Raw genomic sequence first — 72,089 nt, forward strand, 5'->3', positions numbered from 1 at the left:
AAGATGATTAAAATATTTCCGACAACCTTTACATAGTGGTCGGAAATTCCGACCACTTTGTAAAGGTGGTCGGAATTTCCGACTACTTTTCCGACCACCGTAATCCTGTGACGGAAATTGAAAAAATGCCACCTTTTCCGAGCATTTTTTGGGTGGTTGAAATATGGTCGGAAAATTGAAGATTTCTAGCATGGCCATTTGAACAAGATTGGGAGTTAGCTGAGAATATTTGTGATAAATTAAAAGTCTTTTATAAAGCATCAAATGTATTTTCTGGAAGAAAATATCCACTTCGAATGTTTTCTTCTTATTGATGTCTCAGATTAAGGTTAATTTGTGCAATTGAGTTGAGTCACTGATTTGGGTGATAGCAAATATGGCTAAGAGTATGCTGCAAAGTTCGTAAAATATTGGGAAGTGGTGCATGGGATTCTAGCTGTACCTAGGGGTGTAAACGAATTGAGTCAAATACTTCAACATTCAATTCGAATTCGATAATTTTATTGAGTATTCGAATTCGAATTCGTTTAGTGTTCGAATCCTAAATTCCGATTCGTATTCGATTCGACCAATTTATTCGAATATATTCGATTCGACTCGAATATTCGAATTCGAAATGACTATCTTAATTTATTTTTCTAAATTTTTCAATAAATTAAGATAAAATATAACAAAAATTTCGATTATTGGGAAGACTGAAGTGGTTGCTCTCACTTTTATTTTAGCTTAGGGTTTATGCCTTTACTAATTTAGTTTCTTTATATATATATAATATATACACTAGTTTTTCTTATGCGCGATGCGCAAAAAATAAGTGCCCAATATTAGTATTTTATATTAAAATTTTAAATTTATTTAAATTTTAATATAGTATATAATAATAATAATAATTAATGTAAAATATTTTATAAATTGGATATTTATTTTTAAAAAATAACTAACATATAAATCTAATATTTAATGTGTATATATTATTATTATTATTATTGAAGAAGATAAGAAAATATATGGTGGATGCATGTGCATAGTAACAACAGTGGAGAAGATAACGGAAGTTATAACGGTAGGGTATATTTGTCCAAAATATTATGTAGTACAACTTTTATAGCATAATGTACAAAAAAAAGTTAACGAAAAAAACGGACATAAATGAGGGGTATAACCTTCATTCACATTTGTTATGTTTTTAGATATTCGAATATTCGAATACTATTCGAATCGAATCTATCCTGATTTGTATTTGGATTTGAATAACATTTGAATCAAAATGTGTATTCGAATTCGGATTCTTATTCGAAATATTCGAATTCGAATATAACTATTCGAATTCGAATCACGAATCAAATCAAAATTATTTGATTTGTTTACACCCCTAGCTGTAGCTAATGTTCTTGATCCAAGGTATAAGTTAGGAGTTGTTCAATTCTTCTTTCAAACATTTCATGGAGATAAAGTTGCATCACAAATTAAGAGGGTTAAGACATATCGCAATGATTTGTGCCGTGACTATGAGTGTTCTTCAATACCAACATCTTCAAGTAAACACGTTCAATATGTTGTTGGAAGGGAGAACTTGACTCAGGGTAACCTAGTTAGGGATCGGATAAATCGAAAACCTTTATGGAAACTGCAACACATTTGGCTGAGACATCAGAGTTGGACTTGTATTTAGAGGCTAAGAGGTCACCATTTGATGATGATTTGGATGTTTTATCATGGTAGCAAACTGAAGGAAAGAAATATCCAACTTTGAGTAAGGCTGCCAAGGATTTATTAGCTATTCTGTTTCTATACTTCAGAATCTGCTTTCAAGTACTAGTGGTAGATTGGTGTCGCCTCATCGTAGTAGACTTCATCCAGATATTTTGGAGGTATTAATGTGTTCTCAAAGTTGGTTGCTTGAATGTAAGAATTTTATTTCAACAAATTATTTTTAATTCATTATTCATTACTTTACCATACTAAAATAATATTTGTAGGTAATTGCATCTCGGAAGATTATGAAATTGATGAAGATTTACTCTTTCCTCAAGAATTAGAAGCTTAGAGGTATTTATTAAATTATGTTGTTTAAAATTTAACTAATATATATATCATACAATTTTATTATTCAAATTATTATTATTTTCAAGTTATTACTAAAGAGTTACTACTTCAGCGCTAGCCTTGAGAAGTGAGAAATGGGAATTGAAGATCATTTGTTTTGTTATGTATTTGTATTTGACTTGTTTTGTTATGTCTTGTGTTTGGACTTTAGACTTTGGACTTTGAAAAGCTTGAAACAATTTTAAGTGTTTGAAGTTTGAACATTTTATGATTATATACTTTTGTTTGAAACTTGAAGTCTTGAAAATTTGGATATTTGTAATTTTGTAGTAAGAGTTGTATATTTTAATGTTATTAATCTATGCGTTCTGAATTTGGACTTTGAAAGTTGAAAGTGTTTCTTTTAGTTTTATTAATCTATAATTTTGGACTTTGAAAGTTGAATATTATTTTATTTTTCAAATATACAGAATTCAAAAAAAATCTCGCGGGGATGGGAAACGAGGTGACAATTCGGCACGGGCCCCCATCCCCCCCCCCCCCCCCCCCCGTTGTTGACATCCCTAGTAATGGTAAATTGCGTCGTGCTAAAGGCGTTAATTGTAGAGCTTTTTGGGAGGCAACCAAAGGAAAAATAATTAAAAATAAGGGAAAAGGTTCAAATAAGCCCTCCAACTTTACCCAAAAGTGCAATTAAGCCCTCCAACATTAGAAAAGTTCAATTAAACACTGAAACTTGTCATTTTGGTACATTTGAACCCAAATGACCGGTTGTTCACCTGAAAACAACCGGTCATTTAAGTTTCTGTCCAATATTTCGGCGACTGTACTGGCGTCCAGTGTCTTCTACCATCTGCTCGTCTCCGGGTTGCTTCTGCCTCCGTTTCTCCTTATTTTCTTGTATTTTTCTCCACTCTGCAAAGAGAAAACTCTATTATGTTCTTCGATCCATCTATCATCTTTGTTCACATGGTGATTCTTTGGACCCAGGTGTGGATTCCAAAATGAAAACAGAAACTGACCCTAAGCCCTGCAAATAGTTATTGTTAAAGCTTTAGATTTTAGACTCGATGAAGTTTAACTTTTGATTTATTGATTTTGTTACATGTGAAACCATGGATTTAACCTTCTGGCTCTAGGACTGTTCAATCTAGGGCTGATTAACCCATTCAGGCTTGAAATTCCGGCCATCGGCGGTCGGTCGCAATTCCGCAGATGCTCAATCACGGCCAATCATTCGATTCTACAACATTCCAGATGTCCAGATCGACAGGCAGACAGTGTGTTCTTTCATTTCCTGGTCTCCCACGCCAATATCAAAACCCTAGTCCGATCCACTTTACTACTCGCTTCAATGGATTCTTCCCTTTCTATCAAACTTCGCTTCGTTTCCACGGCATTCAAGTACAGAAAAAGGAAAAGGGGAGAAGATAAAGGAAAGCATATATACAATATTCCTGCAACCATTGATTTAATTTACACTTGGCAGTTTGTAAAATTTATTTTCTGTACATGGGTTTCCTTGTTAGAATGATGCTCTGGATCATGAGATTCTCGTAGTTTGTTTGTGCTGTTGTGATGACAATTGTGCTCTACTCGTCATCGTTGCAGTCCTTCCCGCCGGCAGAAGCCATCAAATCGGCTAACTTAGACTCCAATCTCAGATTCCATAATTCCAGCGGTGCTCTCGATCGGTTTTCTTTTCGGAAAGCTCCTCTGTGTCGAAGTGGCGGCGAATGCGACTCCGCATTGGGTAAATCGGCGTTTTTAGTCGCCTTCTTCGGCGAGTCACCAGGCGACCTTTTGTAGATGGGATGTTTTCCCGTAAGTTTTGACCGGTAACTTGGTTACCGGTAAATTTACTTATTTGACTAAAAATAATATGTTTGAGGGTCCAATTGTACTTTTTAAAAGTTTAGGTGCCTAATTGACTTTTGGTGTAATGTTTAGGGGCCTATTTGACCCTTTTCCCTAAAAATAATAATTAAAAAATCATTTGCTTTGTTTTTGTAGTTGTTTTGTTCTTTTCGGGAAAATGGTCAAATAGATCCCTGAACATTTCACAAAAAGTCAATTAGGCACATAAACTTTTAGAAAGTGCAATTAAGCACATCAACTCATGATTTTAGCACATCCACCCCATTAGTTGGTTAACCTTCCGGTAAAAGCCTCTGTGATAGCTTAGTTGGCAATGATTTTAATATTTGGCATGCGGCATAAGTATAAGTAAAAAAAAAAATTAGAAAAATAAATTCATATCACTGCTTCTTCTTCACAGGCTCACTGGTTCTTCTACTGCAACTTCTTTCTACGCCATAGCCCTAATTTTGCATTTCTTTCTCTTCCATTTCCATTGTTTTTTTTTTCCTTCCCTCCTTGAATAATAAAGAGAAGGAAAAAACAATGGTTGTCGTGGCCGCCCTTACACGCAAAATGCCCAAATACAAAAAATTGAAGATCCCTAGCACACTATTGGAGAAAAGCAAAGTTAAAGTGTGGAAACTTTTGATGAGTGCCAAATAAGCCTTATTTGGTGGGATGTTTTAGTGGTCTTTATTGCCTTGATTGAGTCTTCTTGGGTTGAATTGTGTGTTTAATTGCTTTATTTGCATAAAAGTTGTATTTGAGGACTAACATTGGGACACTTTTGTATTCCCAAGGCATTTGAGTGGTTTTAAGGCATTTGGGGGCAAGAAAAGGGCAAAGGAAGAAAAGCTTGGAAAAATATAGGAGCTGTACGAATCGTGTACGCTCGTACAACCCTTGTACAAAAGAAAGTCGACACTTGCACGACGGGGGCACGATTGTGGTGACTATGGAATTAAATGAAGGCATGCACGATTGTGCAGGGTTCGTGGCGGCTCCAGATTTCGCGCATATAAATAGAAAGTGGCAAGACTTATTTTGGGGAGACTTCTATTAGTTTAGATTTACATTCTCTCACTTATAAACCATGTTATAAACTCTCTCTAATTGAAAAACAAGATATTTTCTAGGGTTCAAGAGGAATTGGCAACTCTTCTTCAACTTTAGATCTCTTCTTGCTTGATTGGATGAGTCTTGTGAATTGATTGTGGATTACATTTGAGCTAAGTATAATTCCTGCATTTTTCTCTTTAATTTCATCATCCATCTTTATTGCTAAGCTCAATTGTTGTTACCATTCAATCTATACAATGCTTGGCTAGAAGTGTTTTGTGAATTGGACTATATTCTCTTGTAATTGTGTATGAATTGATTAAAGTAGAATTACTGTGTGATTGAATCTTTGTTAGAAGTGGATGTCGTATAGACTCTTGTATGAATTGTGCACATCTTGCAAGAGGCTTGGGATAAGTGCGTTGTCAAGAGATTGGGACATACACTAGCCTTCCCTCCACTTGAATGCTCAACTTTAAATGCTATGTATTTAGTTGGAATAATTATTTGACCAATGTTTATGTTAAATTTTATATTGCTCTAACATATTCGTAGAAAAATGTAGAATATGTTCAAACAATTATGCCAACTCTAATTGGGGTGAGATCGAAACTAAGACCTTTCTTATAGAAATAAATGAGTAAATTAAGAATAATAAATAATTAACAAAATATTTCGTTACTAAAATTTATACTAACCATGGGTATTTAAGGGAGGAAAAAAAGGGAAAAAGTGTCAAATTGGCCCCTTAAGTCGGGTGGATAGTGCAATTAGGCTCCCTAACTGAAAAAAGCTTCACTCAAGCCCCTTAAATCGGTAAAATTGTTCAATTAAGTTTAAGTTGACTTGTTTATCCGGTCAAATTCAGTTAGGGGGCCTAATTGCACTATCCACTTGACTTAGGGGCCAATTTGACACTTTTTCATTTTTCATTTTATTTTTCAAAAGAAATATTTTTTATTTATTAAAAATATTATTTATTATAATAGTATAACTAATACTGTATCTGATTATTAAAAAACTATAATATACATAAAATATACAAATTTGAAAAGTTAAATATGGATAAATTACTTGAATTATTTTAGATTATTATGAAAGACTAACAATTAATTGGTAAATAATATACTCAACAATTAAATTTGACCTAATAGCAATGAATTATAAATCGATCTCAATCCTAATAGCAATTAATTAGAAATTAATAGTAAGTAAATAGATTTTTCGAAATTTCCATTTTCAATGAAAATACAGAAAAAATAATATAAATTATAAAATTATTATAATATATGGAGTAATTATTTTCTTTGTATTAATATGAAAATGTTAGTGATTACTGCTATTTGAACTTTATTTTATATATTTAAAAGTTAGAGTACTTTAATTTTTTTTAAATGTTATATTCTATTTATTTTCAAATATGTTCAATAATTTATTAGGTGTATGTCAATGAGTGTTTATAGAGTTAGTGGCTGTTTTTTTTAAATATTATTTATTTTTTATTTATAATAAATAAAATTTTTAATAAATAAAAAATATTTGTTTTAAAAAATAAAATAAAAATGAAAAAATATCAAATTAGCCCCTAAGTCGGGTGGATAGTGCAATTAAGCTGCCTAACTAAATTTGACTTGATAAACAAGTCAATTTGGATTTAATTGAACAATTTTACCGGTTTTGGGACTTGAATAGAGCTTTTTTTTTTCATTGTGGAGGCCTAATTGCACTATCTACTCGACTTAGGGGGTTAATTTGAAACTTTTTCCGAAAACAAATTAAAATCAAACAAATGATTTGAACTATTCATTTTATCAAATAATTGAACAGATATTCTGTTATAGGCATTAGCTTTTATTAGTATATATATACTAGTTTTTCTTATGCGCAATGCACAAAAAATAGGTGCCCAATATTAGTATTTTATATTAAAATTTTAAATTTATTTAAATTTTAATATAGTAAATAATAATAATCATAATAAATATTTTTATAAATTGGATATTTATATTTTAAAAAATAACTAAAATATACCTCTAATATTTAATGTCTATATATTATTATTATTATTGAAGAAGATAAGAAAATATATGGTGGATGCATGTGCATAGTAACAATAGTGGAAAAGATAACGGAAGTTATAACGGTAGGGGTATATTTTTCCAAAATATTATGTAGTACAACTTTTATAGCATAATGTACAAAAAAAACATAACGGAAAAAAGGGACATAAATGAGGGGTATAACCTTCATTCACACTTATTATGTTTTTAGATTAGATATATATATATATTGGCTCGTATGCGGACTGTGGTTTAGGTGTGGTCGTGTGGCCTGATGTTTGCCGTTGGATTCGCACAATCTAACGGTGATAGCACTTTCTTGATTTTGGATTGTTTATTTCGTATTTAGTAAGTATGGGGTGTTTTGGTAATTACATTTAATATTCACGCGCATGTATATAAGTCCGTTTATTTAGTTAATTATTACCGCGGATTGTAGGAGATCGTATCTGGGAGAAGATCGCGATTGGAGAAGATCGCAAATTCGGAGGCTATCGCAGCTGGAGAAGATCGCGGTTGGAGCCTGGTATGTCGTTGTTTTCCGGCGTGTTTATAATCGGCTTGTTTATTGTTATTAATTTTTACAGATTTTGAAATATGTTTGGTTTTTTTTTATTTCTGTAGTTTCAATTCTTTGTTATTGCTGTGTGGTTTTTATGTTTTTTCGATGTGTTTATGTTGTAATGGTGGTTTCCGGCAATGTGATATTATTTTCCGGTGGTTTTGGATGGTGGTATGTAATAGTTTTGTTGTGTGTTTTGTAGGCGGTATGGTGTAATTCTTGTTGAATTGTGGTGTATAATTAGTTGTTGTTATGGTTTGGAGTTATCAGATATTATGTGGTGTATTGGTGCGTTTTGTTATATATTGTGGTGTTTTTATGCTGGTATGGATTTGTAATATTTTTGTTTTTTTCATTCTGTTATTTTTTCCTTGTTTTAATTGGTGAGTAGGTTTGAATATGGACTCTGCTAGTGGTGGTTGTGATGAAGGTTATTCCATAGACATTGGTGTAGAAGGCAGTGCATGTGATATGGAAATATCTCCTGGCATGACTAAGTATTGGCGTCCAAATTGTGCTGAAAGTTTGAAGCCTCACGTTGGGCAACAGTTTGTTTCCTTGGATACTGCTTTTGGTTTTTATAAACAATATGCTGGCTCCGTGGGTTTTGATTGTAGGCAGAGCACAACTCGGAAGGGTAGGGATGGTGGTGTTGTTTTGAAGCAGGTTGTATGTAGTCGTGAGGGGTTCAAGTAGAGTTTGTCTAGTACTTCTTCTACCACACAAAGCACTGTTGTGAAGAGACGTATGGTGACAAATAGGGTTGGGTGTAAGGCTAAAGTGGTGTTTAAGGTCATTCCTAATGGTTGCTATCGTGTACATTTTTTTGAGGAACGTCATACCCATTCTATATGTTCAATTATTGCTAAGCAATTTTTAAAGGTTAATCGTAATCTTGATGCTGGCCATCAACTTTTTGTTGCAAGTTGTGTTCGAGCAAACATTGGTCCTACTCGGTCGTATAGGTTGTTTAAGGAGATTGTTGGTGAGTATTCTAATGTTGGGGCTACAGGTGTGGACTTTAAAACCTTCAAACGTGATTTGATGGCGTACATTTTAAATGGTGATGCTCAAATGTTCATAGATACATTGTTTAAAAGGCGTGAATTGTGTGAAGCATTTGGTTTTGAATACGATGTTGATGAGGGTGATCAGCTTTCAAGGGTTTTCTTGGCGGACGCAGTATCTAGGAAGAATTTTTCTTTGTTTGGTGATGTTGTTTCGTTTGATGCTACATACCGTACTAACAGGTTAGTAATCTTTTTTGTGTTGTGCATTTTATATAGAGTAGTGGTGTATTATTGTATGCTCTATGGTGCGTTCTGAGACGTGTTATTGTGCTAATTGTTTTTTTTTTTGTGAGTTTTTCCTTATGTAAGGTATAATTTGGTTTTTGTCCCATTTACTGGCATTGATAATCATAAGAGATGTATCACCTTTGGTGCTGGGTTGCTTACGAAGGAAGACATAGACTCATACGTTTGGCTTTTGGAGAGCTTTAAGAAAACAATGGGCCATGATCCTATTTGTGTTGTTACAAATCAAGATCCAGCTGTGAAGGTTGCTATTGCTCAAGTGTTTGGTGCCTCAAAACATAGATTTTGTATGTGGCATATAATGTGTAAGGTGGGAGAGAAGGTTGGACCAGTTTTATCAAAAGATGAGGTGTTTAGGAGGAAGTTGAATGGCATTGTTTGGGATAATTCACTTGATCCCAATGCCTTTGAGTTGCGATTGAATCATATTATGGAGGAATATGGGTTGGGTGATAATGGTTGGTTTCGTTACTTGTTTGAGTCCCGTACATTTTGGGCACCTCCATACTTTCATGATTTTGAGTCCCGTACATTTTGGGCACCTCCATACTTTCATGATGATTTTATGGCCGGTTTAGTTAGGACTCCATACTTTCATGATGATTTTATGGCCGGTTTAGTTAGGACAACGTCTAGATCGGAGTCTCAAAATAGTTTTTTTGGCAGTTTCTCTAATGGACATTCTAGTTTGGTTGAGTTTCTAGTGCACTATGACACTGCTATTGGTGCACAGCGGCATGCCCAACCAAAATTGAATGCTGATTGTGAAGCTTGTGTTTCAGTTTTGAAGACACCATTGGCGTTGGAGCAGCATGCCAGGTTGTTTACACAATTTCTATATTTTATGATGTTCAAGAAGAGATTTGTTCGGCTTGTTTTTCTTGTCAAGTGGTGTCTTTGACTAATATTGATGGTTGTGTGTCATATGTGATAAAAGATGGTGACCATAGGACATGGCGTGTGTAGTTAGCTTTAAATGATTATTGTGCAAGTTGTTCTTGCAAGATGTTTGAGCTTATGGGGTTGTTGTGTATGCATATTTTTTTTTTTGTTTTTAAAGATCGTGGACTTGAGAGTATTCCTTCTAGGTATTTGGTGCATCGGTGGACAAAGGGTGCATGTTTGCACCCAATGTTTCATATTGATGGTACACTTGTTGATCAATCTGCTAAAGTGGAGAATGTTAGGGTGCTTACCAATCTTATGTGGTCTGATATTTATGCTTGTGTGGGGTTGGCTGATGGTAATATTGACCGTTTGTCACAGTTACGACGTGTTATTAATGAGCAAAGGCAAATATTTCTACAGGATGGGAGTGAGAATGGGAATGGGGTTGCTGTTGGTAGCAAGCAAAGTGTGATTAATTCGTTTTGTGGAGATGTGTCTATGGGTTCGACAGTAGATGTGCATGACCCTGTCCAAGCTAAGAACAAGGGTAGTGGTAAGCGCTTGAAGAGCGCAAGGGAAAGAGTTGCAAGCAAGTGTGCAAAGCAATCAAGGAGATGCCACAGTTGTGATGAATATGGCCATAATAGTAGGACATGCCCTTTAAATACTTGAAGTTGTGCATTGTAGTATTGTATGTGGTGGGTGTTATTACATATTGTGGTGCGTTTAATTACTTATGTTGAAACATTTAAAAATTTTACGAATAGTGGTGTGTATTATTACAAATGCTGGTGTATTCTACGTTACTAAGAGTTTTTGGGCTTTTGTGGGGAATGGTGTGTTTTAGAGCGGCAACTGGTGCATTTTAAATCGAATAGTGGTGTGTTTTACTTATATTGGTGCTTTCTATGTGATCAACTGTAGGAATGGTGTGTTCCTGCATTTCACTGGTGCAATCTATTACGAATAGTGGTGTGTATTATTACAAATGCTGGTGTATTCTACGTTACTAAGAGTTTTTGGGCTTTTGTGGGGAATGGTGTGTTTTAGAGCGGCAACTGGTGCATTTTAAATCGAATAGTGGTGTGTTTTACTTATATTAGTGCTTTCCATGTGATCAACTGTAAGAATGGTGTGTTCCCGCATTTCACTGGTGCAATTTATTACGAATAGTGGTGTGTATTATTACAAATTCTGGTGTATTCTACGTTACTAAGAGTTTTTGGGCTTTTGTGGGGAATGGTGTGTTTTAGAGCGGCAACTGGTGCATTTTAAATCGAATAGTGGTGTGTTAGAGCGGCAACTGGTGCATTTTAAATCGAATAGTGGTGTGTTTTAGCGGCAACTGGTGCATTTTAAATCGAATAGTGGTGTGTTTTTAACATATGCTTCTAAGCATGCATAAGTTCATTAACTATGTGCCAAACAGTACTGTCAAATATACTAACAACCAAAACCTACCCAAAAGCTTTAGTAGACATATCAACTAATAACTATAGTCAAACTGTTGTCCCAATTGTCTCGAATTGTCAACCAAAAACCATTGTCCAATCAATATTGTCAAAGTAGTGACCAACAGATTATGAGATAACAAACTTACCTTCAAAGTCAGCATTCCAGCCCAAACTCTGCTGCTTGTTGTATGTTCCGTGCTTTGTGCTCATTCAGATCTGACATCACGAGTGCAGTCAAGTACTTCACTCTTAAATCATTCAATTGGTCCTTGTTTTCTTTCTCCAACCCACAGTCCCAATGCTCTGGTAACTGGCCTCTGAATGTTTCCATATGGCGCATGAGGAATACACCCTGGCCTCTGAATGTTTCCATATGGCGCATGAGGAATACACCACAATCAATCTTGTTTCTGTTATCCCTCCAAGCGAATACACCACAATCAATCTTGTTTCTGTTATCCCTCCAAGCCATTTTCATCCTCTTCACTTTCAAGTTTTGAATCTTCTTAGCTTTGTAAGTCGATTTCAAACCATTCAAGAACATGAATAGGAATTCTTGCTGCATATAATAAAAGGCATAGATATTTTAGTGAGTGAATAAAGTTTTTGTGTATCAAAAAAGGAAGAGGTCAGTGTGTTACCAATCTCTTAGGCACATCTCCATATTTGGCTTCGGTTTTTGAAACCGAAGATGAGTTGTCTATTGCATCAAATCTCTCACAGAGTGGGTCAAATTGAATCAGGTAGTAGTGCTGAGATGCTATTATTGGAAACAGAAACTATTACAGGAAAACACACGTGTTAAAATATGTACCAAATAGTAGAATGTACTAAGCAATCCCTAACACTTACGTGTTGAATGTTATGCCATCTTGTCTTCGCTGCAAAGGTCTTGTCCACGAGGTAGCTATCATTGAATTTCTTATACCTCTCATCCTCATCTCCTAGTGGATTCACAACTGTGTAGAGCTGTAATTTAAATGTTATTATTGTTAGAACTTGTAGTTTTTTAAGTATGTAATTAGTTTTATAATTTTAACTTACAGTTGTCCAAGTTAATGCAAACAGCCTTGCTGAAAGCCGGTCTTCCTCATTATGGTTCAGAATAGCTGCCCAAGCATCAATGATACTAGTGGGAAGCTCTGTGTTCGGCTTCAATAAAAGCATATCAGACCAGTGGATAACCCTTGATTCAAATCTGAATAATTCTTGGGCCCTGGAAACAGATATGCACAAGCTTATAAAATGCACCAGTTTTCATGTTAAAACACACTGTTTAACACACACCAAATGCAACTACTCTCGCAAAAACTCACCACCATGTGTATTAGAACACACTATTCCATGTATAAAATGCACCACTAACCCAATTTCAACACTATACACACCATGATACCCAAACACACCTAGTCAATTCTAATATGCATCAAGTAAAGACTTACGGATCAGGGTGAGGTTTTTCTAACACCCACTTCCTTATTGCATCCTCAGTTGCATTGATTGGTGCTTTTACATCTATTATTGAGAGGCGCTGCCGGGGCCGAACTGGGGAGTATTCCACTACTGGCCTTTTCCCCTGGTCTTTTGGGGGTCTTTCTAGGGGATTTGATGCACTGCCTTGTTGGATTTGATCTGGTGTGACCTGTTGTGTTCAATTATTATTATTTTTTTCATTTTTTTTCTGTTTGGAATAATTAAAGACAGTTGCATTACCTCATCATCTTGGGCTATAGTGTCAGCTTCTCTTGCCTGAGCTCTTTCACCTTCATTAGCTCTGTCTTCACTTCCTTTTCTTCCTTCAGCTGTCTCATCTCCAAGAGCTCCATCATCAGCTACTTGATTTTCCTCTCCTTCCTTGCTTTGTTCACATTCATTGTAATCTCTTGCCACAGCATTGACATCATCCCAGCGTTGAGTTTGTTCCTCTTGTGTCAATCCAAGGCTAAATGAAGTGACGTCATTCAGATAAGTTTTTTTTTTGCACTACACGCACGATCTCGTCAACTACATTGAGGAATTCTGGGTTACCCCAAAATGCGTCTTCTTGTTGTGAGAAAGTTAGATGTTGGTCTTCTTGAGCTTTGAAACCCAGCAGTTGTCGTGCAGTTTCAAACATCTTCTTAAACCTGTCATCTTCCAGGATTGCAGTTGGTGCGTTCTCAACTAGCCTTGCTACTTTTAACAGCCCCGTTGCAATTGTCCTTGTGTTGCTGGTGATTTCATTAATAAAACCCTGTATATACACCAATAAGTGATTAGTAATGCAGCATTAACGAATAGATGTTTGTCAGATGATGTAGGAAAACACATCCATTAAAACACACCAACAGGTATGAAGATATGCACCAACATACTCAAATACAACTACTTACACAAAATGCACCATCGTACCCATTAAAATACACCTTTGAACCTACTAAAATACACCAGTTCACAAATTAATTTACACCAGTAAGTAACCATACACCAATGCAGCTACTATTGTAAAATGCACCAGTATTAGTAATATAATACACCATTCTACCTAATAATTACACCAACAAATATCAAGATATGCACCAAGTAATGAGTAGACTGTTGTATAATTTGACATATTTTAAGATTTTTTAAAATGTTCAACACTGCATAACAGCAATTCACCATGAGTGGGCTTGTAGATAGGTGTTTACCTATAATCCTTCCGGCAAGGGGGCGTCATCTTCTTGTGGCTGTGGGTGCTGTGCTGGCTGTGCTGGCTGTGGGACATCAGGTACTGGAATTGATGGATTTCCCTCCTCAGGTGGTGCATTTTCAAGCCTCAAGGCAGTATCAACATGCCCATATCCAAATCCTTCTAACTTTATCTCATCACGCTCTCTTTTAGGCACCAGCTTGAATGTCCAATTTTTTATGGCTGGGAAGCTTCTTGGCACTATGCGTCTGAAAAGCACCACACGGTCCACATAGAATACCTGCATATTATGTTTGAGAGTATTAATAGTTGGATTGCTTTGATGGTTAAAGGTTTGGGAGGTAATGGGAGCAGCTTTACCATGAGGAAGAGAATTGGTCCTCCATAGAGCTTGTCTGCGCTCTTCATCCACACCTGCTTGCTATTGATCAATGCATTGATGACCATCTGACTCCAATTCAAATTTGGTATGTTGCCCACATCCAGGAAGTGGTCAATATAGTTTTGGTTCATATACCCATTGACCATTGGATCTATTAATACACTCATCACCAGCAGGGCAAAATGGCGCTTGAACCATGGATCAGCAGCATCAACTTCTACCATTTTCCTTCTCAATGCTTTTGGTGTGATATATGCAGTTGTTTTTTCAAAGAACCACCTCCATTCTTTCAATATTTCTGGGATTGCCTTCACTGTTCTCTTTGTTATTTCAATATTTCCCTTTGGCAGGCCTAGAACTGCAGCAACATCATCAACAGTTATATGGATAGTCTGTCCGTTTTGGAGCTTTAATGTGCAGCTTCTTGGATCGAAGTTTTCGACTAACCATAGCTCCATCTGGCACGGCAAGTTGGTGATTTGTAGGTCTAGAAGACTGCCTAACCCAATGTCCTTTACAGCTTGGCGATGTGCAGGGCTTAGTTGCTCTACAGCATTAGTTAGTATTTTTGGAAGTGCACTAATTTTTAGTCCATCATCATCTGCCCTCGTGGTGTTATCCTCAGCATCCGTTTGCTCTGGACTGTCAACCTCGTCTGCTTGGGCAGGTTGTTCTTCTTCAATCTGCTCTTGCTGGGGCTGCTGTGCCTGTTCAGTGGGTTGCTCCTCTAGTTGCTCTTGTCATGGCTCTGTAGTGGATGTTCGGGGCTCTTTGCTTGTTGATGTGTTTCCTTCATCTATTGCCTTTCGCTTGCTACCTGCATGAGCTTTTTTAATTGAAATATAGGTGTACAGACATGAACTCTGATATACACTTATATCTATTTGCATTCTAACAGTAGAAACACATAATACTGACAAACAATGCACCAAAACTTATTGTAATATACACCTCTTAACCAGCATACACCAATAACACATAGTACCATAAAATGCACTAGCATTAGTAACAGAATACACCACTTAACTAACTAAATTGCACCAGTACTCAGATTAAAATGCACAATTTACCCACCACACATGAAATGGAACTACTCTTGTAAAATCATCATCAACATCTATAATAAATCACAGTATTATACGTACCAATATACACTTATCTCTATTTGCTTTCTAACAGTAGAAACACATAATACTCACAAACAATGCACCAAAACTTATTATAATATACACCTCTTAACCAGCATACACCAATAACACATAGTACCATAAAATGCACTAGCATTAGTAACAGAATACACCACTTAACTAACTAAATTGCACCAGTACTCAGATTAAAATTCACAATTTACCCACCACACATGAAATGGAACTACTCTTGTAAAATCATCATCAACATCTATAATAAATCACACTATTATACGTACCAAGATGCACCACTGGACATATTAAAACACACCATTCCCCCCTCCCATAGCCAACAAAGTTAATAACATGGAAAGCACTGATACAAGTAAAAACACAGCAATCTACGACTTAAAATGCACTAGTAGACAGCCTAAAACACACCATTTCACCCAATGCCTAAAAGCACATAGTCACGCAGAATGACATAGTCAAATATGTACAAATACACACCAGTCTACGATTAAAAAGCACCACTGCAATGCTGGAATACACCATTCCATCCCTCGACACAACGATCCACCAAATACATACATTATTGCGAATTACACTAATAAAATATCTAATACGAACCAGATTAATGTTGATAATGCACAAACAACACATTACATGGTGCCCTAGTCTTAAATGCACTAAATATTTCTGATTTTTTGCCCTATTTTTGAAATAAAATGGTGTGTTTAGAGTGTTAGAGTATACCTTTGTGTTTCGTCATTCTCGTTTCTCTAAAGCCGCCTTGTACGTTTTGTACGTTGAGTGTGAGAACGATCGGTGTCTGTGATGGAGTTCTACGTCCTCCAGGAGTGTAGTGTTCGTGCTCTGTGCTCTGTGCTCTGCGACTGGAGAAGTTTCGTTGTCGTCGTCCTAAAATTTTCTTCGTTGGAGAGGTTTCTCGGGGGGAATGGAGAAGTTTTGCTTTGGGGTTGTGAATGACGACGTGAGTGGGTTTACACTGGTTTGAAATTTTCTGAATTCACAAATTTACCCTTCATTCACTACGCTCTTTTTAGATTGGAGCAGCAATGTGGACCGATGGATTATCTAATCTAACCGTGTGTATTTGGCCACACAGCCGCATGTAATCACACAGCCGCATGTGATTTTTCCCCTATATATATATACTAGTTTTATACGTGCATTGCGCGAATGGGTTAATGCCCAATGTTTATATTTAAATAAATATTTGAAAGTATATCAATGCAAGATTATATAGGAGAAGTTTATACATGGGTAATTGAATGTCGAATTATTTTATTTAAATATCTAACTCAAAGTATATGAATCCAACATAATATAGAAAATTCATTATAATTATTACTAAAATAAATGTTTGCAACCTTGTAAAATCGATAGCCTAAATATTTGGTCTAAAAATGATAGTCTAAATAAATACTACTTTTAATTTGAATTTTTTTAAGTGGTTCTTAATTCTCTTTTGAGTAACATTGTCATTGTCTTCATCTTTACTATTTGTTCTCTTCCTTTTTGTTGGTAGTGTGTTATTTGCAATTCGGATATTGTTGGTAGCATAGATGACAACGTCATGCATTGAGATTATGATATAGGAGCTATGGACTTTCCTTTAGGTGTTCTGCTTGGGATTCATTTGGTTCAACCATTATTGTTGAATGAGTTATTGTGGATAAAGAAATCTCTAGTTTAAGAAAAAAGATTAAATAAATTAATAAAAATTTGAATTTTTTAAATATTATGTATTCTGGAGATATTAAAAGGTAGGTTCGCGCTTCAATTTGCTAGGTAATGGGTTATTTGAGTACTTTCATTGTCAACAAATCCCCCAAGTAATTAATATGATTGGTTTCAAACTATTCTTTTTTATTTTTTTTCATGATATTAAAGAAATACATATGTATTCTTTTTTGGTGTAACTACTAATTTATTTAATTCAATAAGAGTTAAATAGAGTGATTTTGCTTCAATTTGTTGGGTTATTATTTGAGTACTCTCTTTGTCAACCAATCGCCAAGTAGTTAATATAATTAGCTTCAAATTATTTTAAATTTTTTTCATAGTATTAATAAAATACTTGGTAAATAAATATATAACATTATTTTGTACTATAACTTTGATATTTAATTACAAGATATTGTAAAAACAAGATAATAGACAATGTAATGAATATCAATTGATAAATTTGAGTGTAAAGAATCTTTGCATGAGAGAAAATAAAGACAATATAACTAATGAAATTATTTCTCTTATTTAATTTAATTTTTTGATAATGAATAATTTTTTCAAATAAAGTAATTGTAAACACATAATTCTAAATTAAAGAAAATTCATATGTATCATTTTTTGTTGTAGCTACTAATTTATTTAATTTAATAAGAGTAAAATAGAGTGAGAAAATTAATTATGTCAAATTTGATTGAGATGAGGTTCGAACCTAAGACCTTTCTTATATAAATTAATGGGTAAGTTAAAAGTTAACGGAATTATTAACGGAGAAGAGAATATTTAACGGAAAACTTAACGGATAATCATAAAAGTAAGGTTAAATTAGGTAATATCTATTAATAATATTAATCTGAATTATCTTAACCATCTATTTGATTAAATAATTCATCTGAACCATCCATTTGATTAAATAATTTGACCGCCATTTTTTCTACCTATTTTAGGCCTAACTCTCTTTGGCTCTTATTAGTATAGTAGATATATATATATATATATATATATATATATATATATATATATATATATAGGGGCCCATCAGATGCGGCTTCCCCGTGCGGGTGTGTGGCCTGATCTACACTATTAGATCCCATGATCTAAGGCTTCATATTAATCCAAACAATATAAGCGCTTCATCTTTAGCTACGCGAACGAGAAGGATAATGTTGACAATTCACTACAATTTCAAAACCAGATTAGACGACGACGGAGATCAGACTTGAAGTCGACGAGCACTGAGCAACAAACACCTGACGAGCGTAGAAGGGACTCCATCACGTGACGAGCAACAAGAACTTGTGCATTTTCGTACGTTGAATGGTGTGTTTTAATAATACGTTTGTTGGTGCATTCTGTACTCTAACATTACCTTCCCACTTACAATTACCATAAAGCCCCCACTTAAGTTACGCGAATTAAACTTCCTGAATCCTAATATATAATCTCCACCGTCAGATCAGCACAATCCAATGACGCACGCTAGGCCACCCGACCGCACCTAATAGCAAGGGCGCATTTGATTAATTTTCTATATATATATATATATATATATATATATATATATATATATTATAGATATTTCTTATGAAAATTATAGGAACATTTTTTTTTACTCGTTACAATTATATACGCTATTTGAACGGTAAATAATACTCCTTACTTTAGAAATATTATTTTGCCACGTCAGATAGGATTGATGAATACTGTCCAACGGTATATATTGCAGCGGTCTAGCGGAGCATTTTCCCTCCGGTTTTCACACATTCATTCCCATTGCCGTAGTCATTGTTTGCAATCTGCCGGACGATTACTGTTGATCGGAAAGTATATAACACGTACGGAAACGGCAGCGGAGCATTTCCCTCCGTTTCCGTTTTCTTTTTCAATACATCCTCATCACCATCAGGAAGTATATAAAACGTACGAAAACGGCGGCGGAGCATTTCCGTTTTCTTTCTTCCATACATCCCATAACCGTCGTCGTCATTCGTCATCCGGCGGAGGATCGGGGAGGCATATAAAACGCACGAAAACGGCAGCGGAGCATTTCCCTCCGTTTTCGTATTCTTTGTTCCACACATTCCCATGATCGTCACTCTTCGCCATGTTCACTTTCCTCAATTTTCATCTCCAGCAGTGTATCGTTTTAGCAACAATCCAAAGGTACAATTACCGCGCAGACTCCCTTTTCATATACATTTTACAGATTTTCCTTGCAGAGCATACATAATTACATATTACGTCTCAATAGTTTGTGTTCATTAATTGTAATTGGTTTATGTTGATTCCGACAACATTGGCATTGAATATACATATATACTTAAATATGTAGATGTATATATGCTTTTCCCTTCCCTTTAGTATTACTATTAACTTTGCACTAAACTGAGAATCAAACAGCTGGGTTGTTTCTCTTTATTTACTCCGTATTTATTATTCATGTTTCATTAATAGATGGTTACAGGTTGGCTTGGTTGCTTTATACAACTCACAATGGTATTTTTTGGAGAGTGGGGGTAGGGGTGAGGATCTTAGTCTCAGATTTGGGATGCTTTTGTATGATTACGTTGTAGATGGAAATCATTAATGTTATTATCTTGGTCATGTTATGGACATTTTTTAGTTCGAGGCACTGACAAGTGCTGGAATATGTTAGAAGAATGGTATAGCTTTATTATGCTTCCTAATGGGCTGACTGGCTAAGAGTTAATTTGAGTCTGTGTTTTATTTTATTGCAAAGGTTGGCATTTCATAGCACACACGGGAGATCTTTGTGGATGAAATGATGAGGAAGTCATTGAGGACTACTGTTGTTGTTCTGTTGTTCAAAATCAAATCAAGAAGGCTACTTTTTGTTGGTGCTATTCTAACAGTTGTTAGTGCCATATTTCAAATTTATACACTTTCTTACCCATTGACAGGGTGGTGTTTCCACCCTCTAGTGGAAGTTTCACCCACTAAGAACTTGAATCATGAGAGGCATTTGGAGGAAAATATAAAGGTTGACCATTTGGAGGCTATTCAACATTTCCAGTCAGTTGTTCCACAGAATTGTTCTGCTGATCAGGATCCATTAAAGAAATCTTCAACAAGAGCCAAAAAGACCGCTCATGTGAGAAAGCGAACAAGACATTTAGAGCCTCCTTCTGCACCTTCTTTACTTCCTGGTAGAAATGTGTCTAATCACCTGCTGGTACGTTTGCGATCGTTCTGGCTATGCTAATGGAAACTTGTATGTTCGTATTTCATTTTCCCTAAAGTTTCGCATTATAATGTTATTCCTTTTGAAATGTAAATTTAAGTTGTGCAGAGATATATTGAGTCATTGTCACCTGATGAGGGACTTGCATATGCTAAAAAGGAGATTGAGAAAGCCCCCTTGGTTGTTGATGATCCAGACTTGTATGCCCCTCTATTCAGGAATGTTTCTGTATTTAAGAGGTATGATTTATAACGTTTGTATTGTACTTTCATATATTTGATTACCATGTTGTACTATTAATAGATTGCTTTAACAGTTTTATAACTGATTTAAGTATCCATATTTCATCAATATTGGAATTTGTGTTTTACCACTGTCACGTATCTTATATTTTTATTGCCCATAGCATTTTAACATGTTGAATTATTCTTATAGTGACTGGAATCTGTTCTAAGCTTCTTTTAAAGAGTTATATAACAGTAGCTTGATGCCAGTCTATCCCAGCATTCGTTACAGTATTTTGGTCGGTGTGCCTATCAAATTGATGATACAAAATTGAGTTTGAACTTCTTAATTACTTTTGATGAAGTTTTCCTCTTTAAAAAGACTGTAATATGTGTTTTAGGTCTATAAGCAAAAGATGCATGTTAGGAGATTTATTTTGCCTCACACCATATTAAGTAATTTCTATCAAGTAGTTTGAATGCAAAATGAGATATCTCAATTACAAGTAAGCTTCCCGTTAAAGAAACTCAAGATAGACCAAGATGCATTATTTGTACACTAAGAAACATAGTTTACCTGTTCCTAGCTATCCGGTAAATCGTGGTTTTAGTCATGCAAGTACTTCACTTTAAGGAAGTTGCTGCAGGTCTCTTTGATTTTCTGTCTAGCTAAAGCAATCTAGGCATATTTCTTCACGTGTCTGAAGTTGTATAGTACTAATGAATATGTATTTCACCACTAATTCAAGTGATTTTTAACCTCTACTAAGTGCATTATTTGTCTATTTCAGAATAGTGATGTCTTTAAATGTCTATTCTGTTTGACTCCCAGGAGCTATGAGTTAATGGAGCTTATACTTAGAGTTTACATTTACCAAGAAGGAAAGAGGCCTATTTTCCATGAACCTTATCTTCGAGGAATTTATTCATCTGAGGGATGGTTCATGAAACATATGGAGGAAAACTGGCAATTTATTACAAAGGACCCAAAAAAGGCTCACCTATTCTATCTTCCATACAGTGCAAAGCAGTTACAGAGAGCACTTTATGTTCGTAACTCACATAACCTTAGGCCTTTGTCATTATTTCTACGGGATCATGTGAACATGCTTGCTGCGAAGTATCCTTTCTGGAACCACACTCGTGGATCAGATCACTTTCTGGTAGCTTGCCATGATTGGGTATGCTAACTACATCATATATACACACACATAAAGCTCAGAGATGTGCACAATACTAATTCATTATCTGGGGTTGTTTTTCCTATCCTTTGAACTGTTTCTATTCATTTGGAATCCCCTTTCTGTCCTGACTCCTCTCTCTCTCTCTCTCTCTATTTTTTAAAATTTTCTGTGCATTCTTGCAGGGGCCTTATACTTTGATGGATCATGAGGAGCTCCTTAAAAATACAATAAAAGCTCTCTGTAATGCTGATCTTTCTGAAGGAATATTTGCTGCTGGGAAGGATGTTTCCTTGCCAGAAACCACCATAAGGAATCCCAAAAGGCCTCTCAGGAATGTTGGTGGAAAAAGAGTGTCACAACGCCTGATCCTTGCCTTTTTTGCTGGACGCACGCATGGCAGGGTTCGTCCCAGACTTATAAAGTACTGGAGTGATAAAGATGAAGACATGAGGATATATGCAGCTTTACCTAACAGAGTGTCAAAGATAATGAGTTATCCTGAACATATGAAATCAAGTAAATATTGCATATGTCCTATGGGTTTTGAAGTGAATAGCCCGAGGATTGTTGAGGCGATATATTATGAGTGTGTCCCAGTGGTAATTGCTGATAATTTTTCCCTTCCATTCAACGAAGTACTTAACTGGAGTGCATTTTCAGTGCATGTTGCCGAGAAAGATATTCCAAAACTGAAAGAGATTCTATTAGCTATTCCGATGAGACAATATCTTACCATGCAGACTAATATCAAAAAGTTGCAGAAGCATTTCCTCTGGAACTCAAGGCCAACTAGATTTGATTTATTCCATATGATTCTGCATTCACTCTGGCTTAGCAGGCTGAACCAGTTTCAGATACCAGAGCAATCTTAATATTGGTTAGCTCTTCTGCCTGATATAACTGGGTATGGATGTGAGCCAGTTATATTTTGGCATGGCTGATATCTACACAGTTAAGGAAGAGCTTCTTTATTAGGGAAAGGGTAATCAATTTACTTAGGTCGGGTTAAAACCTGTCCAAGAGGGCTAGAGTCTGCCTTGAGTTTGGTGTCTGAAAGAAAATATTGCCATATTGATGTGCACCGTGGACATTGTTTGATTGGTGCCAGTAGTTGCCTTATGTTGGATTGTTGGTTGGTTCTCTTCATTTTTGCCACCTTTAATTCAAATGATCTCAGGTAAAATGCTCAGGCTTCTTTTTAAGGAATTTTCTTACAACTTCCTTTGTTTTTAGGTATGGAAATATTTCTGTTGAATGGCTATTGATATGGAGAAGTATTCCGTAATCTCATACTATGTAGGAGGCAGTGGCATTCTGCATGCTTGCCTGGGAGGACAACATGCTGGACTGTTAAAGCATTCATCTAAAGTACTGAGGATTTATCAGATCGCCCATGGTCTTACCAAAATCCTTGATTCTTCTGTACTTCGGAAAAGTGTTGAGAAAAGGTTAGGTATGGTATGACAAATCAATATATCTAAATGGGTTTGTAATAACATACTACAAGTTTGTGGTAAATTCCATTTATGACTTGGAATTTTCCTTAGCTGTGATTGCATAATGAATATTCTGAATCTTCTCTGAACAATTTTACCAAAATGCATTCATCAATTCTAACGCATGTAGGTGTGTTGAAGATATGCAGCCTAATATACTACATCAGTAACTTACCAGACGAATCAGCATTCAGTATGTTAATTTGTACTATTTTACAGTATCCGTGTTTTTATCATTTTGTGTGATCAACTTGCAAAGAGCGTGATGGGGGGATTTTATTTTATTTTATTTTATTGAGACAAGATTCAGAGCAACATGCTGGTTATTCTTTTGCCACTTAGGGAGCATTTAAAGAGCACTTTCTTGGTGTCTGATTTTTATAGATTGCAAACTTTAATTTACCAAACTGCTAGGACAGATAGCTGCACAGTGTATCAATGTACATACAGAAGACTACTAGTTCTCTAAGCTAGTGCATCAAAGGAGAATGAATTCTCATTTTAGCTGTGTACTACATCCCCTTTCTCCCCCATTGAATTAATATATTATATGCTTATGTATTTTTTTCTGCTACTGTGTTTGGTGCTGTATATATTCCTACATGTCAATAAACATCATTTTTCACTTTAAAATTAGTGCTTTTACGGTGTCTGATGAGATGAGCACATTGCACATACAATACATCTACCGAATTGATTTCATCACATTCATGCTCAAGAACAGGTTAGTCTTCTGCACAGGCATTAGGCATAGATATTAATACATTACAATCTGCCAGCTGCCATCTATTGCATACCCTTTAATTTTCAACTTCAAGAAACTTGTTGACCCATTCTGTGCCATATGTCCCTTCCACAGAGAAGTCAAAGAACTCATCTACATCAAAGTTCAATTCTGGGTCTTCTTCTTCTTCGCTTTCTTTATTGCCTCCCACTTGTTCAGCATTGGCCTTGGGTGGCTGATTTTGTGTTGCTGATAAAGAAGATTTTCCCACTTGGGTCACTTTTTTGCTCAAATGAGTATTCCAGTAGTTCTTGATTTCATTGTCGGTTCGCCCTGGAAGTCTCCCAGCTATCAAAGACCACCTGCTATCAAACAAAAATGATCAATGAACACATCTCTCCTAAACAGTTGATTAGCTAGCTAGGTTTGGTTCATATATAGAATGGAATACAATACTATTCCCGGCCGGAATAGTCCTATTTCTAATCTAAGAATATAATGTTCTGTGAAGCAAAGATGGTGTTGGATTATGAACCTGTTTCCTAGTAGTTTATGAAGCCTAAGGATCAAGTCAGCTTCATCTTCAGCTATGTTGCCTCTCTTGATGTTTGGCCTCAGATAGTTCAACCACCTCAGCCTACAACTCTTACCACACCTATTCAAACCTGAAAGAACACGCAGTGAGTGGCAGCATATAGCAACAAGGAGAGAGAGAGAGAGAGAGAGTAATTAATTACCCGATTTGATGGCCACAGTTTTCCACTTTTTAGCGCCATGATTCTCAATGTACTGGGTCAGTTTCTTGTCCTCCTCAGCTGTCCATGCTCCTTTATGAACATGCATTCTAGCACCTCCACTCTTTCTTGAAGTCATTGATCAGATCAGATGTAAATTGTGTTTGTCTACATGCCAGTCTGCAGAGAGAGAGAGAGAGAGAGAGAAAGTTGTTTTGATATTCACGAGAGAATCAATGACAGGAGAGTGACATTTGGTAAGCAAAAGAATGAACTCGAATAGCTGCGAAGCCAAAGTAGCCTATTTGTACTTGCTACTGCATTCAATGGAGATTCATGTGGTAGTTACGTTATGAATATGGCTTGCTTTCTTTACCACCTTTATGCTTTTTCGGCCTATCACGTGATCACCCAAATTTTCAATTATAAAAATATTATGTAGAATTCCCAACTTCTACTTCTACTTACACTCTTAAATTCTCAACTGAGTAAAATTTGAACAATATACATATTAGAACTCTTTTCATTTCAACTACCACAAGACTATCGCCACTCCGTCTCTCTAAAAGAAAATGTCACAAAAATCTAAAAAAAATCATGATATTTCATCAATAAAAACACATAACATAAATAGCATAGTTTAATATGAAATTTTGATTTATTCTACTACGTAATTTATTATCAAGTTGGAACTAGAAAATTGTCAAATAAATCTACTGAAACACTAAAAATATCGTAAAAGAAAATAAATATATAAATTAAATTAAATTTTCATATTACTAAAACCACCACTTTAGAATTGAGGAACCAAAAATAAATATAACAATAATTGAGAGATTAGATTAAATCTATCCGAATATGTGGAGACCAAATAAAATATCACAAAAATAAATCAAGTTTAACATGTATAAATTTGTATAAGTTGGATGCAACAAACAAAATTGAATTTGAGACCTCATGTATAAAGTCTCAAATTATATCATTAATGCCCACTAATGTTGATACTAACTACAACAGCAACAGCAATGAGCTCCTCTTGTTTCTCTTCTCATTTTTTGTCTTTTTCACGACTGACTGGGTAGATGTTTATACCTTCTTCCTTGCTCTTCTCCTTCTACTTCTTTCGTTTCAGATAAATTATTTCTTCACGCTGTCAGGTTTCTCAACCCAGTTTGAGAGGCTGTGAAAACCTTCTTTAGTACAAAATATGCAGAAATAATAAGCAACATCATCACTACCTTCTTCAAGGCTAGCACCCTAAAGTTTACCTGCAACCCATGCTTTCTCATTAACTCAACTCCTGCCCCACTTAAACAAATGAGCCAAGATAGGAAAAACCATAACACCGCTTTCATCGTCTCTGTGGTCCCACACATGCTTTTGGATGACAACTCAATGTAGGACCAAGAATGGCTGCTGATGTCCATGTCCTGGTTAAGCCCTAGACTCTCATTTATCCAACCTGAGAACTTCACGAGAAGCTTTGCTAACCATGCGATCTCATCATTGCAGATGGGACGTTTCATCCAATCATCCTTGCACTTGAAATCAACCACTGCACGGTGCCCAAAACTTCGGGGCTTAAAAATTTCATCACGTCGGTGCTCACAGTATGTTGTCTCTGACATGCTAATAGGCTTCTTCATAATAGGGGCGCCAAATAAGTGCACTACTTGGGATTTCAGTGTGTCCAAACATTCAAAGTTTTGTGCAAGTTTGTCCCCACCCATAGCTTGCAGCTCAGACTCCGCTCGCAATACAAAGAGCTACATAAGGGATTTACAGTAGTGAATAAGTCACAGTAACAGACATGTGAATACTGCAGGGCCCAGTTTGGATGAATTTATTTTCAGCTTATCTACTGCTACAAGCACTTGTGTTGATTTTTTACTATGCTTATATAAGGCTTATAAAAGGAATATGACTTTTGAAATGCTTTTTTTATTTTTTTTGGTGGGGGGTTATTTCCATAAGTTATTGCAATTAGCTAATCAGGAATTCAGAATAAACTGAAAAAATCTTTTATAAGATATTTTGAGCTTATTGAAAATTGCCTATCTTAAAAACACTCAAGTCATTTATCCAAACTGGGCCTGGGCGTAATAACAATAATAGAAGTTCTAGATGGCATTTATTTATCATGCTACTAACCTGTAGCAATTTCTGTCCACCATCTTCACTGTAACTGAAAAGTTTTAAGCCTTTGTTTCCAATCTCGGGTAGGGAAGATCCATCAACCTCGCTCTTGCATAAACCATCTTCCCAGTCCTGATAATGTTAGAAATAAATACAATGATATTAGTGAACAACAAGAACCCCACAAATCAAGATGGCCCACTCTACACTATATTGACACTTGCTAGATAGAGCCATCAAGCAAAAATGCAGAGAATTCTAAGGCATAAAAGATGCCAACTCAAACAAGCTTCTTCTGCAAAAGTGAAATGCAGAGTACAACGCAAAAATGCAAAAGTGAATGCTTTCACTCTACCATAGTGATCAATGGCACATTTTCTCTTGTAAATTTCCCAATGTTGCAAAAATCTCGCCCAGGCACCGATTAAGCGGCGCCTAGGCGCTGGCCGGCCGTCTAGCGTATCACCATAATCGGTGGTCTAGGCTGCTGGCCGGCTAGGCAACCTACTAGGCGCTAACCGCCTAAGCCTCCTAGGCACTGACTAGGTCGCCTAGTCAGCCGATTAGCTATAGTTCCTTTCTTCTTTTTTTTAAATGGGTTATTTCACTCAAAACGACATCATTTTGAGCGAAATAACCCTAAATTGTTCAAATTGTAGATGTTTTGTAGGTTAATATTTAATATTTTTGTATCAACTATTAAAGTAGTAAATAGTTTATAATTATCAAGTCTTAAAAATTTTAAAAAAATTTAACAAATTTTTAAAAAATAAAAATATATACGGCCGCCTAGGCGCCCCAAGCGCTCAAGGAACGCCTAACAGTTTTTTCAACCATGAAATTTCCCTTATATTTCCTTTTTTTTTTTCATGAGGGGAGGGAAGAGGTAGGCTGGGAGAGGGTTTCCAAGTAGTGTGTATCAAAACTCAGCAATGAATAGTATCACTATTACAAGCCATTTCTGTGTTCATTTCATTTTTTTGTCACTGATATATAGCTCAAAAGTGTTACAGTACTAAAAGCCAAAAAACATAAACAAGTAGCCAAAATCTAATTCCCCTTGTATGATAATCAGGCATCTTTCAGAATCGGAGGAAACAACACAAATGAGCACACAGCTAGATAATATATACTTATATACAGACACTGTATCAATAATGTTTGGTTCAGGTGAAAGGAGGTTTGTTCTCTATGCAGGTTCTCAGGTTTGAGCCTTTTGAATAGAGCCACAAGAGTTGGGAGAGATCCGCAAATGGGGTTTGACAGTAGCTCAGTTCTAGATTAGTTGAAATTTATTGTTGCTACCAGATTTTGGGGGTCATGTTACAAAAAAGAATATTTAAATACAGTTTTATAGGGAAAAAGGAATAGGTGACAAAAACAATGTAAAGCAGAAAGCAAACGAAAGATACCTGTAACTGTTCATGAATTGCAGGAGTAAACTGATCTAAGTTAAGCATTGATTTGGATGATCCAGATGATTTTGAATGGAAAACAGAGTCCACATTTTTTATGAGATCTGTTAGCTCCACAGATGAAGTTAATATGACTATCACCTGCATTAATTGAGCAAAAAATTCTTTATACATTAAGAGCAATAAATAGATATACTTTGCATAGAATTCATTGGCAAAAGGTTATTGTATGTTTAACACTTTAACCAGGTCATCAATAAGCATGCTAAATATGACTAAGTAGCCATTCCATTGATTTATACTTCCAAAAGCAAAGTGGCATAGCAACACATAGAATTCCCAATATTAAAATTAAAATAAAAATAAAAAGGAAAGTGTATTACATTATTTTGTTGCACTGACAAGAGAAACTAGCTCAGCACTATTGATCATACAGAAACGTGCATTGGATAGAAAAGACCTAAGTATAACATTCAATGTCTAGGTGCACCTCCAAATGAAATCTCTTTGTATAAACCTAGATCCAATGTTTAAAAAGGCGTTTCTGAGGCGCACCTTAGAGTGAGGCATAGCTGGTAGGCGCTGAGGCATATGCCTCTTAGGCTGAATTAGAGGCTACGCCTCAGCTTTATGGTACACCTCATATGCGCCTCAAGACATTTCTGTGGTGTTCTTTTGATGCGAATCAGGCTTAACCCAAAAAACATTTAGATAATTTAGGCCCAATTTATTTTTCTATAGCCCAATAGGAGATGACCCAACCCAAATTAGATTAAAATTAGGAGAAAATATTTGACTAGAAACCTGACTTGCGATTGCAAATACCCCAAAACTTGACTTGCGACTCTTGCAACTTGCAACTTGCGACGGCGACCTTCAAATCACATATGCTTGTGTAGCAACCAAATTATTGCTGAACCTTAGTTCATCACTTTATCATGTAAATTGTGGCCTAGTTCTCTCCATTATTCTTTTATCCCAGCAATTCTTATTCCAACAAACAAAATGGACCCCCATCCATCACACCCACCAAAAGAAAAATAATTATTGAAGTAAAGAGTTTGCCAGTTCAGTGTTCAAAACTGGAGTTGAAAATACATTATGAAATAGGAGAAAAGGCAAACACCAGAACCTACTTGACTGTGTGAAAGTAAAGTCTTATGTTAACCAAGTAATTGTTCAAAATGTAAGGACATCTCATGGCATTTTCATGCTTATCTAGTCATATTAGGAAATAGGAACACCCAACAAAGAAGCACTTCACCTTCTCTTAAGTTCAACTATCAGCCAATGCAACCTCTAAAAGGAAAGGCATCATGTAGTAGAAAAATGCAATAATGAAGGATTAATGAGTGAGTGAATTAACCTTCAACATCATCTGGACAATTATTTCAGGATCTGTGTGAAGAAATCTGTGTGAAAACTCAATAAAATGCATGACCAGAGAGCTGTAAAACAAATAGTTAGCCAACACAAAACCCTGCCAAGCAGAAGAATATCCACGTGTCAATGAATTAGTAACCTCCTTTTGCATATCTTTAGAGGTTACGTCTAAACCTGCATCAAGCTCTGCAAACTCTTCCAAACTGACTGTCCAAGGTTCCAAGTAATTAACCCAAACAGTGAAGACTTGAGATGCAGTTTTTACATGACTGCACACAGGTGAAAACATAAATGTCCTTAATATAAATCTATACAAAGGCCTCTGGACCCATGGGTGCCAATAATTAAAAGAATGCATACTCAATGCATCATCCCTTAATTTAACAGTATCAGCTGACCCTGAATTCCATCTAGGACTCTCAATGTATGAAAAATTATTGTTCCCACCAGCAAGTGTAAATGAGTTCAAGTTCAAATATTTCACAAGAACATTCACCACCTCACATAATCTTGAATTCAGGGGAGTCTCATTCAAAACTGGATGGAAAAGTTTCAACACACCATACATCTTGCACAAGTTCACTGGCAATGGTGAAAAATCATTGTCCACTAGCCAAAAGTGTATTAGTGTATTAACGAAAAACTCTGCTCGTTCAGCAACAAATGTGTTATATACTGAAGAGTAATGCAGTAGTGAGCTACAGTATGGTTGATGAGCATTCAAGTCATGCATATATACATAAGCATGAAGATACGCGAACAAGAGGCGCGCATAAAGATTGCCATCCTTTTTCCACTCTGTTCCAGGCTTATTGTTTGATAAATGAGGAATGGAATAAGCCCAATTCTTGAACCTAAATTCTCTGCTTCTCTTAACTCTAACAGCTGGTGGGGTTTCACTACAGCGCCTACAAACAGGGTAATATGCAAACCAAAAAGTATAATACTCAAAAACATTCAAATGAACCTGAGAAGCTGGACCCTTGATTGAATCCTCCTTCAACCTACCCCTAAACAATGGGCACAAGTCGGACAATATCCTAGAATTCTCTGTTTGAAGCATATGCTGAACCCATACTGGCAATCTTTCAATGGGAAACACATATTTAACCAGAGATAAGTCATCAACAGCTACAATTGATGACAGCAACACACCATTGGGTGATAGTAAGCTGAAGATTCTACCTGTCAGAAAAGAAAATATGAGAATAGGGAAAAACAAATAAAGGTAACACATTTGTTAAATCACAAAACGAATATTAGCTCACGTCTCAAGGAGTAAACAACGCACTCAAATGTAGGCATGTGCATATGCAATATGACAGGACACTGTAGAGTAAAAGTAATGGTCTTGAATTAGTTAGAAAATCCAATGTTAAGAAGCATGCCTGGGAGCTGGGGATCATCCGATAGAGCGGCAATATCGATCCAAGCGGTGGGGGACTGAGCTAGCTTAGCGGCACAGTCGAAACCGAAGATTTTGCAGATTAGGGTAGGAAAAGTGAGGGAGAAGAAGCAGCGGGACTGGTCCGGGGTATGTTTCTGGAGGAAAGACTCCACCTCTGCGCACGCGGCCATGATCTCCAGCGGCGAAGTAGCGCCTAAGACGGCGGTGGCCATCTCGGCGGCCTTGGTCTGCGCCTCCGCCTTAGTATAATACGAACGCGGAATCATTTCCCTCCCTGCAGTGTCAGTGTGTGTGTGTGTGTGTGTGTGTGTGTGTGTGAGGGTTTAAATGAACAAGGGATGGAGAGTGCCGGCACCCGGCAGGGACAATGGGACAGGTTTCTTGATTTGCCGGTAAAATTTTCAAACAAGGCAAAGGATTATTAGGGCCCACAAATTATTTATAATGTTGTTTCGGCCCGTAAATTGAGCTGGTGGTTTTTTTTTTTNTTTTTTTTTTTTTTTTTTTTTTTTTATAACAAAGCAATAAATTATCGATATACTTACTATAATCATTAGGCAAAACAAAAACTTCTGTGAGACCGTCTCACCATGAGTCGGATCGGGTCGGGTCAAGATACAAATGTAATACTTATATGCACAGATGTCATACTTATATGCTCAAATGTAATATTAATCAAGAATAAAATTTTTGTCACTTATAAGGGAAAATACAATACTTTTACATTTCGATTTAAAAGTATTACGTTTTTCCACAAAAGTATTACATTTGCCCTTATAAGTAAGAGGCACTTGTCAACATTACTTATTATGAAAAATGTATTACTTTTTCTCTAATAAGTAACAAAAATTGTATTCTTGATTAGTGTTATATTTGAGCATATAAGTATGATATTTGCATATATAAGTATGACATTTGCATAGTGATTTGATCCGACCCGACCCGTCTCACGAATAAGTATCCGTGAGACGGTCTCACACAAGTGTGACCCTAATCATTATTATCGTTAAAAAAAATAGATAGTAGTAAACTTACAAATTAATTTTAACTTGTAGAGCTTTGCGTGAGACAACAGTTGCCTCAATTCCTTAAACACTTTTTTAGGTTCACCCTAAGGTGACTACACAAACCTATGTAAATGTCACAAAACACTCGCACAAAATTAGGATAAACTTAAGACTTACTTTCAGGACAGTGCCATTGTTTAAACCTTACCACAAATGTTAGGGTTTGAATTTGAGATATACTTCTTATACACATAAATTTAAAATTTGGTGTTAATTCTCAAAATTATATTGACTCAATTTGCCTCCTTATGGGTCTAAAGAACAAGTTCATAAGCTCCACACTATAGTCACGTGAAGCTGAAAGACTTAAATTACACAAAAAAAAAAAAAAGAAAGAAGTGAACTTAACTATTTAAATTAATCAAATTTTGTATACACTTATTTAAAATATCTTACGTCTTAAATAATTATCAAACTTCACCCCTATTTATTAATATTCATTTGATCATATATATATAGAGAATCGTTCAGTGCGATTAAAGCTTCTCGTGCGGTTGTGAGGTAATCAATGCTTTTTTTTAGAAAAAATCTAAACTGATGCACCTTAACTTCTAATCTACGCACCTTAAGTTTCAAGAACTACTCACCTTAAACACAACCCACGCACCTTAAGTACAAAATTCACGCACCTTAAGCACAAAAATCCACGCACCTTAATAAGGAAAACCATGCACCTTAAAATTTGATCTAGATGCAAAAATTACCAAATTGCCACTATGTTTTTTTTTTTATTAAAATTTTGGTAATCCTGAACGTTGATTTAAGCAAGATCCATGGCTCAGATTCAACCACACGGGAACTTAAAAAATAATGGACAAAATGGGCGGTGTTAGTTTTATAAATATTGTAAACTTAAAAGTTTGCAAATTATAAAATTGATCTCATATTTTTTTTACTAAAACTCTCAATTATTGATGAATCCTCATGAGCGCTGTGGGTCTGTGATCAATCCTAACTTTTTACAAAGAGAGTTCGGTTCTCACGTGATGAGGGGTTGGGTTCTCATTTGATTTTATATATATATATATATAATCCTAATCATATGCGAACCAATCCCTAGGTGAGAACGTATGGACAAATCCAAACCATTGATCTGCAAGATATGATGGATGAGAAATGAAGTAAAAAATAAGCAGGGTCATTTTCATAAATATTACTAATTTTTTAAAATGGGTGGGGTCTTTTTTATAAATATTAAGAAGTTTTGTTTATTTTAAACCCTTAGATCTACTAGATTAGTGATTTGGATTTGTCCGCACGTTCTCACTTGGGACATGGTTCTTACCTGATTATATATATATATATATATATAGCGCGACTCTCTAAGATGGCAGTTTGGGTCAGACTCCCTGATCTTCCAATGGAGTATTTTAGGTACGACACCATTACAGCGATCTTGGATAACGTCGGTAAACCCCTCAAGCTGGATAGGACGACGACGGTTGCATCCAAAGGGAGATTCACCAGATCGGCGGTGGAAGTTGACCTTAATAAACCGCTGGTCTCCGAAGTTTTGGCGATGAACTCTGTGCAGCTAGTTGAATATGAAGGCTTACATGTTGTCTACTTCAATTGTGGCGTTGTTGGCCACCGCGAACAATCCTGCCCTGATAATAAACCGACACAAACCGACACGCCGAATATGGATTCGAATGAGGCTCCAACCCCTGAAGCCGAGGGTAACCAGAACGTTGCGTCGCCATCCCCTACATCCCCTCTGTGGCAGGTTAAGCCTCGTTATGAGACTTGGATGTTGGTCACAAAGAAACTAAGACCAGTATCTGAAGGCAAGAACCCGCGTCAACCCAGGAAGGAGGCTAATAGCTCTGTCACTAGTGGTAATCAATTCGACGCTCTGGCTGACATGCGTGAAACGGGTTCACCTCCCACAAACCGTAGTAAGGCCGACAAGAACAAGTCTAAGCCAGGCCCTAACCATGGCACCAAAGGTAAGTCCCCTGTTCCTTCTAATCTTCGCACGTCATCCCCCCGCCAACTCAAGCGGTTACTAACCCGTCGCACACTGGTACCACTCATTCCCATAGCCAGCCTTCTAGAGGCCGTGGGGGACGTTCCAGTGCTACACGGGGAAAGGGAAGAGGCGTTGGAAGGGGTGACCGGACCGACCAGGGGTTCAATGGCGTAGTTCCTCCCACGACTGGGTGGAGTGGTCAAGCGGGTACCCATAACGTTTTTCATTTTGGTAGTTCTCATGTCTCGGCCGGTGCTGGGCTAGGCGAGTGCACCAATCCCTATGGATTTGGTTCTGCTTCTTGTTCTACGCCTGGGGAAGGCAGTGGCCAAACTTCCCCTGGGAACAATGGTTTGCCATGAAGATCATCACCTGAACTACAGGGGCATCGTTAATGGACGAGTTAGGAAACATGTTAAACAACTCTTGACCACGTCCAAAGCGGATGCGATTTGTCTCCTGGAAATTCGGTCCCCTAAAGCAGATAAGATGATCAATCTTGTATATAATTTAGGTTATAATAACCGTTTCTTGGTGGACCCAATCGGGTTCGCAGGCGGCCTCTTACTTTTTTGGAAACAAGGTCATATCGACCTTGAGATTATTAATCACAATTCTCAAGCTCTTCACACAAAGGTGAACAGGCAGACCGAGAATTATTTTATTACGTTTGCTTATGTTAGGCCTAATCCTTTTGCCAAGTGTAGGTTCTGGGATTATTGTAAGGGCCTCGCAGGCTCTATTCATGACCCCTGGCTTGTCCTGGGAGATTTTAATGATATTGCAGGTAGCGGGGAACAGTGGGGTAGCTCTCATGTTAATCCTAATCAGCATCATAGATTCTCGGAAACCTTTGGCGATTGTAATCTATTGGACCCGGGGGCCTCGGGGTCTAAATTCACCTGGTATCGGTTTGTGGGGAACCGCTTCGCACAAATGAGAAGGCTTGACAGAGTTTTATGGAAAGTTGAGGCTCAATTAGCATTTCCTGAAGTAAAACTTGTTGTGTTGCCCCGGCTCTATTCAAACCACAACCCTATCATGTTTATTGAGGAAGCTGGTAGCCCTCCAGACAGGTGTTTAAGACCGGTCCGCTTTGAGGCAGCTTGGCTTAACAGAGAGGACTATAGGTATATTTGGAGGGAAGCTACGGGCGACGGAACACGGTCCATTGAAAGCATCATCCAAACGGTGACCCAAAAAAGCGTCCATTGGAACCGGAACGTCTTTGGGAATATCTTCAAAAGAAAACATAAGTTGATTTCAAAGATTCAGAATATACAAACTAGGACCAACTTTGCCACGTCAAACGATCTTCAAATGCGGGAAAGACATCTCATTAATGACCTCAACGAAGTGTTAGACCAAGAAGAAGCATTTTGGTTCCAAAAATCCAAAATGGATTGGGTCAAAGATAGTGACCGCAACACCCGCTTCTATCATAATGCAACCTTGATTAGGAGGAACAAAAATAGAATTAGATTCCTCAAGATCAACGGTTCTTAGACTGACGACCACGCCTCTCTTAGTGATCATATCACTCATTATTTTACCTCTCTTTTTTGCAGGGTTGATACCAACAGTTCCGAGGTTTTGGCTCCGGTGATGCCTGCTTACTCTATCTCCCCGGACCAAACAGCGCTTCTGATTCGCCGTGCTTCTCTTGAGGAAGTTAGAAAGGCGACCTTTGGTATAAAAAAAGTATGGGAGTCCAGGACCGGATGGGATCCCAGCGGTCTTCTATCAACATTTTTGGAGTGAGGTGGGACCATCTCTAACTAACATAGTCAATCAGGCCCTCGCCCACGGGACGATCAATAAATCTCTCATTAAGGCTTTCATGACTCTCATTCCTAAGAAAGAAGTCCCGGAATCGGCGGCAGACTTCAGACCGATTACCCTTCTGAATGTGGCATTCAAAATGATCTCGAAGGTCCTGGTTAACAGACTTCGACCCATTATGTGTAATATTATTGAGCCCTATCAAAACAGCTTTCTTCCGGGCCGCTCCACCATGGACAATGTGATCTTAACGCAAGAGGTGGTCCATACCATGAACGTCAAGAAAGGTAAGAAGGGCTTTATGATCGTCAAGATCGATCTCCATAAAGCCTATGATAGTGTCTCCTGGTCGTTCTTGGAGGACACTCTCACTCGCTTCGGGTTCCCGAGGCCTATCATTGACTTCTTACTCTTCTCTCTTCGAGAAAGTGACATCTCGATCCTTTGGAACGGGGGTCGTCTCCCTGTTTTTAGACCGGGTCGTGGCCTCCAGCAAGGTGATCCGTTGGCCCCCTACCTTTTTAACCTTGTTATGGAAAGACTTGCTTACGAAATTCAAAGTAAAGTGATTGCAAGTACCTGGAAGCCGATTAAGTTATCTAGAGGAGGGATTGGTATTTCTCACCTTTTCTTTGTAGATGACCTCATGCTTTTTGGGGAAGCTTATGAGAATCAAGCTAAAACCATGATATATTGTCTCAATGCCTTTAGCATGACTTCAGGACTCACAGTCAATCTTCTAACTCTACTACCTTTTGTTCCCCTAACCTTACTGCAGATCTCAAGAGTCGAATTGGGGAGATTATGAATATTCCAATCTCCGCCAACATGGGATCCTACCTAGGAATCCTAATCCTTCAGAAGCGTGTTTCGCGTGACACCTTTTCTTCTGTGGTGGACAAAATGCACAAAAAGTTGGGAACGTGGAAGGCGTGTACGCTCAATATGGCGGGCAGACAGATACTTGCCCAATCTTCCCTTGCGTCGGTCCCCACTTATACTATGCAGTCTCTAGCTATTCCGGTAAATACGTGTAACGATATTGACAAAGTTTGCAGGAATTTATTGTGGGGTCATGGTGATAATCTAAGAAAAATCCACACAATCAACTGGTTAGACGTCTGTAGACCCCGCGAGGTGGGTTGTTTGGGACTCAAAAAAGCCCATGATTTCAACCTCGCATTCCTCACCAAGATGGCATGGCAACTTCACACGAACCAGGAGAAGCTCTGGGTTAAAGTTATGCGAGATAAATACGTAAGAGAATGAGATTTCCTTCAAATCCCAGCTTGCTCAAATAGTTCGTGGGGATAGCGGAGCATTCTTAAAGGTAGAAATGTGCTTGCTAAAGGACTAAAGTGGAGAGTTGGTGATGGGAGCGTCATTAAGTTTTGGGACGATTGGTGGGCGGGTAACGGCCCACTTATTTCCACCACCAATGTTAGTGAACTGGTTGCCACGTACTATGGTAAACTCGTTCATTACTCAACAGAGATACAGGGACTTCCCAGCGTTAAGCAACATCCTCCCTTTGAGCGCCGTCAACGATATCCGGGCAGTGCCCCTATCGGCGACCAATATGCAAGTAGACAAGCTGACCTAGCCTCATTCCAATACAGGTTTGGTATCGGTTTCTTCGGCGTTTTCGTTTATTTCAGGGCAAGGTGGACAGGAGGACACTCACACATGGATTTGGAAGATCCCATGCGTGGAGAAGGTGAAGATTTTTATCTGGAAAATTGCAGCGATTGGTTTGTTGACCAACTTGGAATGACGGCGTCGAGGGCTTACAAAACGATGCGTCCTGCCCAAGATACGGCGCTGGTGATGAAACCTTGGATGACCTCCTTCGAGGGTGTGAGTTTGCCACAGACTGCTGGGACTTGACCTCTCCTCCCGCCGGCTTCAGGTCAAGCTTCCACCTCTCGGTCGCTGATTGGATGGAAGCGGCTTGCTCAAGCAACCATAGAGGTAACCGAGGTGGCAACTGGAAGGTTATCTTCCCCTACGTTCTCTGGAACATATGGAAAGCTCGGAATAACCATGTCTTCAACAATTGTTTCCTCCCGGCGGGCGACGTCGTGAAAAGAGCTGAGGAGGAAGCTATGGAAGCTCATCATTTCCTCCTAAAACGTGTCGGGCCCCTAGCTGCAAGTCTCCGTTGGATTGCTTGGTCTCCCCCACGTAATGGCTATATTAAAATGAACTCGGATAGCGCGAGAAAAGCTCATTCGGGCCTGGCTAGCGCAGGCGGACTAATCCGAGATCAGGATGGGAATTAGATTATTGGATTCACCGCGAATATTGGTAATGCAACTAGCTTCATGGCGGAATTATAGGGTTTCCGTGAAGGTTTAATCATCGCCAAGAACTGAGGCTTCTCTCTAATTCATGCCAAAACCGACTCCGAGGCCCTGGTGAGCGCTCTGGAAAAAGACTCAGACTTTAGCCCCTTTGACTCCACTCTTATGGCGGACTGTAAATCGCTTCCTCAGTGTTTCCAAGAGATCAAGATCATGCATGTTCTCTGGGAAGGAAATCAATGTGCTGACTTTCTCGCAAATCTTGGGCAAACCTCGGCCTGGGGGACTACCCTGTTGGATCATCCTCCTGACGGCCTGAACGATCTTCTGACCCGTGATGTGCGGGGTGCTGCTTCTTGTAGAAGACGTTAAATCAAGGGACCCACCGGGTCCCTCCCCTCACCAATATATATATATATATATAATGGTTAAAAAAATCGCTAGGCACTCATTTGGCGCCCGAGGGAGCCTGGAGCCTAGCGCCTAGGCGATGATTAATCGACACCTAGGCGTCCATGTATTTTTTTAATTTTATTTATTTATTAAAATTTGTTTTTTTAAGACTATATTTTTAAGACTTTTTTTTTTAAAAGCAAAAACAGATGTATTAACTCAAGAGAGAACGAATACAATTTGGGGGGAAACCTCCCAAGTCAGACGTACAGACTAAGAGCTAGGGGACCTCCAGAGCGTGGGCCAACTGGTTTCGTTGAATGTGGAATAAAACGGTAAATAGACTCATGAAAAGAGTTAAGTAAAAAATGACACTGATCTAGGATGGGACCAGTATAAGAGAAATCTTTACTTCTTCTGGAGATGGCATCCACAATTGTAGTCAGATTCAAGGTAGATTTCGTCGAGATTGCGGGACTTGAGCCAGGAGAGTGCCTCTCTACAAGCCATAGCCTCTACCTGTTAAGGGTTGTTGGTGAATGGAATCGGACCGCTGACGGTTGCTAAGAAATCTCTAGTCTCGTTAAGCAAAACCACTCCAAAGCTTGTTGCTCTAGTGGATGAGGATAGTGCGACATCGACTTGACATCTTACAAAACCTCTAGGGGCTGGGGAGGGGGTAGAGTTTCTTGGGTTAAAGACTACAATAAGACTGATTTTCCAAAAAGTGACAAAAATAGGACGATTTTAAAAGTTGGACAAGAATAAGAAAAGAACATTTGGGACTTGCGTTTGAGGTAAAAAACGCAAGTCCCAAATGCATTTGTTAATTTATTTTTTAAACGTTGACCATAAACAAAAGTTGCACTTGCGTTCAACCAAACAAAAAAAAGTCACATTCTCCTGCCATAGGCTTTAGCCATGTCTAGTTTTAAACCAACCTAACCGACACGACCCTCATGTTTTTGGCGCAAAAAATGTCCTGCCTCAGCTGCAGGATTATGTTATCCGTAATTAGTCTATCTGGGAAGCGCTCTGGGACTCTGAGATACACTTTGTAGGATCTCGCCAGAAGAAGAGCCGTTGCACCTTCAGTATAAAGAATGAACCTTGTAATGGAGAGTGGGGGGTCTCTAGTTTTCTGACACACAAACACTATTGCACTCAACTATTGTACTTTACTTATCAATATTATCTGGTAATCATTTTTACTGTTATTGGTGCTTTCATTGAGAGCCGAGATCAAATCTCGGCAACACTTCACACATTACCAAAATTAGCTTATTACTAGAGATGGCTCGATTAGGATCTAGCAGCTCCCATGGATCATGTACTACAACAGCAACCATGGCTACGAAGGGTTCGCCTAAAGCTGCTACCACGTGGTCACCAGAGCTGAGGAGCTGGAGAAACACCAACGGAATCGTCGACATGCCGGAGGCGGTGTAGTAGGCCGCCTCGGTGTCTTCCATGGCGAGGCGTCCGCCTCCTCCATGCGTCCGCCTCCTCAAGTGCGTATGCCTCCTCAAATGCGTCCGCCTCCTTAAGTGTGTCTGCCTCCTCCATGCGTCCGCCTCATCAAGTGTGTCCACCTCCTCCATGCGTTAGCGCGTCCGCCTCCTCCATGCGTCCGCATCTCCGCCTCCATAAGCGTGTTCGCCTCCATGCATCCACCTCCATAAGTGTGCGCCTGCCTCCATAAGTAAGAGGACCCAATAGTTATTGATGTAACTATTGGTCATGGTCCGCCTTGATCAATTTTGTCCAAAAAATGAAAAATCTACACTCTATTCCCTTAGGGCCGGCACGGGATCCAATCTCGCAAGTTACCTGACGGATGGGTGTTTTCTTGGTCAAGCTTAAGGCTTGGTTACGAAAACACTACACTTTATTCCCTTAGGGCCGGCATAGAACCCGATCTCGCTAGCTACCTGACAGAATAGTGTTTTCTTGGTCAAGCTTAAAGCTTGATTACGAAAAACGCTATCCCCTAAGGCGTAGTACGGAGCCTAACCTCGCTCACTACCCTACGGAAGAGCTGACCTTTGATCGAGCCTACGACAAGGAGACTAGATTGCGTAAAAATAAAGTGTTTTCTTCAACATCTCTTCAATCAACTACCTCAACTGCTTCTTGTTGTGATTCCGAAATAGAACCAGCAATGGCCGAAGAACAAGCAGTGGCCGAAAAACAAAGAACTTTAAGGGAGCTTTCTGCACCAAATCTGAATCAACAACCTCTTTGTATTTAACATCCTGCCTTAGAGGTTGGTTTTTAATTAAGGTCATGTTTGATTCAACTACTCGCAACATTTTGTGGTCTTGAAAATGAAGATCCACATAAGCACCTAAAGGAGTTCCATGTGGTGTGTGTAACGTTTTCCCTTTTGTTATTATTATTAGGATTATTATTATTAATAATAAATTAAGTATTTTATGTGGTGCAAACTATCTAGGCTGACTAAGTACTAGTCTTTGGTCAGCATTAGGTAGTTGGTTACCTACATTGATGGGATGTAGGACTATAGATAGACTCCAAGTCCTCTCACTGCTCAGTTCACGCAATACACCATCTAAATTATTGAGTAAAGTGAGAGAAACAACTCTGGTTTACAGTGATTCCACAGGCAACCCGAGGAGCCTCTTCTCAACAGACATTGGTCGCATGCAACCAAAGTATTAAACTATGGCTGGAGGTTAGTAGATCCGTTATTAATTACCACATATTAATTGTCCTATGTGGTTTATATGCTTACATTTGGTATCAGTGTCCATTTAAATCTCTACCTAGTTGTTTTTATTGATTGCATAAATTTACATTTTTTTTACATATGATATATACATTGTTGTATAATTGAGAATGCATATGTAATTTATTTTTGTAATCATAATTATCTGGGTTGCTAGAATTTTTTTGTTTAATTTAATTCCGCATTAAGAAGTTTATTTATGTTTTTCTTTCTTGCTGCCTTGTCGAGACGAAAACAATATATCAATTGTTGTATTTTTTGTTTCTGCATTGGCATCACAACATATATAAATTTATTTCTTGCTGCTTTGGCAACATAAATTTTTTGTTTCAGTCTTGTTGCCAATTCATAAAGAAAAGATGAATGAACATTTACTTTTGTTTCTCCTTCTTTGCTGCAATCGGCGATTGAAGAAAAAAAAACAAAAAAATATTGGATTATTACCTACTGCTACGTCACCTTCTCTGCTTCATCGGAAATTTTCAATCGCCAGCGGATGGAGGGGGAGGCTTGACAGCAACGTAGGACAAGGCTTCGTCCTCACTAGCTTCAGTTGACCGACGAATGAAGCGACGGATTGACCATCGACGCAGAACAGAGGCCTTGGGCGGATTGGTTTGCGTCGCGCAGGCAGGCGATTGGTGACGGCGTGGGCGCTACTTCAGGGTGGCGGCGGCGCTGGGTTTTCGACGGCGATGCCGCTATCCGTTTGGCTGGTATAGTGTTTAGTTCATGGCTGCCATTATTGTCCTGTTCTGTGCTGTTACGCTGTGTAGGTCAATTAATTAGAAGAAGTTGATGGGGGCTTGAGCCTTGGGCCAGACCTTGGCTCCTTATTAAAAAAATTAATTATTCTGGGCCTGTTTGGTTTGGGCTTGCTAAGTTTTTTTAATACTCTTCATCACATTTGGACTTCGTCAATTAAATAATCCAATTGAATTATTTTTTTTTACTAAAGTCAATATTAAAATTATTATTCGATTTTGTACAAATTATTAAGCTTTGAATTTGTTTGAATTTTAATTTTAATATTGAATTTTCAGTTTAAATTGTATTAAGTGTTACAATTTAATTGTGGAGTATTGAGTTATAGTATGCATAATCTGAGCATGTTTTTTTTATTTATTTTTTATTTTTTTTTATGTTTAATGCCTTAATTATTTGATTTTTATAATTATGTCTATTAGAAAAGCATGTTCTTTTAAGTATAAATTTAGAGTCTTTTAGGACTGAATTGTATGTCTATTATGCATGTTATAGTGCTTTTTAGGTGAATTTAGTGTCTTTAAGGATAGATTAAGCATATTATTGTACTCTTTCATTCTTACTCCACTTGTGCCATTTTGAGCACATTAAAGCATCTTAAAAAGATAGTTCACCCTATTTGTAAAAGCCTAAACCATAAGTGAACTCTCGTTTTTTGGTTTAGAATCAATCAAACGGTTTTACTTCAATTATGAGAACACATGACTTAGGGAAGTTTCTTGGGGAGGAATACTAGTTCCCTGGCCCTGGCTTAAACGCCTTACTGGCTCAAATCGCCATATTGCTACTAGTCCCCTTGCGACGCTACTCTGTCTAAGGAGTTGGTTTTTAATGGAACCTTAGCACCAACCAACTTTCTTGGGAGTATACCTAATGATTGTCTATCATATATTGGTTTAATCAGTTTGCTAGGCTTTAAATTCCCTTTGCCAATGATCACAATTTTGTAATTAAAGAGTAGACACATCATCTTTAATTGCCTAAATTGTCTTTAAATCACATAAAGAATTGGCAACAACCTTGTAATTAATTCTATGCGATATAGCAAAATTTAGCTCACAGGCAATTTTGTTGTATTTGTAGGATTGATTAGGATGAAATACCAAACTATGTTCATAATTTGCCCACAGAGATTATGAATCGGTATATAGTTTGGTGGATTTATCATTAAGGATAGAACATCCAAAAATTCATATTGTACCCTATTATCAAGTTCTATCATTTGGCTTAATGGGTTCATCTTGCCTGAAAATTTAGCCCACAAGCAATTTTTATGGCATTTGAATCTATATCTTCCATAACTTTACATTGGCGAAATATGTACTTCAGTTCCTTAGTGCCTCAACAAGTCTAATCGAGTCTTCATTATTATTCTTTACAACATCTCAACCCTTTACTCAATCAATAACAATTGAGATTCCTATACTTGACAATGATAATCACCATCAGTGGAAACACACTATTCTCTGATACTTAAGTTTTTTAGAGTTGCATTTCGCTATTCATGTAACACCCCGGCTCGGCTTACCGTACATCCGGAGTAGTTACCGCCACACCTAGAGTGAATTCTATCATCCCTTGACAAACTCCACTCTAGGTGCACAGGCTAAAAAGGAACTCTGCTTTACAACAACTACCACCCAACATATTCATGTATATATATATACATATTCATGTATATATATATATCTCAGCTGACTAGGGTTAGCTAAGCTGCACATATATAGCTACATATATATATACATAGATCTGCCCATTGGGCCAAAAATACAAGTTTCGGGTTGTTCACGACCCTACTGTTCAGGTTTAGAAACCACCATGGCATTCTTAAGGGTACATCACCTATTCTATCTGACGGTACACTGGACCGGTGTACGTGCCCCACACCACATGCCATTCACCCTCGAACCAGATAAGGTGGTCCAAAAAGCGACACGTGACATTTTCCATGGACCACTCGGCCCACGTCTTCGGAGGACTTGGGTCCCAGAGATAGGGGTAGTGAACGATAAACTCTAGGGGATTACTTCCCTTTAACACTTCAATAGGATAAAATCCGAAACGAGCTTGGACTTCGTCAGAATAATTAGCTAGACCATCAGGGACGGGAGAACTATCTGAAACAAGAGAGTTAACTGGAACAGGAGCAGCATAACCAGGTGCATAAGGGTCGACACCCTCCATGAACTGTACATACATGTCATAATCCATCCCTCGACACACATACTCTGGCGAACCCTTGGAGTTCACCGGGCTACATGAACCCACACTAGATGACATCTGTTATTTTACACAACGAAGTGTAGTTAGCACGACAGCTAAGTAAGGAAATCCATGGGTCACTCAAAACTAAACAAAGGTTTTGCAATATAGACATTGGAAAGCTTTATAACTTTACCCATTGGTTGAGACCCTACCTGCAAACAAGTTATCAACTGTGGCTTGTACAAGTAGTGAATATGAATTGAAACAACATTATGAATTCTCATCCCTCTTCGACGAGGTCTCGTAATAATCCTTTACTCACTAAGGAATTCATTACTTGACACGTCATTAATCGTGTAAGATTAGAATTTTAGTCTTCCCAGACTAGTTTATTCAACCTTTCATCACAAGGAATTTCCACCAGATTTCATCTCAAGGAGAGAGTGTTCGTCAGCACGCTTTGGTGCTCAAATATTCATTACATCTTTCTTTAGCTTAGTTACAGAGTAACTATATTCTCATATTCAAATTTCACTTAGTTTCTTCTTAGAAAGCGTGAGGCCTTTGGAGTTTTCTCCTTCTTCTTTTTGTTTTGACCACTTGGATCTTGACTCGGGTTCAGTGGTCATCCCCCGGTCTAACACGGATCCCCTGGACTTATAGGATCGTTAGAATGATTCCTAGCTGGCCTAACTAGGTTCATTAAAACGACGCCTACCCGAACTTTATTGGAGTAACTATACTTTCAGCCACCCCCATAGGATTACCTCATCCTATGAGTTATACAGTACTCGGCGAATAGACTTCGCCCATAAGTATGAATGGATCATACAACATAACAACCACCGGGAAATGGCACTTTCAGCCACACTTTATCCCGTAGGCTAATCAAGGTCCTCATCAACTTACTAGAAACTAAGGTTTTTAAAGACATTTATTCTTTCTTTCTTTCCTTGAATCAATTAGCATTTTTAGATATACATTATGCTCAAGTCCAATACTTGAAACCGGTTAACACTTTAACCAATGTCAAGAGTTTCCTTTCTTAAGACACTTTGATAGTACATTAATTACCATCCAACACATTTCATACGTATGTAACATACAACATATATATATATAACATAACACCTCACAACATTTATATATATACGTACGCGGCACATATACCATATATATATAATATAACCTCTTCACAATATGGCACATATACCATATATATATAATATAACCTCTTCACAATATATATATATATANCGCTATTCATGTAACACCCCGGCTCGGCTTACCGTACATCCGGAGTAGTTACCGCCACACCTAGAGTGAATTCTATCATCCCTTGACAAACTCCACTCTAGGTGCACAGGCTAAAAAGGAACTCTGCTTTACAACAACTACCACCCAACATATTCATGTATATATATATACATATTCATGTATATATATATATCTCAGCTGACTAGGGTTAGCTAAGCTGCACATATATAGCTACATATATATATACATAGATCTGCCCATTGGGCCAAAAATACAAGTTTCGGGTTGTTCACGACCCTACTGTTCAGGTTTAGAAACCACCATGGCATTCTTAAGGGTACATCACCTATTCTATCTGACGGTACACTGGACCGGTGTACGTGCCCCACACCACATGCCATTCACCCTCGAACCAGATAAGGTGGTCCAAAAAGCGACACGTGACATTTTCCATGGACCACTCGGCCCACGTCTTCGGAGGACTTGGGTCCCAGAGATAGGGGTAGTGAACGATAAACTCTAGGGGATTACTTCCCTTTAACACTTCAATAGGATAAAATCCGAAACGAGCTTGGACTTCGTCAGAATAATTAGCTAGACCATCAGGGACGGGAGAACTATCTGAAACAAGAGAGTTAACTGGAACAGGAGCAGCATAACCAGGTGCATAAGGGTCGACACCCTCCATGAACTGTACATACATGTCATAATCCATCCCTCGACACACATACTCTGGCGAACCCTTGGAGTTCACCGGGCTACATGAACCCACACTAGATGACATCTGTTATTTTACACAACGAAGTGTAGTTAGCACGACAGCTAAGTAAGGAAATCCATGGGTCACTCAAAACTAAACAAAGGTTTTGCAATATAGACATTGGAAAGCTTTATAACTTTACCCATTGGTTGAGACCCTACCTGCAAACAAGTTATCAACTGTGGCTTGTACAAGTAGTGAATATGAATTGAAACAACATTATGAATTCTCATCCCTCTTCGACGAGGTCTCGTAATAATCCTTTACTCACTAAGGAATTCATTACTTGACACGTCATTAATCGTGTAAGATTAGAATTTTAGTCTTCCCAGACTAGTTTATTCAACCTTTCATCACAAGGAATTTCCACCAGATTTCATCTCAAGGAGAGAGTGTTCGTCAGCACGCTTTGGTGCTCAAATATTCATTACATCTTTCTTTAGCTTAGTTACAGAGTAACTATATTCTCATATTCAAATTTCACTTAGTTTCTTCTTAGAAAGCGTGAGGCCTTTGGAGTTTTCTCCTTCTTCTTTTTGTTTTGACCACTTGGATCTTGACTCGGGTTCAGTGGTCATCCCCCGGTCTAACACGGATCCCCTGGACTTATAGGATCGTTAGAATGATTCCTAGCTGGCCTAACTAGGTTCATTAAAACGACGCCTACCCGAACTTTATTGGAGTAACTATACTTTCAGCCACCCCCATAGGATTACCTCATCCTATGAGTTATACAGTACTCGGCGAATAGACTTCGCCCATAAGTATGAATGGATCATACAACATAACAACCACCGGGAAATGGCACTTTCAGCCACACTTTATCCCGTAGGCTAATCAAGGTCCTCATCAACTTACTAGAAACTAAGGTTTTTAAAGACATTTATTCTTTCTTTCTTTCCTTGAATCAATTAGCATTTTTAGATATACATTATGCTCAAGTCCAATACTTGAAACCGGTTAACACTTTAACCAATGTCAAGAGTTTCCTTTCTTAAGACACTTTGATAGTACATTAATTACCATCCAACACATTTCATACGTATGTAACATACAACATATATATATATAACATAACACCTCACAACATTTATATATATACGTACGCGGCACATATACCATATATATATAATATAACCTCTTCACAATATGGCACATATACCATATATATATAATATAACCTCTTCACAATATATATATATATANTTATTATAATTCTATGTATTTGAGTTAGATTATGACTCCCTATTCTATCTTTCTTGTGATTCACCTATTCTAGTATCCATGTGATTCTTTCATTATATATATATATATATATATATATATATATATATATTTCTATTCAAATGTGGCCGCGCCCTTACGTGCGGCCGTGCGATTTACACCACTCAATGTTAAGAAATGCACCACTCAATGTTACGAAATGCACCACAATGAAAATGCATTTCTTAATATGAAATACACCACTCAATGTTATTGAGCGGTGCATTTCTTAACATTGAGTGGTGTATTTCTTAACATTGAGTGGTGTAAACCGCACGGCCGCACGTAAGGGCGCGGCCACACCTGAACATGACCCTATATATATATATATATATATATATATATATATATATATATATATAGATTTACATTCCTGTAAAAACAGGCATTAAAATACAAACTTGTGGACATATCTAGAGCATTAATTTTTTGTATCAACGGTTATGATTTGTTAATATTCTTTGGATTTTTTCTTTTTTTATTTGTGGCGTGTGTTTATGTTTTTACCGTTTTTATTTGGGTTGGGGGCAATTGGGCCTTTTAATTTTATTTTCTCTCTCTACATAGTTCACTCGCCGCCGTCCTCTCCCATCACACAACACGTCCCTTTGTTCCTCTTCAATCATAGAAGCTTTTGGTTCATTGTTTCCACTCTCCTTCCACGGAGATGGTACTCGTTGGGCAACATTGCCAAGGCAAATAGCAAGGACCACCGGGTACAGTTGTCGGTCAAAGTATGTCTTCCCCCTTTTGGTCGATCTAGTGTTGTTCTTGGTGTCGTTAGTTTTTTTTTTTTCTCGTGGGTGGATGATTTCCATCAATTTGTTGGGTTCTCGGTTGGGTATGTTAATCGGCGGGGGTGGGTTTGCCGAATTTGCCACGATTTTTGGGTTTTTTTGGTAGATTAGGGTTTTAGTCTTTAGGTTTCTGGTCTGTTGTTTTGTTTTTTTTCAGTTGTTTTTTTTTTGCTGCTCCAGTTAGGGATTGTTCTCCAATTGGTTAGTGCATTTTGATGGATTGTTAGCCTTGCACTTGATTTTGTACATTCTATAATATTTGTTGGTGTTTCATGTGAATAAGAGATGAACTGGTGATATTTGTGGCTTCTCGTTTTCTTTATAACATCTGGTTTTTGCATTTGATTGATTGTTTGCTTGCATTTGATTTTGTAAATTTGGTTTTTTTTTGTTAACCTATATTTCTGGACTATCGTAATTTTTTTCCCTGTGGCTTTTTCGCTGCTCTTGTTGCTTAGTGTGCTGTTGAAGGTGTACTCGTTGAATGGTGTTCCGATTTGTCTATGAATATTCTTACATGTAAACACTGGTGTACGTTTATAATGAAACTGAAAATATTTAAATTATTTAAGTTTAGAGAGACAAACTGAACAGATGTTTTTTTTAAAATAATAGACATTTTGGTTGTGTTACTGGCGTGTGTTTTGCAGGTGTGTGCACTCGTATGCACACTCAATGCCATATAGGGATCTTCAGCTCATGCATTACAATTTATTTTAATTTGTAATGTCTGTGTGCATTATTCTGTGCGGCTGTGTGCAACCCTGATTCCTTTTTTGTCTGTTGTTTTCTTTTGTTATTTTGGTTTAGTTGTTGATTATTCCTATGACCTTGTTGTTTTCCCTGGTCCTGTAGTGTAGTGAGTTTTGTGCATTTGTTGATGTGAATGTGTGCTATTTACTAATCTTTGTGTTTTTTGTGTATTTAAATGTGTGGGTGGTTGTTCTTCTTTTGCGTGTTGGCGGGTTGCTGTAGGTAAGAAAATCAAGGTATCACATTCAGAAGCTCATGGCTATGGGGGTTTTAATGTGTGATGATGATTTTGTGGCGCCACCTTTGGCGTTCCTTGCAAGGCTACAACAAGACTTTGTGTTGAATGCCCAAGATTATGAACTCACTGCGGAGGTGGCGACTAGGTTTCATTCTACTCTGCTTGCTGATATTTAGTGTTGCATTCCAGATTATGACTTCTTTATGATTAATTATTTTTGGGAGAACTATACTGATTTTGGGTTATGCTTTTTGATGGCATTTACTTTTTGACAGTTACATTAGCCTTCTACCTAGTGTATCTCATTTGGTGACCTATGTCATGGGCGTTTATCATGTATCATAAATTACTACTATAATAACTTTGCTTCCGCCCTGTGTTCACTAATGTCCAAAACAGTGTGTGTGGGTACATGGCCACATGGGGATTCTACGCGACATGCACATATGTTAATTTATCTTTGCAAATGTGTGCGTTCATGTGTTAGCTAGTGTTCACTCTGACACTCAAAGTACCCCTAACAGTTTTGCCATAATTGAATTAGCCTTCCAAAACTAAGGCATGCACCCACTTAAACCCATGCATGCTCAAACCTATTTTCCCATGACCACTATGTGCACACGAACTGCTATCTTTGTGCACAGGACAATATTAATTTAATTCATGTGTATTTTTCATACCAATATGTATACGTTTTTATACATGTCTACACTCCATTAATTACCATTACTACTATCCATCAGGGGAACCTATTTCCTTTTTTTTTTAATTACTAAATGCTCACATTTCACCTAACCTTAATGCAATTAATTTTCAAACATCTCATCTAGGGTCAGTGTAAATAGTTTTGAACTCAATCAATGAAAAAAAAAAAAAAACAAAAACATGTCTTCCAAAAAATGAAAAAAAAAGAAATATACTAAACGAATACTAATTTGTCCGGACAATTGCCGCTATCATGGTGGCCGACGTCGTCGCATGTATGGCACTCCCTCCCCCCTTGGTGGCCGACGTCGTCGCATGTATGGCACTCCCTCCCCCCTGTTTTCTTCTTCTCGGTTGATTTTTATTGGTTGCTTTTAAATCTCTTCCCACTACGCTGAGTGCACTTGAGACTACTTTTAAATCTCTTCCCACTACGCTGAGTGCACTTGAGACTAAGTGCGTGTGCAATTTGCCGGATAACACCGTACCCATTTCTAACAATTATTCTACCATTCTATAACCATGTGTGTTACGCAAGGTGCACACATGTGTATGTGCGTCTGCACCTGGCCGGATATTTATGCACACAAGGCAGGCCGTGTGCACATATTCACGAAGGTGGAAGCATTCATTTGTTGTTTTTGCAATTCTCAACCAAACGCACTACGTTGTGTGCACTCGAGACTATGTGTGTGTGCACTCGAGGCTATATTATTTTACTTATTTTTAAAAGTTCAAGTGTTACGTTTTGATGGTTATAACATATTGTACTACTTTAATGATTTTAATTTGTTTTAAAAAAAATATAATCTAATTTGCTAAAATTTAGTTCATGTTATCAAAAACCTTTGCCTAATTAGTAATTATATTGTTTCTCATGGGCTGATTGTGTGCACTGTCTAATGGCTCTGTGTGCACACAATACTCTATCGCGGTGTTCCGTGCTTGCATGCTACAGCCAAAGCCACGTAATGTATCCTTCAATTTAATCACATCTAATTAAGTCATTAGTAAATAATCAATTTGCAGTATATTAAGTGCGCACTCTAAGTATCTAAAAATAAACATATTCGTATTAAAAACGGTATATCAGTTTATTGTTCGCTGTTATTTTACGAGTGTCATGTTTTTTCTCTTTTGCCTCAATATTTACACTGCCTTCCTCCTTTCTTGCTCTTTTCAATTGCTTTTTGCTTGGCGCTTTTGAACCGTTTGCCACTCTCTTTGTTTTTGGCTATGGTAGGAGGCTTTACGTACACTTTTCCCGCTACACTTTTACCAACTACTGATTCGAGGATAGCTTGTTTACTGTTTGATCGATCCCATTATGACAGTGTGTAGGCATAGATTATTGGGATCGCACTGTGTGCATACCAGCACTTAGGCGTGTGCATAGTAGGAACCCCAGTATATTGGGACATCCTTTCTCATATGTATATTCTATTTCCTAACCATGATCACACCATTTTCTAATTATTCCCTTTTCTTCATGTATATATAAATTATCACTTTGACAACCCTCTGTTGTTCTCCCATTCACAGTTCGAGCATGCACATGGTTTGTGTAGTGTGTGCATCCAGTCATATGTGATTCTCTGTGTGCATTACATCGTGTAATTGTATGCACGCTTGAGCCCATAACTATGGATTTATTTTCCCCTATTCGTTTATTCATCTTGTAGTTCGTAATCACACTGAATTAATGCCTGTTTTTATTCGTCGTGTGCACACGCATTGGTTTTTTTTTTTTTTTTTGCTAACAAGTTCATCACTTCCTCAACATTCCATCCTGTATTTGTTTTGGCGTTTCGTAATCCCTTGCTTGGATTGCTTTGGAATAAATAGAATTATGTCCTTTTTATACCACATATTCCTTCGCTCCTAGTTGTTGCTATGTATGTTGCTTTGGAATAAATAGAATTGTGTGGTACTGCGGTAAGGTGTGGATGTAGGTGGTAAAACGAAAAGTCAAGACTTCTCAAGTGTCGTGTCTCTCAAGGATGGCGAATGTGAACTGAATTAGTGTGTTGGCATTTGAGAGGTTGAAAAGAAAGAGTTACGGGATTTGCTAAGATTGGAGGTCATTTGTAGGAAGGTAGAAAGGGTGATAGGAGTTGTGCAAAATAAATGGAAAGGCGGAGATTGGGGCTTTAGGCTTCTCTATGTGGTCTATCTTTATATGGTTTTGTGAGCTAGAGATGTGTAATAGACTAGGGAGTTCATGGCACATCACCAAGTGGCGTCACACTTGGACTCCCACATCCTCATTCGGTTGGGGCATTTCATCGAACACCTTGTCTACCACTGATTGATATTTTCTGCAAGCGCACAGACTCAATCACAGTATAAATTCCTGGAGTATTCCAGGGTCGATCCCACGAATAACACAATTAACTGCTATTCTTAATAACTAATCTTGTAGATAGGAAAAACGCAAATAAAAGAAAATTCATGTATTAAAATAAATATTTGTGAATTTAAAGCAAAGGAAATTTCTAATTGATAAAAGACTAGGCATTTGGGTTCACCTATTAGATAATTAACTAATCATCCTAAGTACTGATTCGTTTGATTATAGTGATGATTGCTCCATTTATATCCTAATACTCCGTCGAGCTACTAAGTTGTATCCAATTAACTGTGATTATCCGTCGATATTTCACCACAAATACCTAAAGCTATGTCTAGTTTAGGTCAATTATGTTTATCTTACGAGGTCTAGGTTCATAATTCACTTGTCAGTTTTTCTTATAAACCTTAATAATAGAAATATGCAATGGCCAGTCACACAATTCACAACTAAAATACATAAGATAAATATAATCAAGTTCAATTATTCAATTGAAATTAGAAGAATCAGAACATGAAGAATAATCAATTAATCTAATCTAAGGCTAGTCCAAACCCCTAATTCAAAGTTCTAGCCAATGATCATAATTAATTGCATAAACTACTCAAGAAATTTAGCATATCAAAAGAAAATATTAATCTGAAAATTTAACCTAACAAGGAACAATAATAAAATAGAGACAGAAGAGAGTAATTCAAGCCTAGAGAATTAATAGCCTCGATTGAAAGCTCGGAAATTCCTTCGCTTCCTCGCTGACGCCGCTGCTGCGCACCCAGGCTGGTTCGTCTGCTTCTGCCCTCCTCGTATCTGTATTGCCGTCCCCAAAAATTAATTCCCTTCTCTTTTTCTTTATTTCCTTTCCTTCTTTTTCGTTCCTTTTCTTTCGTCCGTAACAGTGAACCCAAAGACCCAAATTAATTTTCCTCCTTTTTTTGCTTTAGTCTGTTCCGCAAATAATAATTAAAAGAAAGATTACTATAGCCTAATGACCCAACTTAGATAAACTTAATAATTAAAACACTAGTTTAAAATTGAATACATAAAGCTACCAAATAATATTAATCCTAAAGTTAAAATAAAATCTCTATTTAATTTAATAAAAATGCAACATTAGCCTGATATTTATTAAAACCAATATAAAGTAGTAACTTATAAATAAATAAGATATTTATAATAAGATCAACACTACAATTTAATTTATTAATGCAAAACACTTACTAAAATTACTATAAAAATGTCTAGAAAGTAAGCTTATCAACCACTACTCTAGTACCTCGTCCTTTCAGACTAAGGGCGGAGATGTGGGTGAGTTAGACTCGTGGGTGGCCGCTATCGCGCACACACTCACTTCCTTTGGGTTTGCTACCTAATGTGGCCACAATAGGCACAAAGCTTGAAGAACATCATCCACACAAGTTCATCATCCAACAATCAAGAAACTCACAATTCTACTAGCAATAATATCAAACATCCACATAGGTTAACCTTGGGGCCACCAATCCCCTATCTAATCTACTCTAACATGCTAAAGAAACAAGAAAAAGAAAGGAAGTCTCAAAGAAACAAATATTAGATTAAGAATTGGAGAGAATAATTACCACCCTCAAGAAGGGGATCTTTACACTTTTGTTCTTGAAATTCCAATCTTCATCCTTGCCCTTGGATCTAATCTAACCTAGAAGAAAAGGAATTTTCCCCCAAGAGGGGAGAAAACCCTCTACAATTTTCATATCTATCCTATTCTATAACTCTTCTCTTAGGTTTAGGGCAAAAGGGATTTATATAGGTGACAAAAGGGAACAATTTTCCCAAAATGGCCCTTGGCCCGACCACGCATGCCACCACGCGTGGTGGTGGGCGTGGATGGTTACTGGAAAGATTCCACGCCCAGCCACACGCATGTGAGGCTGCGTGGGACGATACTGCAATTCTGCTTCTTTTGTCTTTTGTTCTATTTTAGCCTCAAATCCCTCTCCAACCTGTAAAATACCTAAAAACTCTTCCTAGGATTGATGTTAGAAGATTTTAATCACATCTGAGCTAAAATGCATGCAATTGTTATGATCGGATGTCAAAACGCCCACCATGCTCACTATATCATCAAGGATCTCATCATGACAAGAGAATACCCAAATCAAACAATTTCAAGATCTAGTCACAAAGACATGGTAAAACATGGAATTTCTAGTGTATAGAAGCAATGTAGGCCTATTACAAGTCTACTAAGTCATTTCACAACAATATATCTCAAGAAAAATCTTAAACAAGAAAAACCCATGGAGATATGTTTCAAGGAGAGTAAGCTCTTCATTCAAGCAAGTAATAGGAAAAGAGAATATGTTATTACCTTGGAAATGACTTAGGAAGATCAAGAGAAGTTGAAAAACTTGGAAGGAAATGCTTTAGAGTTGTGTATTTTCAGCTTGAGGGAGACTTTAGCTCGTGGTGGTGAAAAAATGGGGTAGGGAAGGGTTTTACACTACTTCGCGCGAAAAGACTGGTGCCCGTCCACGCACGTCACCACGCGTGGGCGTGGGAGCGTTCTGGTTTATTTCCACGCCTGCTCACACGTGTGTGAGTGGCGTGGCAGCTTACTGGAAATGTTCCACACCTGCTTACACGCGTGGTAGCAGGCGTGGAAGGCGTGATGTGCAAAATTTTACCTTGATTTCCCTTCCTTCCTTTGCTAATGATGATGATTGTCGATCGATTACGGGCAATTTGTAACTCTCGGGTTGATGATCTGTACTTGTTAGCTCAACCGAGGTTATAGGAACATTATTGAAATAACGATAAAGAAAAGTATATTATAGACAATAAGAAAAACTTAAAGAAATGTAAGATAACATTGGGACTGGCTCCCAAGTGCGCCATAGTTTTACGTCTCCTGGCCAGACGTAGTGTGGCCTATCCTTCAAGGCACACAGATTTTGAGACCTTGCCAAGCGTCCCGTGAACTTTAGCTTCAAGGTATGTCCCAAGATGGGTAACATCCTTGAATTCGAAAGCAAAGAAGGGGAAAGCATATTGTATTGATAAACAAACACGGGGTACTACCCTAAGTTGTTTAAGGATAGCAAGCCTCTCTTCTCCCTTCTCGTTATGGATTCCATCCCTCAAAAAGTTGTCCTTAAAAGCTTCCTAGTGAACACACTCACCACCATTTATCTCTCGTGAAGTGTCTACACCCTCTCTCGAATCATCAAATTCGCAGATCTCACTTTCACAAGAATAAAAAGAATTGATATCATCCTCACTCCCCAAATCATCGCAAAATTGTAAGGAATCACACTCCCATGAACAAAAGGAAACTTTTTCACACTTATTAAGATTATCATTATAAATCGCAAAGGAGTTATCCTCACAAACATCATAAGAATTTTCAATAAGAGTTGGAGTGAAAGTTGTACCTTGTGTGGGTTTTTCGTCTTCCCACACTATTTCAATATTATCCTCATCTTCACTCTCAATCTCTCCCCATTGTTGCGTGTTCAACTCAAGAGTTGAAACTTCTTGGAGCACCGGGGTCTCAAGTTCTATGCATCCTTGGACACTCACCTCTTCATCATCAATCGTCTTTTCCATCTTGTCACTCTCTTGTTGGTCGGTTTCCATTGTCGGGTGGTCCATTGGTAGCATTCTCCTCATGAGTTCCTCCGACATCGATAGCATTTTGGTCTCAATTTCATCCAGTGGAAGTCCTTCCTCATGAAGAGTGACGAGATTCTTCTTCATTTCGCTCCTAATTTCATTTCTTAAATTGATAGTATCTTCCTTGGCTATTTGTATGAACATTTCTACTTTTTCTTTCAAAATTTGGATTTCATCATTGACCGGTGGAAGGTACTCATAAGATGGTATAGGTTGTGTGAAATTTTGAGCAAAAGGTGGTGTTTCATAAAAATATCTATCATTTTGTTGTGGTGGGGGTGAATAGCTAGTATTGGTGTAAGAATGAGAATACCAATGTCTCTCAGGTTGATGGTTTGATGGAGGGTTATAATGAATTGAAGGTTTAACGGTTGAAGGAATTGTAGCCTTTAATGCCGGTTCACAACTTGGATCAATCTCCTTCATGACTTGAATAAGTCGGTTGTTAATATTCTCCGCTATTGAACTAAGGGATTCCTCTCCATTTTGGTATGTAGGTTTCTCGATTCTCTCATAATTAAGCATAGAGGATGTAGCATAAGGATATGGCTCGTAGTTAGGATAAGTGAAAGTGTTTGGGTAAGGTGGGTATGTGTATTGTAATGGTGGGTATAAATAAGGAATTGGATAGTATTGTTGGTGTTGTTCATAGGTTTGAAGTGGAATGTTTCTTGTGTATGGTCTTCCATGGTATGGGTAACTATGGGAATACGGATAAGCACTCATTTGTAAGCTTCAATGGATTGATTGTAGAAAATTTCCTGCGCAAGCTTAACAAACAACAAATATTTTGCAACTAGAAGTAGTTGCAAGTGAGCACAAGATATGTTCAAGATAAATAAGCTCACTTCTCTAATTAAGTAACAAAAATAAGAAAATAAAACAAACAAAAAGAAAGAAAGCAATTCAAGAACTCTTAAGATTCTACTTCAAAAATGTCAACACAATTCAAGGACCGTTTGCCATCCCCGGCAACGGCGCCATTTTGACGTGTTGTGTGGTATTGCGGTGAGGTGTGGATGTAGGTGGTAAAACGAAAAGTCAAGACTTCTCAAGTGTCGTGTCTCTCAAGGATGGCGAATGTGAACTGAATTAGTGTGTTGGCATTTGAGAGGTTGAAAAGAAAGAGTTACGGGATTTGCTAAGATTGGAGGTCATTTGTAGGAAGGTAGAAAGGGTGATAGGAGTTGTGCAAAATAAATGGAAAGGCGGAGATTGGGGCTTTAGGCTTCTCTATGTGGTCTATCTTTATATGGTTTTGTGAGCTAGAGATGTGGAATAGACTAGAGAATTCATGGCACATCACCAAGTAGCGTCACACTTGGACTCCTACATCCTCATTCGGTTGGGGCATTTCATCGAACACCTTGTCTACCACTCCACTCGGATCTCGTCCTTTCAGACTAAGGGCGGAGATGTGGGTGAGTTAGACTCGTGGGTGGCCGCTATCGCGCACACACTCACTTCCTTTGGGTTTGCTACCTAATGTAGCCACAATAGGCACAAAGCTTGAACAACATCATCCACACAAGTTCATCATCTAACAATCAAGAAACTCACAATTCTACTAGCAATAATATCAAACATCCACATAGATTAACCTTGGGGCCACCAATCCCCTATCTAATCTACTCTAACATGCTAAAGAAACAAGAAAAAGAAAGGAAGTCTCAAAGAAACAAATATTAGATTAAGAATTGGAGAAAATAATTACCACCCTCAAGAAGGGGATCTTTACACTTTTGTTCTTGAAATTCAAATCTTCATCCTTGTACTTGGATCTAATCTAACCTAGAAGAAAAGGAATTTTCCCCCAAGAGGGGAGAAAACCTTCTACAATTTTCAAATCTATCATATTCTAAAACTCTTCTCTTAGGTTTAGGGCAAAAGGGATTTATATAGGTGACAAAAGGGAACAATTTTCCCAAAATGGCCATTGGCCCGACCACGCATGCCACCACGCGTGGTGGTGGGCGTGGATGGTTACTGGAAAGATTCCACGCTCAGCCACACGCGTGTGAGGCTGCGTGGGACGATACTGCAATGCGGCTTCTTTTGTCTTTTGCTCTATTTTAGCCTCAAATCCCTCTCCAACCTGTAAAATACCTAAAAACTCTTCCTGGGATTGATGTTAGAAGATTTTAATCACATCTGAGCTAAAATGCATGCAATTGTTATGATCGGATGTCAAAACATTACACTTCTAATCCATTTTAGACCCTTTTTAAGTACCATTCTTGGTGCTTATCAATATATATATATATATATATATATAATATATATATATATATATATATATATATACACACACACAAAACACTCATACCGTGAATATATGTACATACTTACAAAATATAACATTCATATAAGGGAAAAGGTTCAAATAAACCCTCCAACTTTACCCAAAAGTGCAATTAAGCCCTCCAACATTAGAAAAGTTCAATTAAACACTCAAACTTGTCATTTTGGTACATTTGAACCCAAATGACCGGTTGTTCACCTGAAAACAACCGGTCATTTAAGTTTCTGTCCAATATTTCGGCGACTGTACTGGCGTCCAGTGTCTTCTACCATCTGCTCGTCTCCGGGTTGCTTCTGCCTCCGTTTCTCCTTATTTTCTTGTATTTTTCTCCACTCTGCAAAGAGAAAACTCTATTATGTTCTTCGATCCATCTATCATCTTTGTTCACATGGTGATTCTTTGGACCCAGGTGTGGATTCCAAAATGAAAACAGAAACTGACCCTAAGCCCTGCAAATAGTTATTGTTAAAGCTTTAGATTTTAGACTCGATGAAGTTTAACTTTTGATTTATTGATTTTGTTACATGTGAAACCATGGATTTAACCTTCTGGCTCTAGGACTGTTCAATCTAGGGCTGATTAACCCATTCAGGCTTGAAATTCCGGCCATCGGCGGTCGGTCGCAATTCCGCAGATGCTCAATCACGGCCAATCATTCGATTCTACAACATTCCAGATGTCCAGATCGACAGGCAGACAGTGTGTTCTTTCATTTCCTGGTCTCCCACGCCAATATCAAAACCCTAGTCCGATCCACTTTACTACTCGCTTCAATGGATTCTTCCCTTTCTATCAAACTTCGCTTCGTTTCCACGGCATTCAAGTACAGAAAAAGGAAAAGGGGAGAAGATAAAGGAAAGCATATATACAATATTCCTGCAACCATTGATTTAATTTACACTTGGCAGTTTGTAAAATTTATTTTCTGTACATGGGTTTCCTTGTTAGAATGATGCTCTGGATCATGAGATTCTCGTAGTTTGTTTGTGCTGTTGTGATGACAATTGTGCTCTACTCGTCATCGTTGCAGTCCTTCTCGCCGGCAGAAGCCATCAAATCGTCTAACTTAGACTCCAATCTCAGATTCCATAATTCCAGCGGTGCTCTCGATCGGTTTTCTTTTCGGAAAGCTCCTCTGTGTCGAGTGGCGGCGAATGCGACTCCGCATTGGGTAAATCGGCGTTTTTAGTCGCCTTCTTCGGCGAGTCACCAGGCGACCTTTTGTAGATGGGATGTTTTCCCGTAAGTTTTGACCGGTAACTTGTTGGTTACCGGTAAATTTGACTTATTTGACTAAAAATAATATGTTTGAGGGTCCAATTGTACTTTTTAAAAGTTTAGGTGCCTAATTGACTTTTGGTGTAATGTTTAGGGGCCTATTTGACCCTTTTCCCTTCATATAACCTATGTATGCATACATTATCTACGAACATATATACAACAAATTCCGAAGTCCATACAGTGGTTACATAGGTTTAGTACGAAATCCTCAAGTTTGACACATAAATTCCAACATAGAACTCCTAATTTCATAATTCAACTTATCAATTGTCTAATTTCAAGTGACAATAACCGACTTAAGGGATTCCTTACCTCACAAGTGCGTAATATCACCGTAAAAGTAGTCTTGAACCTTTATCCCCAATTTTCACCGAAAAACCTAGGTAGAATACACCACCATAACAACATATTTAAGAAATCTTTACCTACAATCAAGTTCTAGGGAAGAAATCAAGACTTTTTAACCAAATAAAATTAGAATTTTATCGAAAGATGATCAACTTTGTGTAGAGGCTTGGCTATGGAAGTTGTTGCTCAAGGTTGAAGATGAAGTTCTCTTCTCCCTCTTTTCTCTCTTAAAATTTCGGCCAAGGGGTGGAAATGGAAGACAAACCCAATAAAATCTACTCTTTTAATATTTTAATAAGGGTATGTGGCTAATTAAAGTGACACTTGTCAATTTCTTGTGGTAGATCATGGAAAAATATCTTTGGCTTGCTAGTTATGGGTTAAACAGATATAGTTACGGTAGAAAATAATTTAGTTAATAATGATTTCGAAGCCAAAATTATTCCGAACTTGATTCTATCATTAAATCCTTACATCGGACAATTTTCGGTAAATCGCGAAATACAGCGATACCAAGGTTGTAATAAATTTTCACTCTCATGGGTTAATCTAATTTAAACTTAACTAAGTAGGAAGTTCATGGTTAATGGTATAGTGCATACAGTCCACTTCCTAGGGAAATCTAAACTAAACACATGTTCCTAAAAATTTTACGGTTCATGACCGGCACGCATGTTTGCAGCTTATTATCAACAATTCTAACTCGCAAAATCGTCTTGAAATATCTACTGAACATAACCCATGTATGTCAATGCCTAAATTTTTTTTTTCGAACACTAGACTTATTGGAATGAGTGAAGGGTTACAATTCACAATAGAGAGCCTCCTACTGTCACTGCTGATAGCACTGAGGCTGCCAAGAAACTTCATGCACAATGGACTCGATCCAATCGATTACGTGTGTGTTTCATAGGATCACGAATTCCATCCTATATTCGTGAGATGATTGGCCGTTGTGATACAGTCGAAACCTTGTTTAAAGCTGTTGATGAGCTATTTCCTACATCAAAAACAGCTTTGGCAAATACTCTAATGGTGGAGTTTTATGGTCTTCGTCTTTCCACTGTTAAAGGCACGCGCGAACACATCATGCGGTTAAGAGATATTGCGGCTGAACTAAAGACGTTAGGAAGATCTTTGCCAGATATTTTTGTGGTGCATTTTGCACTTAATACCCTCGCTCAAGAATACAAACCCCTTAAGATTTCCTACACCACACATACAGAGGATTGGACTATCAATGAGTTGATAGCCAAGTGTGCTCAAGAGGAACACAGGCTTGTTACTGAACTTGGGTATGTTCCCTCTTCTTTTGTATGATTGTGAATCCAATATGCCAGACGTTAATACCAATATGTCAGACGTTAATACCAATTCTTTGTGGGTTGACTCTGGTTCAACAACCCACATTGCAAACTCTTTGCAGGATATGACAAAGCTGAGACAGACGATAACTGACTGAAGCATCTTCTTTGGAAACAAGATTGCATCACTAGTGGAAGTTGTCGGAGTTTGCAATTTAGTTTTGAATAGTGGTTCTATTTTGATGTTAGATGAGATATTTTATGTTCCTAGCTCTTTAAAGAACTTAGTTTCGGTTTCAAGACTTGTACCCTTCATATTCAAATTTGAATTTGATACCAATTATTTCAAGTTATTTTGTAATTTTGTTTATGTTGGTATTGGTACATTGTCTGATGGTCTCTTTTTTCGTCTTAACTTAAAGAATAATTTTTTTTGAGTACTACTGACTCTATTACAATGTAGTATCTGTTCATAGCTACTTTCTCAACCAACTGAAGCACAAAGAGTCACCAGTTGCCTCCACTGAGGCTCGAACCCCCCCCCCCCAATCATCCATGTGGGAGTGTTAATCGGGATACCGGGTGCCACTAGACCACAAGGTCTTTGGCACTTAAAGAATAATTTAGGTTATAATTCTTTACATATTCAAAATAGCACCAACCGATGCAGTGTTAACAAAAATTCCTCAATGTTGTCGCATCGGAGATTGAAATATATCTCCGTTGAACGCATTAAGAGATTAGTTAAAGATGTGGTACTTTCTACCTTAGGTTTTTCTGATTTCTTGACTTGTGTAGACTGCATTAAAAGCAAGCAGACTAACAAGTCAAAGAAAGGTGCCAACAGAAGTTCAACATTGTTAGAGATAGTTCATACTGACATATGATGTCCTGACATCGATATGCAGGGCCAGAAATATTTCATTACCTGTACAGATGATTTTTCTAGATTTACCTATGTGTATTTACTTCATCATAAACATCAAGCATTGGATGCCTTTAAACTGTTTAAGGCTGAAGTTGAGAACCAATGCAAGAAGCAAATACAAATAGTTAGGTCGGATAGAGGTGGTGAATATTATGGTAGATACACAGAATATGGACAAGCCTTGGGTTCGCTAAATTTCTTCAAGAGCATGGGATTGTTTCCCAATACACCATGTCGGGTTCTCCGATCAAAGTTGTGTTGTTGAACGAAGAAATCGGACTCTTTTGGATATGGTGCGGAGCATGCAAAGCAACTCTACACTTCCAAAATCATTGTGGGCCAAAGCTCTTAAGATGACAATGTATATATTGAACCGTGTTCCAACCAAGGTTGTCCCCAAGACACCTTTTGAGCTTTTCAAAGGTTGGAATCCGAGTTTGCATCATATGCGTATTTGGGGATGTCCGTCTGAGGTGAGGATATATAACCCACGTGAAAAGAAACTTGACCCGAGGACTATTAGTGCTTTCTTTATTGGATATGCACAATTTTTTAAGGGTTATAGGTTTTATTGTCCAAAACATACTACTAGGATAGTGGAATCAAGAAACGCTAAATTTCTTGCAGATGACTTGATTAGTGGGAGATCGATTTAAGAACCTAGTTCCTTTCTTCGATCATACTGACTCTCGCGCTTCTACGTCGTCTAACGGAGTTGTACTTATACGCAACGCGCCTTCAGTCCCGCCTACGGTTATACGGCCCACCGTTGACATTCCACAAGCTGTTGAAACTCAACCTTTGGAAGAAACATTTAAGGATTTACAGCAACCTCCTGAACTAGATTTCGAACCAATGGTTGATCCAATTCAGGATTTACAGCAAGTTCCTGAACCGATGCAGACTGAACCAATTCAAGAATTGCTACCAGTTCTTGAAGAGGTAGTTGCGCCACAACCTTCTCAAGGTGCGGGTGTTCCAACATTAAGAAGGTCTACTCGGGTGAGGCGTTCAGCAGTACCTAGTTATTATGTATCGTATTTACAAGAATCTGACATTGGAGCCGAAAATGATCCTAACACGTTTTCACAAGCCACAAATTGTGCACAGTCTGATTTGTGGTTAGAAGCCATGAAAGATTGGATTATAATTGGAACCAAATATTGATTATTTAGTATGCCCAACTAATGGTGGGGAATTATATCTTCATTATTTAGTTGGTCAAATCAATTATAAGTGCTATATCATTAATTAGTGGGAGTGATCATTTAGAAAAAAGTCATTAAAAAACTCCACTAAAGATAAGGGATTTAATTGTCTTTCATACATCCTAAATTGAATTGTATGTCAAACAATAAGTCCAAAAGGTTCCACAAGATTCGGGTCATTCTGGCATTAGTTGCACACTTCTAGGTTTTGGGTAGACCAACATCCTAGATGTTGCTAGTTATTCTAATGCGGACTTCGCTGGTTGTGTTGATACTCGAAGAACAACTTCTGGGTACGTTTTTTAGGCCACTTCGGAAGGTGTATGGCTCAAGAATTTCGTCTCCGGACTTAGAATTATAGATTTCATATCTAAGTCGTTAAAAGTCTAATGTGACAACTCTGATGCTGTGTTCCTGGATAAAAATGACAAAAGTGGGAGTCGAATCAAGCATATCGACATTAAGTTTTTAGCCCTTAGAGAGCGTGTTAAACGTAAAGAAGTTGTCATTGAACACATTAGCACAGAGTTAATGTTAGCAGATCCTTTGACTAAAGGCATGCTTCCATTTAAATTCAATGATCTTGTTGTAAACATGGGACTTTCGCCCACTTTATAATTTTGTATATACATTCAGTTCAAATTAATGAAATTCTTTTGTACTTCAGAAACTTCAGATATTTTCTTTTGGGTGTACACTTTATTTCAATTTTATCTAATTAAGAAAATACTTCAGTGGACTTGAAATGAACATATGGTTTGTTTCATTAAGTTGATTACCTTAGTACTCTAATGCAATTTGCATTTGATCATAATGGATACTACTCGTGCTAAGGAGGACGTGTCATTATGGTTGGTGTAATCTTGTTCTTGGAGTTTCATGTTTGCACCAAGTGGGAGAATGTAATGTTTTCTCTTTTGTTATTATTATTAGGATTAATAATAATAATAATAATAATAATAATAATAATAATAATAAATTAAGTATTTTATGTGATGCAAACTATCTAGGCTGACTAAGTACTAGTCTTTGGTCAGCATTAGGTAGTTGGTTACCTACATTGATGGAATGTAGGATTATAGATAGACTCCAAGTCCTCTCACTGCTCAATTCACGCAATACACCATCTAAATTACTGAGTGAAGTGAGAGAAACAACTCTGGTTTACGGTGATTCCACAGGCAACCCGAGAGCCTCTTCTCAACAAACATCGGTCGCAGGCAACCAAAGTATTAAACTATGGCTAGAGGTTAGTAGATCCGTTATTAATTACCTCATATTAATTGTCCTATGTGGTTTATATGCTTACAGTGTGTTCGAGCTTCAAATCGCAAAGAGTGACAGAAGATCAAATCAAACTACGTGTTTTCCCATTTTTATTAGCCGATAGAGCAAAGGACTGGTTATTTTACCTTACTTCAGGCTCAATAAACACATGGGATGAAATGGTAAGATTATTTATTGAAAAGTTTTTCCCAGCATCACGAGTTGCCAGCATTAGAAGGGAAATATGTGGCATCAAGCAAAGAGACAAAGAGGTTCTCCACGAGTACTGGGAACGCTTCAAGCAATTGTGTGCAAGTTGCCCTCAACATGGAGTTTCTAAACAGCTCCTCATTCAATACTTTTATGAAGGATTGCTTCACAGGGAAAGAAAGATGATGGATGCAGCTAGTGGAGGTGCTATAGTGAACAAAACTACTCGTGAAGCTAGAGATTTGATATCCATAATGGCTGCCAATTCACAACAATTTAGATGTAGACAGGACACACCTTCTAGAAGAGTGAGTGAGGTAAACATTTCTTCCCTTGAGAATAAAGTATTTCACTTAACTACTCTTGTTCAACAGTTAGCTCTAGGAGGTACGCATCATGTAAAAGCAACAAACATATGTCCGACACTTCAATATGATTCTTATGAGCAAGCTAACGCAATTGGAGGGTTTCCAGGCCAACCACAAAGAAATTATGATCCCTATTCAAATGCATATAACGCAGGATGGAGGGATCATCCAAATTTCGGCTACAAGTCACGTCCACAATTTCCACAGTTTCAGCCTAGACAACCCATTCAACAACAACCTTTATCTTCACAACAAAAATATTCTAATTCAAATATGTCATAGGAGGATATTGTTAAGTCACTTGCTACTAACACACAACAATTTCAGCAAGAAACAAGAAGAAGTATTCAACACTTGGAAAGTCAGATGTGTCAGCTAGCATCTACCGTGTGTAGATTGGAGTCTCAAGGTAAGTTGCCCTCGCAAACTGTTGTAAACCCAAAGAAAAATGCAAGTGCAGTTACCTTGAGAAGTGGAAAAGAGTTGTCAAACAAAATGAAAAAGAAGTCCATCCACCCCAAAATGATCAAAAGCTTGTCAAAGAAACTCTAGAGACTTTGGTAATTCCTCCCCTTTTTCCTAGTAGATTGGCAAAATAAAAAAAGGATAGAGAACAAAAAGAAATACTTGAGACATTTCGAAAGGTCGAGGTAAATATTCCTTTACTTGATGCTATTAAACAAATTCCTCGATATGCTAAGTTTCTCAAGGAGTTGTGCACAAACAAAAGAAAGTTGAAAGGCAATGAAACGGTAAGCATGGGGGAAAATGTTTAAGATGTTTTACAAAAAAAAGTTGCCTCATAAATGCAAAGATCCTGGTATGTGTTCTATCCCTTGCAAACTTGGAAATGTTCATGTTGAAAGAGCAATGTGAGATCTAGGAGCTTCAATTAATGTGATGCCTTTATCTATTTACTCATCTTCGAATGTTGGTTCCTTAAAAGAAACTGGTGTAATTGTTCAACTTGCTGATAGATCTAATGTTTATCCTGTCGGGGTTTTAGAGGATGTTTTAGTACAAGCTGACGGATTGATTTTTCTGCTGATTTTTATGTGTTAGACATTGATAAACATTATTTTTATTGTTATTTTAATAATATTTTTATAGGTAATTTGTATTAATTGATTAATGTTTATCTATTTTTTATTTATTATTGCTATAAGTAGTTTTTAATAATATTGTTAACTTTTAGGGTTGTTTTTGTTATTTAATTAAGTTTGTTATTAAAATTTTGTCAGCCCAATAAACCTCATTTTATTATTATTATTATTATTATTATTATTATTATTATTATTATTATTATTTCCTTCCTTAGTCAATGAACGAGAGAGAGAGGCGCAGACTTTTCCGATCGCAAACAGAGACATCGGATCGAGAAGGCTTTCTGTGGCTACTCTTCATTAGAGCTCGGAGTTATTGTTGGGATTGAAGCAGTATAAAAGGGGGGCCAAGGTTCTTCGAACAGACGACCAATCATTCACCAACCTGCACAAAAAAGGGTCGTCCCGGTACCTGGTTTCCGGCGGTGGAGTGTGGCGACAAATTCTCTTCGGCAACTGCAGTTTCTGGGCGGCGAAATTCATTTAGTCGGCGTGGGAAATTGACTTGGCTTGGCAGTAGCAGCACATTCGTTTGGCACACCTTTTTGCATAAGCAATTATATTCATTCTTCTTTATTTTATTAATTTGTGCTTAGTCTGCAGTCTGCAGTATAATTACCATTAGGAATTCTTACTTTTATATTTGAATTAAGGGTGTAATTAGAATGAAGACAAACATGATTGTCTCATATACTGTTATTTTGCATTGCTAAATTATTGTTCTAGGAACGTGAGGAGAATCATCATGAAATTCTTGTGTTGATAATGTTTAATTTGCCAATTCTTTTAAGTTTTATCCTATGATTTGTGTAGAGATTAATTGGGTTGGATTTGGCCAATTTAGCTTTTAATTGATCTATTTGAGGGGATTAATTGAGTATATATCATGCCTATTAATTCTGAGCTCTTTAGGATAAACGAATAAATAGTTTAATTGTTTTATTAATTAAGCTGTTTATTTGGTTCATAACCAGGTATTCCGTAAGTTCTTCCAGGCTTAATGGGTTTTAATCATTCGAATAAATGTCGTAAGCATATGAATGATTAAAGCACGTGACTTGCTCTGAACGCCATACGGAGTAATCATATAGCAGCTAGAACGAACCCTTAATTGGTTGGCAATATTAGACTTAAAATGCATAATTAGTAGTGGTAATTGATTTATGTTCCTAGCCTTTATTCTTTTATTAGCCGCTCTCTTGCTTCGTTTGTTATTTTATTGTTTTCCCTGCTAGTTAATTACATGCTATCTCGTTCTTGTTGTTTTTTATTTCTCCAAGCTATTTTATTAGTTCGGTTTCGCTTTAAATTGTTAAGTTAGTTATTTTAATTTCAAGTCTTTGAATTGCATTGTATCAATTCCCTGTGCGTTCGACCCTTGCTATTGCGCACTATCACTATGACTGATTCGTGCACTAGCGAGGACTATTTAAAATTGTCCATCAGACATGGAAGAAGACAATTCTCCCAATTCTTCATTGATCTTATTAGGAATGCCATTTTTTAAAACATCTAGAACTAAAATTGATGTGCATGATGGTTGTTGGTCCCGATAGGGTCGGGAAAAGTCTAGAGGGGGGGGGGTGAATAGACTTTTCTAACTTTTCAAAATATTATCACTTTAATAGAGAGAATCCAAGTGAATAAATTCAACTTGAATTACGCAGCGGAAATAATAATATGGTAAAGTGCTATAAACAAAGTTACGTAAAAGTGAAGAGCTTCACGACATGCAACACGTTAGAAACGTCAGAAATAACTCAAATACTGAGTATATAAAGTTTGGCTCGCATGCGGACGTGGGAACTATCAAACCCAGATCAAATAGTATAAGCAATGAATAGTTGGGTTCGCAGCATAACAACAAATAAGCTTTGACAGGATGAGGTTGAGTAGGAAATAAATCTTGTGCATGCAAATGAGATGTCACGTGAACCAATAAAGCACTTAGCAATAAATGTGACAAAATATGCAATGCATGCAATCTTAGATAGATAAATATGCAAGCAGATATGTGAGCAAATAAAGTAAATGACACAGGGATTTATAGTGGTTCGAAGGTAATGTAATCCTCCTACTCCACTTTCTCCTTCCTTTAGGAGAGATTCCACTATCTTCAATCACCCAGATACAATAGTGAATCTGTGCTCTTCTAGCACTCCTCTACTCCGAATGCCCTTTGCCTACAGCAACACTCAAACCCGAACGTCTTGCACCCAGCTACGTTCACGAGCGTCTTGCACCCAGCTACGCCCTTCAACCAAGTGTTTTGCACCCAGCTACACTTAGTCTGCACGAGTGTTCTGCACAAAGCTGCACTTCTCCGAGTAATTCGCACAAAGCAATTCAACCAAGTGTTTTGCACCCAGCTACACTTAGTTTCCCCGAGTGTCTTGCACAAAGCTACACTCCTACAATTTCTTTTCAAGAAATAAAGTATTTCTCTCTAAGACTTGATTTTTCTCGTGTTTAGCTCACTACTTAGCACTTTCAAATCTGATATCACTTGATGTGTATTTAGTGCTAATATCTTATCCTTGTCTGTTCCCCGTTTCTGCTCTATTAAGCTCTTGCTTTTAGTATCAAGTCTTCTTGGGTTTATATAGCTAAATTAGCTATTTGCCCGTTGTATAATTCTTCAGAGCATTAAATGCTTTCAGATGGTCTTCGTCAACTTTGATGGCTCTGTCGGATGAATTTGAATATTTGCTTCTGATAATCCTCCAACGTTCTTCTGCAATCACTGATATAATTTTCCTTGTAACTTGTAGCCATTCATCCTTGACTTTGTAATGTGAACACTTGATTTTGTTCATAATTCATAAGTCAGGTTGCTCTGAGATATATCCGTTCGGTGACTCTTGCTTGAGCATAATTAATGTCACCGAAAAGTACACTGACTTTTCTCATAATGATCTTCAGCTCCATGTAGCAAGATTATTTGAATTCACCTTTTGGAGTCATCCTCATGCCATATTTAGGAAAATAATATTTTCCCTTTTTGAAAATATTGTTGGCAGTGTTGGACTCCTTTGGAATAAATAGATCATCCTATTTTTCTCCTTGATCACACCATACTCAGCCTCAAAAATGATTTTTTTTCTTCCCCCTATTGGATCTCACGTAAATCATCCTCATGCATGGCATAATAGGTTGACCTTTATTTATGAGGTGTAGGTCATCCTCATCCTCATTTTTAACTCCAAAAATAAAGTCACCTTTTTCTCCTTTAAGAATGCACATGGTTAGCCTCATGAGCAAGTCATGCTCATAGTGACTTGTGACTAAGTCATCCTCATCCACATTTTAATTCCAAGAGGTTAAGTCATCCTCATCCTTATTTTTTATTTCAATTTCGGCTAAGTCATCTTCAATGGCCAAGTCATCCTCATGTTTTGATTTATGACCAAGTCATCCTCATCTCCAAAAAAGTTAAGATCTTTCTTCCCCTTTTCTTTTAATTAATGGGTCATCCTCATCACCAAATTTATCCTTGAAGCAAGTCATCCTCTTCTTTTGAATATGGTCAAGGTTGACCACGCCATTATGCTCCATGAGGTCATCCCCATCTCCAAAAATATTTTCCTTGCATGAGTTAGCCTCTAAAATATTTTGTGAGAGAACCCATTCGAGGTTGACTTCAATTTTGACTTTAATTGCAACATCTTCATCTTGAATTAATTAATTCTTCCAAAGAATTAATTCTTGCAATTTGAACCGTTGTCACGTTCCGGGATGTCTTCGAGTCTTGATCAATCTTCCAAATTCTCCTCAATTTGTAAAGTGGAAGCGAATGACTTACAAGTATAAATTAAAAATTTATACTATTGCAATTTCCACTTAATCGACTAGGCTTGTACTCGGCGTAATCCTATACTAGACTCAAAATAAAATTGGGGGTCTAAAGTTACATTTTTGGTTCATCAAAACAATTACAATATATTCCTAACAATGGTACACTCACAATGGAATTTGATGGTGAACTCATTAAGTTTAACATTTATAATGCCATGAAATATCCTGATGATGTGTCATCTGTTTCTCTAATAGATGCTGTTGACCCTCTCGTACAGAAAATTTCTTATTTGACTGATAATGATGCCTTAGAGGTTGCACTAAATAGGAATTTTACACCAGATGGATTGAAGAAAATCATGAATGAGTTTTCTTTGAATTTTGAGTTGCAGGATATTGTTCATGAGTTGGAGTCACTAAAACCAATGAAATATAATGTTCATTATATTGAATTGCCTACATCTAGCACAAAACTCCTTCCTTATGTTATACAGGCCCCAAAGATAGAATTGAAACCATTGCCAGATCATCTAAAGTATGCATTCTTAAGGGATGGAGAGACTCTTCCCCTGCTAATCTCCAACAAATTATCTACATTGGAAGAAGAAAAATTGGTCTGAGTGCTTAGAGAATATAAAGAAGCTATAGGTTGGACTATAGCTGATATTAAGGGATTGAGCCCTTCCACTTGTATGCACCGGATATTGTTGGAAGATGATTGTAAGCCTTCTAAACAACCCCAACGCCGATTGAACACACCCATGATGGAGGTGGTTAAGAAAGAGATCCTGAAACTTCTTGATGCAGGTATAATCTATCCAATTTCGGATAGCAAGTGGGTAAGTCCTGTGCACGTTGTCCCAAAGAAAACATGTATAACAGTAATAGAAAATGATGATGGTGAGTTGGTGCCTACTCGTATTCCAAATGGGTGGCGAATGTGTGTAGATTACAGGAAATTAAATGCATCAACTAGAAAATATCATTTTCCACTCCCGTTTATTTATCAAATGCTTGAACGTTTAGCAGGTCATTCGCATTATTGTTGCCTAGATGGTTTTTCAGGTTTTCATCAAATTCCAGTTGCACCTGAGGACCAAGAAAAAACTACGTTCACATGCCCGTTTGGCACCTTTGCATTTCGGTGGATGCCTTTTGGTCTCTGCAATGCTCCTGCGACGTTTCAAAGGTGTATGGTTAGTATCTTTTCAGATTTTGTAGAGATTTTTATAGAGGTATTCATGGATGACTTTACAATCTATGGTGATTCATTTGATGCCTGTTTAGCTAACCTCACAAAAGTGCTTGAAAGATGCATTGAAAAAAATCTTATTTTAAATTTTGAAAAATGTCACTTCATGGTTGATCAAGGCATTATTTTGGGTCACGTAGTATCTTCTAAATGAATTGAAGTGGATAGAGCTAAGGTAGACGTTATTAAATCTTTGTCTTACCCTGCTAGTGTGCGGGAGGTTCGCTCTTTTCTTGGTCATGCAGGTTTCTATAGGAGATTTATCAAAGATTTTTCAAAGATCAACAATCCATTGTGTCGGTCATTGCAAAAAGACGTGACATTTGAATTAGATGAGGCATGTAAAAATGCATTTGATACACTAAAAGATATGTTGACATCTGCACCAATAATTCAGTCACCGAATTAGGATCTTCCATTTGAACTTATGTGCGATGCCAGCAATTATGCAGTTGGCGCTGTACTTGGGCAAAAAGTTGGAAGAGTTTCACATGTTATATATTATGCTTCAAGAACACTTGACAGTGCACAAAGCAATTATACCACAACAGAAAAAGAACTTTTAGCTATTGTCTTTGCTTTAGAAAAATTATGTTCATACTTACTTGGTACTAAAGTGATTGTTTATTCT

At 37.5% G+C, this 72,089-nt stretch overlaps 5 protein-coding genes across 6 annotated transcripts; 3 read left to right on the forward strand and 2 right to left on the reverse strand.

The window, feature by feature from the left end:
* Positions 1-7,986: 7,986 nt before the first annotated feature.
* On the forward strand, positions 7,987-10,463 carry LOC116001186 (protein FAR1-RELATED SEQUENCE 5-like). Its single transcript, XM_031241074.1, has 4 exons — positions 7,987-8,253; positions 8,470-8,837; positions 8,967-9,722; positions 9,992-10,463. The coding sequence occupies exons 1-4, from the start codon at positions 7,987-7,989 to the stop codon at positions 10,461-10,463; spliced, it is 1,863 nt and encodes a 620-aa protein (XP_031096934.1).
* Positions 10,464-18,949: 8,486 nt separating this feature from the next.
* LOC116002684 (probable glycosyltransferase At5g03795) lies at positions 18,950-23,847 on the forward strand. Its single transcript, XM_031242849.1, has 7 exons — positions 18,950-19,340; positions 19,918-20,370; positions 20,488-20,618; positions 21,436-21,784; positions 21,970-22,964; positions 23,088-23,240; positions 23,414-23,847. Exons 2-5 carry the CDS (start codon positions 19,960-19,962, stop codon positions 22,657-22,659), a joined length of 1,581 nt encoding a protein of 526 aa, XP_031098709.1. The 5' UTR covers positions 18,950-19,340; positions 19,918-19,959; the 3' UTR covers positions 22,660-22,964; positions 23,088-23,240; positions 23,414-23,847.
* Positions 23,848-23,969: 122 nt separating this feature from the next.
* LOC116002685 (transcription factor MYB114-like) lies at positions 23,970-25,013 on the reverse strand. The gene is made up of 3 exons (XM_031242850.1): positions 24,745-25,013; positions 24,543-24,672; positions 23,970-24,369 (listed from the first exon to the last, which is right to left on the reverse strand). Exons 1-3 carry the CDS (start codon positions 24,878-24,880, stop codon positions 24,084-24,086), a joined length of 552 nt encoding a protein of 183 aa, XP_031098710.1. The 5' UTR covers positions 24,881-25,013; the 3' UTR covers positions 23,970-24,083.
* A 570-nt stretch (positions 25,014-25,583) lies between these two features.
* LOC116001884 lies at positions 25,584-31,428 on the reverse strand. Of its 2 annotated transcripts, XM_031241832.1 has the most exons (6): positions 31,064-31,428; positions 29,659-30,860; positions 28,290-28,433; positions 26,893-27,009; positions 26,010-26,507; positions 25,584-25,921 (listed from the first exon to the last, which is right to left on the reverse strand). In XM_031241832.1, exons 1-6 carry the CDS (start codon positions 31,347-31,349, stop codon positions 25,904-25,906), a joined length of 2,265 nt encoding a protein of 754 aa, XP_031097692.1. In that variant the 5' UTR covers positions 31,350-31,428; the 3' UTR covers positions 25,584-25,903. The 2 variants fall into 2 exon arrangements, with proteins under 2 accessions (XP_031097692.1, XP_031097691.1); XM_031241831.1 differs by having other exon boundaries at positions 25,584-26,507.
* Positions 31,429-33,477: 2,049 nt separating this feature from the next.
* Positions 33,478-34,296, forward strand: LOC116001187. The gene has a single exon (XM_031241075.1). It carries the CDS (start codon positions 33,478-33,480, stop codon positions 34,294-34,296), a length of 819 nt encoding a protein of 272 aa, XP_031096935.1.
* Positions 34,297-72,089: the final 37,793 nt, after the last annotated feature.

Source organism: Ipomoea triloba, chromosome 13, assembly GCF_003576645.1.
Source record: "Ipomoea triloba cultivar NCNSP0323 chromosome 13, ASM357664v1".
In the NCBI taxonomy this organism is placed as follows: domain Eukaryota; kingdom Viridiplantae; phylum Streptophyta; class Magnoliopsida; order Solanales; family Convolvulaceae; genus Ipomoea; species Ipomoea triloba.

Coding starts and splice junctions, on each gene's coding strand:
- LOC116001186 (XM_031241074.1), top strand. CDS start 7,987: ATGGACTCTGCTAGTGGTGGTTGTGATGAAGGTTATTCCATAGACATT. Junction 8,254..8,469: donor GTGGTGTTGTTTTGAAGCAG/GTTGTATGTAGT, acceptor CAATTTTTAAAG/GTTAATCGTAATCTTGATGC. Junction 8,838..8,966: donor GCTACATACCGTACTAACAG/GTTAGTAATCTT, acceptor TCCTTATGTAAG/GTATAATTTGGTTTTTGTCC.
- LOC116002684 (XM_031242849.1), top strand. CDS start 19,960: ATGATGAGGAAGTCATTGAGGACTACTGTTGTTGTTCTGTTGTTCAAA. Junction 20,371..20,487: donor ATGTGTCTAATCACCTGCTG/GTACGTTTGCGA, acceptor TAAGTTGTGCAG/AGATATATTGAGTCATTGTC. Junction 20,619..21,435: donor AATGTTTCTGTATTTAAGAG/GTATGATTTATA, acceptor TTTGACTCCCAG/GAGCTATGAGTTAATGGAGC.
- LOC116002685 (XM_031242850.1), bottom strand. CDS start 24,880: ATGACTTCAAGAAAGAGTGGAGGTGCTAGAATGCATGTTCATAAAGGA. Junction 24,673..24,744: donor AACTGTGGCCATCAAATCGG/GTAATTAATTAC, acceptor GTGTTCTTTCAG/GTTTGAATAGGTGTGGTAAG. Junction 24,370..24,542: donor CATAAACTACTAGGAAACAG/GTTCATAATCCA, acceptor GTTTGATAGCAG/GTGGTCTTTGATAGCTGGGA.
- LOC116001884 (XM_031241831.1), bottom strand. CDS start 31,349: ATGATTCCGCGTTCGTATTATACTAAGGCGGAGGCGCAGACCAAGGCC. Junction 30,861..31,063: donor GGATGATCCCCAGCTCCCAG/GCATGCTTCTTA, acceptor CTTTTCTGACAG/GTAGAATCTTCAGCTTACTA. Junction 28,434..29,658: donor TTGTCCAGATGATGTTGAAG/GTTAATTCACTC, acceptor CAATTAATGCAG/GTGATAGTCATATTAACTTC.
- LOC116001187 (XM_031241075.1), top strand. CDS start 33,478: ATGGCAGTTTGGGTCAGACTCCCTGATCTTCCAATGGAGTATTTTAGG.